Here is a 72,089-nt window from a genome sequence, read left to right as displayed (position 1 = left end):
ATTTGATTTTTACACAAGAAAATCATCCACATCAACTCTTCCTAATGTGAACAGGTTAAAAAAATGTGTAATCAAAAGAAGTCACCCAACCAGTTTTTAAAAAGTATTAGATGTATTCCTCTTCAAACCTTATGAGTGAAAATGATACTTTGAAAACAGTGACCCTACTCTTTCTGCTGTTTCTATAATTTCTAAACTCACTACATTATGTGCTCCTCAGGGATAAGGATTATTGGTTGTTTTGGAAATATCAAGTATTGAATATCAGTCTTACTGAGAAAACTAATGCATATTACATTATTTTAAAAGAATCAAATATATAACACACCAATTAATTTTCTTCTCAAAAGAAAAGTGTTACTTTATAAACACCAAATCTGATGGCTAGCAGCTGTCTTCTACATATTTTTTTCACTCTCTTCCCCTCACCCTAATGCTGGGAGCATGGATGTTCAGATGTTGTGGATTCCAAGGAAAAACCCTTTTGCTTGGGACCACAGAACTCGCAATATTCCTGCATTCTCAAAAATAGAGAAATGAAACATCTACATTGTAGGTACTCTAAGGAAAGAGATCTCTATTACTAAAGTTAGAGGTTTACAAAAGCACACAAGGCAATCAAGAGTCCCAGTACTACTGATTATCAAAAGAGTCAGAGGGTTGTAGTTGTTTTTTTTGTAAAGCAGAAACATAAATCAAAATTTTTGCTCAGCTACAGAAGGAAAAAAAATAAATGGGAAGAGATGTTAAGCAGTAGTTATATCAGATGGAGTTTCAAGAGGACTACACACACTGACTCCATTATCTTTCAAACACATCTCTGTCACTCCAAGTCGGGCACATCATGCCTAGGGTTGCCCAGATGGCATTACTAATGAATTGCATGTGTAGTAAGGTAAAAAATAGCTATATGCTGAAAAAAACAATGAAACCAAATCATCTATTTATTTATTTTTTTACATTGCATGCAACCACAAAACTCCCTAAAAATCAACATTAAAGAAAAGGAATTCATTGCTTTCGGAATATGGAATAAAAAGAAGCCAGAAAAGAAACAAAGACGCTTTTATTTCAAGACGAGAACCATCTACCCAACAGAATGAAAATAATGTTGACACCCAGTTCTCAGGGTTCTAAACCTAACTGTCATATGGGGATGGAACAATCAAGATTTTTTTATTTGGGTGAGCAATTAATTTCCATACATATGTGGCATACTCTGTCCATGATACACGTGAACTCTTCCAGGTTTCCATAGGAAACTGCTGGCCTGGTGCCTCTGAAGGCTAAACTATAACACAGTCCAGCTGTGGGCAAACAAACGGCTTTGGCACTTGACAAAAGGGTTTCTTTTGATGGAAAATTTATCATTGTCTTCCCTGTAAAGCACAACAAAAAGCTATAATGAGGAGCAATGAACAAAATATTAATTAGAAAATGCTGCACTGATGCAACACATTCTAAGGAAATATTATTCAACAGCAGCAATCTCTTTAACTGGTTATGAAAAAAAAATTGAAACAGAGAAGGAAAACAACCTTATTAATATAAAAAGAATCAAGAAGATGACACATCGGTCACATCCTGAAAAGTGAGAGAAAATCACCTCTAATTTCCACCCATATGCTCCAAAATCATCAGGAATTAGTGATAAAATCCTGCCCTACCTTTGGCATCACAGTTGTGGAGATGAATTCTTACCACTACTCTTAGCTGAGCTGTGCTCTACAATGCAAGTTTCTCCTTCCTTAAAATAGGAAAGGTTCACTACTGGAGCCTAGATTAAAACCCTCTTTTACTCACTGAAAGCTAGTTCTTGCCCTTGGTGAAGCCATACTGCCATCTTGAATTACCTCCCTGTCCTCCATTGCCTTAATATGGCTTCTAGGAGGATCTGTTCTGTGATCTTCCCAGGCACAGAGGTTTGTGAACTCATGTTGACTTGGCCTGAAAGTTTCCTTGTCCAGCATGATCTCCATAATTCTTCCAGGTACCAAGGTTAGACTAACAGGTCTGTAGCTTCCTGGGTCTTCCCTCACGTGCTTCTTGTAAATTGGAATAGCATCAGCTAGCTTGCAGTCAGCAGGGAGTTCACCAGACTCTCAAGACCTCTGTTAGATGATTGAGAGGGAGACTGCCATAACATCCATTAGCTCTTTCAGCACTCTGGGATGAACCCCGTCAGGCCCCATGGAGTTAGGAATACTCAGCTCATACAACTGATGTCTTACAGTTTCAGTGTCCACAAATGGAAAATCACTGTTCCCACAGTTGTGGTCCTCCAACACAGCAGGCCGGGAAGCCCAAGTTCTCTAGCTTTGGCTTTTCAAGTCTTCTCCCTGCGTGTAGAAACTACAGCTCTGCAAGCTTTCTGAGAAGCATGACCTTGCTTCCAAAGATCATATAATTTATTTTTTACTCTGGACTTCCAAGCCTAAATTCCCTGTTTAGCAAAGCTGGTCTTCCACCCCACTTTCTCAGCTTTTGACACGAGATTGCCTGTTCTTGTGCTTCAAAAAATTGTTTGACCAGCAGCACTCTCAGACCCCTAAGCCCTCAAAAGCCATTTCCCAGAGACACAAAGGGAGTGGAACACCTCCCTTATGAGGAAAGGCTGAGGGAGCTAGGTCTCTTTAGCTTGGAGGAGACTGAGGGGCAACCTCATCAATGTTTACAAACATGTTAACGGGGAGTGTCAGGACGATGGAGCCAGGCTTTTTTCAGTGATGTCCAGTGACAGGACAAGGGGCAATGGATGCAAACTGGAGCATAGGAGGTTCCATGTAAACATCAAAAAAACTTCTTTACTGTGAGAGTGACAGAGCACTGAACAGGCTGCCCAGAGAGGTTGGGGAGTCTCCTTCTCTGGAGACATTCAAAACCCGCCTGGACGCGTTCCTGTGTGATGTGCTCTAGGTGATCCTGCTCTGGCAGGGGGGTTGGACTGGATGATCTTCTGAGGTCCCTTCCAACCCCTAAGATTCTGTGATTCTGAGGTAGATCAACTGCTTTCCAAATTTGTTTTTTCAATCTACACAAATAAAAAGTCTTCCTTAAACATATCCTATCTACAGGTTCAGCAGCAAATATTTAATGCAGATTTGAATTCCACTACTACTTTCTCTTGATCTGCTTCCCACTGAATTTTCTATTAATCAGCTGTTCCTATTGCTCTTTCCAATGGGAATGAAGAAGTATTACATATGATGGGACTTCAGAAGCATTCGAACTTTTCAAGGTCTAAGTCTATGTAACTAACCAGAAATTGACTCTTCCCATCCTTTCCATGCCTCTTTACTTTCTCATTCAAAATCCTTATTCCAGGGTCAAGGTGTAAAGAGAAGACACAAAGGAGTGCTTGTTTGAAATTTCCTTATAAAAATTATTTCTACTTTTAAAAATCTGTCCAGTTTTACAACCTTGTTCAGCTGGGAAGCAAACCTTGTATAGTGAATTAAAGTCTATTAGGAATAGTTTTGTTTTCTCAGTTATCCTCTGAAGGGCTCTTACCAGTTAACTGCAGGAGTCTAGCATTCCTCAGACAAAATACTGAAAGCTACTGCCCTATGGCCTCCTGAGAAAAAATATTCTCTCAGAAGGTTGGGGACTACAATTGATTTCTATCTTAGAGTAGAAATTTGTACTTCTGTTCTTGCTTCTGAGTAGATTTCTCATGAAAAGCTACATGTTCTCTCTGGTTGATTGAATATTTAGCTGTTTCCTGCAGAATGGATTCCGAGCACAAATGGGAGAGGAAATAATACTTAAGAATACCCTATCTCATAGCCCGTGAGATATCTGAAGTAATCTCCTGAAAGATGAGAGACTTCCATTAAAATAGTCTTTCTGAATCAGTGACAGAGTGGACATGAACTTGGGAAAGAGTTTGATTTTGGCTATTAAACTGCAAAATCAATTATTGACACAGCTTCAGTTCTAATCTTGAATGTATTTCAACATCTGTCTACCCTTCAAGTAATGTCTGCTGATGAAATACTTTTCCCTTTTAATAATCCATCTCATGTTGCTCTTATTCTGATCAGGTAGTTCTCTGGTTCTTAATTGAGTGGGAAAGAAGCTGCTCCCAAAACAAGGTAAATGCCCTAAATCCAGGCATAAACACAGTGGGATTTGAGATAAAACAGGTTTCATAGTGGAAGATCTAAATAACCAGTCCTTGAGGACAGCACACCATTCATACTGTGCCTGAAAAGTTTCAAAGTGGGGACTAACTAAAAGGTATCTGCTTGGAGCAAAAGAAAGAGAACGTCTCCCTACCAACATGCTTCTCTTGGAGGAGAAAGCTTCACAGAGGGGCCAAATGAACCCTGCAGTGACCGGTTTCACAGACTGACTGTATTAGCTGTCCCTGCAACAGATTCAGAGAAAAAGTAAGCAAGCAAGAAAAGTCCTCCAAGTAAGTAGTTCTCATCCAGTAGACAAACCTCCATAATGAGGCTAAACTTTCTGACTCTACCTCAAGGAGGCAATTTGTTGTTTCTTGCTCTGGTGGACCTTTTGTGATTGATCTGTATGTGTATGAGCAACGCAAGGCACCTGTAATTGTCAAGCTTACAGAGGGCAGGCAATGTAAACTACTCAGAGGTAGTCAAGAGGCCTTAGAGGTCAGTGTAATGTGCTGATACTTTGTCCAATTTTGAGAAATCAGCTTTGTCACTGTGAATCTGTCCAGCTTTCTTTATAGTAGCCATTCTGCTGGTAGGCAGCTGTGAAACAAACTCAGCATTCCTTTTTAGCCACATGTACCAGCACTAACAAGTCTGTTGCCATGGCTAGTTAATTTGGGCCATGTCAGGTACTATGACAGACACACCTTAGATATGTAGATAAAGGCTGAGGTTAATGACTGCTTAAATGTGTCTTTTTCAGGAAAAAAAAATTGAAGTGTGTATTTAATATATCATTAGAAACAACAATATAATGTATACAAATGTAGTTCATTATAATATATTAATTTTTAGTATTTTAAATAATTTTATAACCTGCTGTGATAGGGTCACCTGCCTAGTGGATTAAGGGAAGGTGGTGCACATAGTTTTTCTGGATTTTGGTACTGCCTCCCAGCAGTATCTGGGCAAGCTGTCCAACTGTGAGACGAGCAAGTGGTGTGCTGGTGTTAAGACCCATGTAGGGCAACCCAGGGAGATTCAGACTGGACCCCTTGCTTTCTCAGAGAGGAGCCCAGCTGGATCCAACCTTACTCTCACACCTCACCCTTCCAGGGAGAGGGATTAAAATGTCATGGTCCTAGGAAATGCTCGACTGCCCCATACCCTTTCACCAGATTAAGATGAAATGACACCCAAGGTCTGTATTTTAATATCAGGTTTAATTAAAACTATAGAAGGAATACTGACACTTCAATTATTATCTCAGGCTGCCTGATCATAAAGGCTGATTACTTAGATCACAAAAGGCACAATACATATATGTTCAAATCATGATTAGGCTTTGCATTACTTAATGATTTTAGAGAGGAAGAGAGAGAGAACAGGAGAAGATAAGTTAAAGTGACAGAAAATCATTAGTGCTGGACCCAGCATTGGGCCAGCAAAGGGGGGAGAGTTGGTGTCAGTGATGCTCCCAAAGCCCACCATTGAAGCCCCCTGTTTTATAGGCCATCCTTGTTTAACAAGGATGAGCAAGCACTGAGCAGTCGGACTGGACCCCCACCCCATTTTTATAAAATAATGAGCTACACTGCTGTTACTGTTACTTACAAACATTCAGAAAATAGGTAAAAAAATGCATTATATTATATATATTGTAACTTTAAGGGCAATGAAAACTTATGCATATTGTTTGTTTGTCTGATAGAATTGCTAATAAATCAAATGGACATAAGAAAAGTTGAACTGTCAAAATATATCAGTGTGATCCAATAACCACTAAACTGTAAGGCTGTAGTGGTGTAGGCTTCCCTTGAACTTGTCAAACAACGTGCATACATCTCCAAAAAGAATTGTGACCCATTGACTCTAATCATAAGTCATCTGCTACAGAATATACTCTATTAAAACACTGTGAAAAATACAATAAAAGATGAAGTCTTGTAAATTACTTGACTTCAGATTTTGAGGGGGTAACTGAATTGTAATGCTACAGAGAAAGTGGTAATTCAGATTTTTTGAACCCTGACGAGTACACCCATTTAGGTAGCTCATCCCACTAATTTAGCTATCTTTTTATGCAAATCTATGGTCCTACAGTCATACATTAAGATTTTGTATTGGCAGGCCATTCTTCCTTTCAACTGCAATAACACAGTGGGCCTGCTTATACCCAGAATCCCTCAATAGCTTTCCCCATGGAAGGTGACAAATTAAGTTATCCAAAATCAGTTTCTATAAAACAATTGTACTGCTCAGTCATGCAAAGGTATGTTTTTAGATCAAAAAATTTAAAACCAACAAAGTCAGTGCATGTGTTGGTTCAACTAAACATTATTTGTGCCTTGTAAGTTTTAGCAAGCCACCTTTATTAGTGCTCATTCCTGTTTGTAACACCCTAAACCTCTAGCCCTCTTTGTGTCTAAAAATTGGTTTAAAGCTGGATTAAATTGCCCCATGGTCTTCAAAAGCTAAAAAATTCTGCTGAGGCCTTTATAGAATCTGCACCTGTAGCAACTGCACATCATATGGAAAGCCCAGTCCTGCCACAAGCTCAATGCACTGGAATAATACATGTTAATCAAATCAAGACCAGATAGTGATTTTCTCTCTCTCTCTCCTTCCCCCCTCCAAGACTCACAAATTGTATTCCAGGCACTGCTGGTAAGAATGTCAGCAGTTTCACATTTGGAAGAAAAGATGTCTGCTCAGAAGCAAGGCATTCTGCTATGTGTTCGCTATAAAAAACTCAGTTGCAAAAAATGATGTTGCAGATAAGAACATTAAGAATGACTCTGCAATGCAATTACAGCTTCTCTTGTATAATGTTTCTTCAAGAAGACCGGAGAAATCAAAACTTCTCATAGCAAGAGAAATTTCTTTCCTTTTTTTATTATTTTGTCTCAGAAATCTGTAATATATTCATACTCCTATGGTAATATTGCAATTTATGGGCCTGAATATTACTTTAACTGTGTTTTCCATGGACTGCAACCCACAGAAAGGTGAGAAAGCTCTTAGCTAACAGGACATTTGAGGCATCAGAGGACATGGATACCAGACACGCAATGGAGAAGGGCAGGTTAGGGGACAGACTCAGGTTCCTATGATAATGCTGCTAAGGGGTAGAAGGGGTAGAGCACATTTATCAGCATGCACTAGTTTTCTTTCTTTTTCTGTCTTCCTATTTGTGACCTGGCTTGAATAGAGAGTACTGTGTTTTTCAGAGAAACAAGGTGTACCACAGCCACATCTGAGTCAAAGACCACCAGGTAAATGACAGATTGGTATTCTCAGACAGAATTGACCAAAACATTTTAGACAAAATACATCTCTCGGGGGTGGATGAGGAATTTCCACTTGTCAAAATGAAAAACTTTTTACAAGAATACACTTATTTTGAGGAGAATTTTACCATTCCAGAATGAAATATCTAGTCCAAATGAGAGAAAGAGACTCTTACCAAGAATTCAGACTTTGTGATGTTTGTCTTGGTGATGTAGATCAGATCTGTTGCAGTGTTGTATGTGATTACACAGGGCAATAGTTTTAAGAATAAAGGGGCCACTTACTGCTGTTCTTACCATGAAACAACTGCTTGTGGCAAAACAGAAGATGCAGGGTGGGCTGCGCTGAGCAAACACAGCACTGAGACACAATGTCTTGAATTTCTTGCCCCTATCCTGGAAATTCCCTCTTTCTGAATTAAAATGTGAATGGCATGTCAGGAGAAATAACCTCTTGGACTGTCAAAGCTGGTTAGCATAGTTTCACAGACGGTGAACCTAATAACAGATAGTAAGTTAAGAAGTCACTATTGCTTTTAGCAAAGCAAGCTGGGAACCCAGCTGGGAACAACAGCAAGACATTTGCTACTAAAAGCACATCTTTCATTGCTAGTGGTAAGTGTTAACCTGCTGGTCTAGACAAGGCCTGCACACTGCATAGACAAAGACAGAAACATAAGCAGAATTGCTACAAACCTGAGTAAAAGGGTTAAATATTCCTGTTATTACAGTGACACTGTAAAGAAACTAGCAGCTGCAATACCTTCCTCTAAAATAATCAACCGAAGTGTATTATTCTCGACATGCAACCAACCCGATATAGAGCACTACCAGGTTTTCCAAGGATATATGTAAGTAAAAATTTATTTTTTCTTTTTCTTTTTTTCTATTGAAGTAGAAACATCACAATCAAAGTATTCGTGTAGGGATAGCTGAATTAAGTGTTTTCAGTTCTCAGCAAAAAGAGAACTAGCAACTCAAATCCGTATATTTTCAGTTAATCGTTACTGCTGTGCAACAAAGAATAAATTTGTGCACATTTACAAGGTGAGGTAAATTTCTGAGGCTTATCTCTCAAATGAAGTACTTTTTTGATCAAAGCTATCCTATAACTACTGCTTGCAGCTTTTATCTCACAGCTGCTGTACATCATTTTATCTGCTGGAAAAGCCTGCACATTTTGCACAGTAATATGAGAAAACTGAAATACAAAACATAAAAAAAAATCTCACTGTGCTATTGCTCTATTAATGTTTTGTATATTAAGCAGCAACAATATCAGTAATGAAACTTCTGTGCTACCATGATGTCAACAGTAGGGAATCTTTCAGTAAGTAAAATCCCAACACATTTTACTGTAGCTTACACTGCCAGAGCACAATGTTCTGAGGTGAACAAGTAACTATTACCAGAGGTAGCACTAATATTGCTATTAGTGGGAAGCAAAGTTATTTCAACATAAATAAAAAATATTTTATTAAAGAAAAACAGTACTCTATTTTTTTTTTCATTCTTTTATGAAAAGGAAATTTTATTTCCTTGTGACACACCACCATCAAATGACTGTTGCATTCAATTTACCAACTTTGATAAAAAATGAAACAAGATAAACTCTTTAGCAAAGTGGCCACGTGTCTCTAACTGCCTCCAGCTTAAAATAACACTAATAAAAAAAAGCAACTCAGTATTTTTTCAAAAGAGCTTTCCATCATTCTTAAAAAAACCTTAGAATTTTAAGACCAATATTTTATTTTGCTCATTTCTTGTACTGTTATCATGTCCCCGCTAGCAAATCAATAGTTCATTGTTTCTCTTCTGTTCCTTAAATCACTTTAAAATGTGAACTCTGTCCTTGTCTAACATAATACAGGGACCAGAAGGGCAAAGACAGGTGCTGAGTCCATGTCTAACAGGGCAGAAGCAAGATATACTGTGAGAATGAAGTTCTCATTTTGATGCCTATTTTGAAGAACAGTGCATTGCCACAATGCTACTGAAAGCAGCCTCCATCTTCATTCACTGTATCACGCTCTCATGAGCTCCTGAGCTTGCAGCAACATACGAGCCTTGTAAGGGTATAGCCACTGTGTTGCTGTCATCAAAGAAACACTGCAATTCATAGAATCATAGACTCACAGAATGGTTAAGGTTGGAAGGGAACTTAATTATCATCAGGATCCAACCTCCCTGCTATGAGCAGGGACACCTCACACTAGACCAGGCTGCACAAGCCTCATCCAATCTGGCCTTAAACACCTCTAGGGAGGGGGCATCAACAACCTCCCTGGACAACCTGTTCCCGTGCCTTACTACCCTCATGGTGAAGAATTTCTTCCTGATGTTTAACCTAAATCTCCCCTCTTTCACTTTAAAGCCATACTGCCTTCTCTGGTGAAAAGCTCATCCCCAGCTTTCCTGTAGGCTCCATTTAGGTACTGGAAGGCCGCTATAAGGTCTCCCTGAAGCCTTGTCCTTTCCAGGCTGAACAGGCCCAAATGTTAGCCTGTCTTCATAGTTCCAGCCCTCTGGTCATCTTTGTGACCCTTCTCTGGACCCTCTCCAACAGTTGCATGTCTTTCCTGTGCTGAGGGCCCCAGAGCTGTACACAGTACTCCAGGTGTAGCCTCACCAGAGCAGAGCAGAGGGGCAGAATCACCTCCCTGGCCCTGCTGGCCACACTTGTTTTGATGTATCCCAGGATGCGTTTGGCCTTCTGGGCTGTGAGTGCACACTGGTGGCTCATGTTGAGCTTCTCATCTACAACCATCCCCAGATCCTTCTCCTTAGGGCTGCTCTTACAGTTTTACACAGGAAAAAATATCTCTTCCAAATGAACTAAAGAAGTAGAGAAGGGTATGTTTAAGAGAAGACTGATGCAAGATGCAGAAGGAACACAAGGCCATTACTCTTTCAGTGATTCTCACCTCCACTTATTCTAACTTCTCATATGAGACTTTCTTCAGCCAGCGGTTAGATGGACCTCATGCAATTATCTACACATACTGCAATGGCAGGCATTTATGAGGGCTAATTGTGGGGGTTCCCCTACTGAGGCTTTTGTTCTAAAAGAACAAGTGAAATGGCACACTGCACTGGAGTTGTTTTGTGGTGCCCCTGTTATACAAACAGCCCATTACCAAACATCTGGGAAGGGAACGTAAGAATGAGGCAAGTTTTGAGAAACTCTTTCCCTAGCCTGCCTTCCCAGGTCACAAGAAGCTGATGTTTAGAGACCTTCAAAGACAAAGGTCTCCTCCAATCCATTGTGCTAAGTAGCCACTCATGGACAACATTTTTTTAATCCTTCACTCCTTCAGCCTCTCCAGTATTCCACAGTATGAAATTCCAAAGAATAATTACATGATGCACAAAAACTACAATCTTCGCCTGATAATTACATTCAGTACATCCTACTTCTTGTTTTATGAGAGACAATCAACAGCCACTTCTGTTTCACCTTTTCCATTCCACTTCTCACTTTGCAGACTTCTAGCATATCCTCCACAGCTGCTGCTTCTCCTTACTGAATAGTCCTAGTTGTTTTTTTACCTCAGGTGGAAGCCAGCCAACACTGCTTATCACACTGGCTGCCATTCTCTGCACTTACGCTGTTCTGGTAAAGGGATCACCAGACCTGTGTACTCAAGATGAACATGAACAATTGATGTTTTGTATATTTTTGTCTTAATTTATTTTTTGAGGTACAGTACTTGAACCTTTGGGCTGCAGACAGTTTCTCCACAAATGATTTAGCGTACTGACCATCTCACATGACTAACCATACGTCCTTGTTTGGAAAGCATAGTTTTCATTAAATTTAATTACTTTCCCCAACAGCTTGCATGGGAAAGGTCCATGGTAAAGGTGCAGCTATTAGGTAAATGCAGATATTAAAAGGCCAGCTGCTATTAAAATCTACATAGTAAAGGTGAAGATACTAGATTAGTATGATTACTGTTTGAAGGTGTTTCTAAAGGAAGACACGAGTAATCCTTTGCACCTGTAGTACCTCTTGCTATACACAATGTTTTAAAAATCATTTGAGAGGCTCAGCAAGGTGCTTCCATCTTCAAGATGTTACAGCACTGTCACATTAAACCAATTTCTATAAATATGAAAAGTGCTCTTTTGAAAGTTTCTGTCCGTTTGGAATTCATGGAAATACTTGACTGTTCAAGAAGTTGAAGTTTATAATGAATTTCAAAATTTCAACTATTTTTCAGTGAAAAAATCTCTTTTTAAAAATTACTAAAGCCCTGTCTATACAATATTGTGAATGGCACACAAAAAGAACCCAAGTTCCTAGTGAATTGTCCCCTGCAGCTCTTAGAGGAGCACGATGGAGCAGCCCCTGAAGGACCACAGTGGAGCAGATGTGAACCTAGAGCTATGGGGGAACCTGCTCCAGGGGAGGTAACTGTGTCTGAAGCAGGCTGTGAGTCTGTGGGAAGCCCGTGCTGGAGCAGCCTGTTCCTGAAGAAACCTAGTGGGAGAGACTCATGTTGGAAGAGTTTATGAAGGACTCTCTCCCATGGGAGGGACCTTGCAGTGGAGCAGGGCAAGACTGTGAGGAGTCCTGCCCCTGAGGAGGAAGGAGCAGCAGAATCAACGTGTGATGAACTGATCTTAAACCTCTGGTCCCCATCCCCCTGTGCTGCTGAGGGGGAGGCAGGAGTGAAGTAATTTGCTTCTTGGAAGAGGAGAGGGGGGAAGGTATTTAAGATTGGATCTTGTTTTCTCTTTCTTCTGTTCTGATTTTTTTTTTTTTTTCTCCCCCCATTGAGTCTATTTTGCCTGTTATCATAATTGCAGAGTGAAAACCTCCCTGCCCTGTCCTGACTCACGAGCTCTTAGTTGGATTTTCTCCTCCCTATCCCACAGTAGGGGGTGAGTGAGCAGAGGCCTGCTGGTTACTGGCTGGGCCTAAAGCACAACAGTACTACAGCAGGTTTTTGAGAGGAAAAAGCTTTGCATTGTCTATCTATCTCTGCCACCTCAGAGGTCTGCTTGTTTGCTCCCTTCTCCTCTAAAAAGTGTTTTCACAGTTGTAGTCTGTCGATGCACCACTTTGCCTCTATTTTCCTGCCCTGTGCTGCAACCTCTACTTCTGCAAGGCACGACTCAGTCATCCTCAGCAGCAGCCTGCCACCTCCTCCAAGAAGGGTTTATCACATCTAATCACTCATCTCTTATAAAAAGGCAGAAATCAAATATGAAAATCTCAATGACTTTCTCCTTTTTTTGAGAAAACCAAATTCAACACAGGGCAATATCTTCCAAAGACTCTATCTGGCAAATACTTTCAAAAATAGTTGATGATAATTTTCCTAAAGACAAATTTATACAGTTAAAAATGGACTGACTTTTGGAAATCAGTTGAAGCTGTTAGTTTCTCAGGATTTTCTGAATTTGGCCATCTTAATCTATAACTATCTGAAGATGTCTTCCTGGTACCTTGAGTTATATGTTTACATTTTAATATTGCCAAAAAGTTGTCACCTGTCTTTAGATTGTTTTGCAGTTTAAAAGGGAAAGTGAGGAACCATGAAGCTAGCACTAGCAAGATAACTACTGAAGATTTTCAGTATCTCATAACCTGCAGAAATTTCTGCAAATGTAGTGATCCTTGGATCATGTGCAAGGCTGACACATTTATGTACTACATATACATTTTAGCCTATTGAAATTCTGCAAGTACTATGAGGCATGATGAAGGTTTCTCTATGTATGAAAATTGTAGATAAAATCTCTCAGAACTTTAAGTAATTTTTTTACTTAACAAAGTTATCTCAGATTATTCTCCAGCTTTAAGAAAAAGATCATAATACTGAAAAAAAAGTACATTATTTGCAATGGTAACACAAAGCAGGCAGACTATTAAGAACAATCAAACTGCCATTAAGTACAGATTAAACAATCTTATCAGTTTCCAGACTAGGAATTCATGTTTTTACTGTACTGAATTAGTTTACAAAAAATAAAATAACTTTATTGAAATGTATTGCATCCTTGAGGCTTCCTACACTTCTTCAGACTTCAACAGGAAGGAATCAAAAACTCAGACCCAGGTGTTAGTTATGAATTCTGTTATGTCCAAGCCTTCTTTTACTAAAATAATCCACCAAAAAAGAAAAAGTCTACATCGTTTTTAAATGTGAAGTGATTGCTGATAGTGCAAATTTAATAGATGAGCTGCATTTAAGGGCAAAAGATCCAAGCCCTGCAGAAAGCAATGACCATTCTTATAATAGAAGGAACAATATAGTTTACAAATACAATTTATGATGGTGTTTATGAGTGTTGGGGATCAAGACTGAGATCACCCACTAAGTACAATGAAAGCTAAGATCCAATATCCAGTATATTTATTTCTAAAATTTTTCTTTACTCATCTTGTTTTTCAAATTTATGAGAGCATTTTCAGTTGTGCAAACTATGCATGTTTAGTAACAAGATGACCTTCTGGCAATTCATAATGAATTAAAGGGTAATTGTAGTAAGAATATCAAAAGGATTTTAAAAGTCATGTTTATAATCTTTTTTGGTAGGGCCACAGACTTCATTATCATAATGCAATAGCACAGACAGAAATCCATTTTAGCTATGCTTCTAATGTCATCTCAGGTTTGCAACCAGCTGCTTCAATTATTTTTCCTGCAGTAATTTCATGTAAAACTAGTTTTTTTGTTCCTGTTAGCCCCTTCCCTTTCAATCAGACCAGACATTTTGGAAGGGGAAAGCAGCCATGGAGATTGTTGAAGAGTCATCACGTTTCCATCAGAACTACAGCTCATCTGCTTGAGGTAGGGCTGGAGATGATGTTGATTTGCTGTACAAACTCTGTGATCATTTTCTTAAATGTTCTGCTTTCAGGCAGGAGGGTTTGGGGTTTGTTTTTTTTTTGTTTGTTTGTTTGTGGCTTTTTGTTTCGGGTGGGGTTGTTTGTTTGTTTGTTTTGGGGGTGGTTTTTTTGGCATTTTGGTTTTGTTGCGTGTGTTTTTCTTTTGTTTGTTGGGGTTTTTTTTGCCTTTTTTTTTAAATGGATACCTACTAAACCTGTGGAAAACAATAGGTTTCTTTAATATGGATCCTTCCCTTAAAGTGTTACTCATTTTTAGCCAAATTATAAATTATGTGGGCTAAAAGACAACTTCCTTGACACGGGCTTTGCTTCTAGTATAGAAGAGCTTTGCATTTCAAAAACGGCAAGTTCTTTTCTGGAGTACATTTACCCAGCTGATAAAGAGACAAAAAGAGAACTCTTTCTTTATATGGGACTATGCTGACACTTAAAAGCAGTTAATTTCGAAAGCATTCTGAATTAATTATTCTTTCATAGTTTGATGTCCTAGAAAATTCATCTTTTGTTTATACTTAGCTGAGCTAAGAATTCAAATCATTCTAGAAGATGTTGAGCAACACTCAGGCTGGAGCGCTGTGTATAAGACAATTCAACTTGGAATTATCATTTATTTCCAAGAAATATGCTTACACAGTGATTTGCTATTGCCTTTGGAACCTACTGAAAAATGTCCGTTTTACAGAAACAGCCCCAAAGCAGCTCCCGTTGCAAAATGATGCAGCATTATCAAAATGTGCAGCAACAATCAGGGTTGAGATATGGACCGTATTATACAAATCTTATAGTAGTGTATTGGGGTAGTGGCACCACATAAACAGAGTTTACAGGCAAGCAAATACAAACTTCTCCCTCGCCTAGGGCTTTGTTTCAGTTTGTTGAACACAGCAGTACAAAGTAATTACAGTCTTTTTCTTGGAAATTGTTCCAGACCCTCCTTCGAGGTTTCTGCTTCAAAAGCATTCCAAATTAGAACAAAAGAAAGTAGGCTATTTGCCCAAAGTTTGAGAAAATGACCTTTAACAGCACGAATGGGCTCTTTTCAGGTTTCTTCTCATACCAGAAAAGGGCAGCCCCGTCTGTTTTAAGTACTATGTTCAGGTCTTACTTTCTTCCTCTAGATTCTTGAGAAAAGACAGCTGAAACCTGTCCTGAACCTAACCTGATACATTACCACCGAGGTGGCTTCATCTCACACTGCTAATAATTTCTTAAGCTGAAAAAGCAGAAGGAACAGATCAAAACGTCAGACTGCAGACCTGTTCTTTCTTCCACTGACCCACAATGTCACCTCTCAGCTGTGCTGAAAGGAGCAAAGTCTAAAACAAAGACAAAGCCAACTCAGGACTGTTTTTCTTCAGATTCTTAGAAGCTCATTGATACTCCCACTGACAGAATTCTTTACGGAAATTACTGTCCCAGAAGAATTTATTCTCAATGAGTCATGTAAAGCACTCTTCCAAAGATTTAAAATTACATATTATAAAATAAAAGGTGTTTTGTCTCTTCATTCCTTCCAGCCACCATCTCTTCATGGCACATTAGTATACTGAAAATGAGAAGAGTTCTTAGTATATTCTATGACAGGGGATCATGTTAATAGTTCTTGCTCTATTCTAATAGCAGCTAAGACTAATGTCAAAACTCAAACCCTTAGATAAACAAAAATCAAACTAGTATTTCTTTTATCCTTACTGCTACAGGAGATTATTTTTTTTATATAGTAACATTTAGAGTTTCTATATCAGGAGTTATAAGATAAGTAACTGCAAAGTTGTGGCCAATGATGCACGTGCTGAACTGCCAGCCCTGCAAAAAGTGTGAAGTACAGGATCAGCCTTTCTAGCCATGATGTTTTCTCTTGGCATCAAGCAGTGTTCCAGATAAGAGAATTCTGAATTTAGCTGAAGACACATATGCGGAGACTTACTAAGGGCTCCTAATAAAAATGTTGCAAGGCTTGTATTTCTTTTCAGTCTGATTACCCAAGGATAATTTAATAAGTATTATGTAAGAAATAATATAATTTGGATTCTGTTTTTTATAAGGCTTAATAGAAAACATTTGAGATTATGAGTTCTTTGGCAATATTGACTTGAGTTAAACAGGATTGCTACACTGAATGCCAGCTCTTAATGTTATACTTCACATTATTTTATCATGACATCTCTAAACCCACATCTTTGACAGCTTTCAAGATTATAGATTGTACTTCTAAAGGTCCTTATTGATAAAATGTGGCTTAAATAACTGCAATGATAAATATTAATTTAGAACTTGAATTCAAAATGTTTATTGAAACAAATTTGTTCATGTTTAATGGAGTCTCAAGGTCTATTAGTTCCCATTATGATGATGTTTGATTTGTAAAAAGTAAAAATTCACCCTTCCAAGCTCAAAAGGTTGTCTTTGTGAGTTTTGTTTCCTTCCTAAAGAGTTCATTACAAATGACTTAATAACTTTCCTCTTTTTTCCCCTTTATTATTCTAACTTGCTGCATAATTTCAAAGAAATTGCATAGATTATTTGTGTTTCAGCACACCTCTGTACAGTCAACAGATTACCTACTTTAGGGTGTAGGGAGATGTGTCTTACTAGTGATTTATGATTTGCAGAATTAAAAATATTCTAGAAAAAAGCCAGATGAAATATTACTGGCATCATATGTATTATCCCTTCTACTCAAGACAGTTAAATTGAATCACTACACAATGTATGGCCTAGAAATTCGGAAAAAAATATTTACCAAAAGAGAAGTCAGGCTGTGGAACAGGCTGCCTAGGGAGGTGGTGGAGTCACCATCCCTGGAAGTATTCAAGAAAGGTCTAGATGTGGCGCTTCAGGGCATGCTCTAGCGGGCATGGTGACCTTTTTGTGGGTTGTGTTTTGTTGGTTTTGTGGGGTGTGTGGTGGTGGTTTTATGTTTTGTTTTGTTTTTTTTTTGTTTTTCCCCTGGGTGAACAGTTGGACTCAGTGTTCTTAAAGGTCTTTTCCAACCATGATGACTCTGTGATTCTGTGAAAATAATGTGTTAAAAATACTCATGCTGTGGGAAAATAGAATTAAAACTCTCAACGTAGAAGAGTATGTAATTTTTAGCTTCTGTAATTCTGTGGCTCATGGTCATTAACAGCTGTTTCACAAGAAATGTAATTTTAGGTGGTACAGAATCATAAAAAATTAAAAATCATGTCATGAATTAAAAATAGAAGAATAAGTACATGTGCCAAAGAAGAGTAATAAGTATTATCAATAAAATGAAGATGGAAAAAAGGGTCATCAAATCTGGTAATTACTTGGTTAATTTAATAATTTTTATATTATGATTACATGCACCTGGTCCGTAGAAAATTCTATAGGATTTCAAACATGAATTCTTCTGTCTATCACTGCAAGGAGTCTAGGACACTTTCCTCTCTCAGTGATACTGAGTATCAAGTATCATATTCTAAGATTGGTTTAGCACTGTCACAGGTAGCACTGTCATGATAGCAGGAACCCAAGTTTTAGCCCCAACCAAAATCTCCACCTCTTCTAAGCTACTGTACATATCTCCAATACACATTATTGCAGGTATTTGCAGAGGTGCTGTAAGTCTTTTGCAAAAAGTCTGGGGTATGTTTTAATAGTTTGAAAAGTGTTTACCCTCACATACTTTGATGACCTGATAGAATAATTTCTACTGGATTTCTCTTAAGAGCTATAAAAGAAGCTCTGTCTTACATAAATCAATCATTGCAGAAATAAATTCAATCCTAGACACTCCTGAACGGTAGTCAGCCATTCACCCTGGATACTGACTAGTTCATTATTTTTCTGTAATTAATCTGGTTTTGTGATTAATTAGATTTTGATTGGTTTATATTTTTTCTCTCTACACTACATATACTTTTTTCTTTCCATAGTGAATACTTATTCCTTCTTTAAAGGAGGCTGGGTACTACTGGTGATAAAGGTTTAATTACGTCATGGAGTGTTGAAAATATTTCAACAATGTAATTACTCCTAATTGGAGCTGCTTCAGCATTTATCTCAGATTTAAGTATTTCTGTTAGAAGTGTGCCATGTTGTGGTTCTTCTTTCCTGTGACTGTCTAGCAACACCATTGTGCTGGACTAAAGCACCACTGACAGATCTCCTTATGTGTTGCTGTGCAGCCTTGGCTGTGATGTGCAAAGACTGCTTCAACATGAACCACAGAGTTCCAAGATGGTAATAAAATTCTGTCACTGACTGCTTAACATAACCATGAGGAGGTGAGATGAACCCCTTTTGGATAGATGAGAGGTGGAAAAGCTGCAGGAGTAGGCATAGTGGCACATGTATTTCTAATTGTAAAAGAACAGACTGATACTTCTGGTGCAAAACTGTCAGCTCAGCAGGCAGAACAGGTATGGTCCAAACTTAGGGCAAAAAATCTCAGTGACAAGTCAAGTTTGGTACAAATAAAAAAGGCTGGGCTAATGTAAAGGTCAGTTCTGAGTTATACTGAGCCTTAATAGGAATGGAAGATATTTAACAGACCAAAGGATTGGATAACATTTTCTCACTCCATGCCACTGCTTTTTAACAGAGCTGACTCACATTTGATTTTTATAGTTCTGTAACAAGTGACAATAATTAGACATATGCAAATTAGATTGGTCAGGTAAACACTTATTTGTTTGCTTTGGACCCACTCAACAGAGTAAACAATATGGCCAATATTTTCCATCTCAGGTTTAAATGTAATATCTACTTGACAGGGCTGAAAAGGAATCTATGCTTTTTTGAAGCCATGCGTAGAAAGCACTAGATTAGCAGTTAAAGAGCACAGCACAATAATTTAAAGGTTGACTGGGATTCCAAATTGTATTCTGTGTTTTATTATATATTTTAAAAACTCATTATAACTAAAACCTAACTGGTGCCAGAGGAGAACTAGGAATGTTCATAAACTGCTGTAATTGAATTATCACCAAGCAACTGGTATCGTGAGATGAGAAAAACCATTATGCGATATCGGTGTGCTGTCAAATGTGTGAAATCTAAACCTTCTTGGAGATCACAGCCTTTCATTTCAGCAACCTAGTAATTCGCATTTCAGCATTAGACACTGCTCCTGAATGATGAAGGCTGTAATAGATGTTGAAATGTACTGCAGCGTGCTATCCAGGTTGCTACACAAAGGCTACACTTCCCAACTTTTGGACTATGTATGCTAACACTGCTGTATCTTCCCCAAGCTTATTTAACAGTCTGGCATTTAAACTGCCACAGTGATTTATTCCAGTATTAAAACTTATATTTCTTTGACAAAACACCACTGGGTTTAGCACTTTCTTTGACTCCCTGTCTCTGAGAATATTAGTGACACAGGTATAAGGTCAGACTTATCTTTGTTCAACAAAGATACCTCAAAATTGTTTATCTCAATGGCAACTGACACATTTTCCATCAATATCTTCCCTTCTTCAAATTTCTTCAGTTATTAGTATTTTTGCCTCTATTTTATTTTATTTTATTTTATTTTATTTTAAATTTTGCACTGGTCTTGCAAATTTCAGCTACCTTTCCTCCCTACGATATATTTTATTGGCAAGATGCATTATTCTTTCACATGCTTCCAACACTTCAAGACTGGGCTGTAGAATTTCCCATGCTACTTCATTTCAAAGAATATTCCAGACGTTCCTTCCTTTGCTTACATACTTCTCATACACTTCAGTAAAATATCTGCATTTTTTATTTTGTTTATTTTTTAAATTTTCCCAGGAGTCCCTTGTAAGTTCAAAGTGTGCCACATTATGTAGCAATTCAAAATTCAACACAAAATTGAAAAGACTACGATGCATTTTACATCACAGAGATAATGGAGACAAGAACAAGCCTAACCTTTGGCAAGATCCAGACCTTTTTCAGCATCTTATCCCATTAGTCTGAACAAAATCAGCTATGGAAGGCTGAGTAACCCTGTGTTCAAACTGAAAAGGGTTCTGCTTTGTGAATAATCAGGAGGGTTTTTTTCTGAAGTCAAAATACACTGTAACAGAGAAAGGAAGAAACTAGCTCAAGAAAAATGAAGCTGATTGTTACACACTTCATTACCCCCTGAATTTGAAAACTCATAATCTCTAATAAAATAGTCTAATTTTCCTGAAACACAGACATGGTGAAGCACAATGAAATTCTTCTTCTGAAGTTCCTTTAAAACCTAGGCAATTTTCCCCATACTAATGACAAAGTGACACCCGCACAAAAACCCCAAACTCATTACAAAAGGACAATGTGGATTCCAAATATTCAACATAATCCATAACTATGGACAATCACTGTGCTTTGAGAGAATAACTCAGAAAAAAATTGCAATTAATTTAAGAACCCAGATAACTATAAAAAGGACACCACGATCAGCTGATAGTTGTTAAAGACATTGCTGGCCATTGCATGTGGCTTAGAACCTGATGTCTGATTTCTCAGATGCCTTCATGACCACTCCAGTGTTTTCTACTCAGAAGAATCAATCCCAATCTGATCAGGCTTTGCACAAAGCTGCTTCAGCTCCTAACTCATGTCCCTACTTCAGTGTTTGCTGTTTTGACAGTGAAATAACCCCAGTATCAGCTGGACGTAGTTTATCAACTTATGCTGAAGAGCTGAGATAGTGCTAAAACTGTTAAAAGCCCGGTTTCCCTACATGTCAGATTAGGCAAAAAGGGACTAGATAATTATTTTAATTTGAAATTCCACCTGAAACTTCCCAAGCATTGCTTCAAACTTTGCCTATGTAAATTTCTCATATGTAAAATGAAAACATTATTTTTCAATTTGTGCTTCTACATTTGGTCAATTTATTAGAGTTTTATATATTTGTTTTGTGATTTAAAAAATGTATTTAGTAGCTTAGTCTATTTCAGTTCTCCTGTGTTTGCTATAGATTTTTCTTTTAAATTGCTACTTTTCTTGCCATATGAAATTGCTTAAATTCATTTTAGTATGGTGCTGGGATCACTTTTTCCCCATTACTGCATATATTGTAAATAGGAAGAAAATGCTTTTTTTATGGAAGACAATGTGTAAAGTCTCTCTGTTTGCATTTTGAACGCTAGCTCATTGTCAAATAGCAGGATAAGAAAACATAGTGTCTTCTGAGGAACCAGAGGTATATTAATATTGCATCAAGCCAAAGAGGCATGAAATTTCATCACTCTTGAACTACTGTGTGTTTGGCTCAATTAAAACTTTCACCAAGTTCATCCAATAAATAAGCCATAACTGGATTGCAGGATGCAACACTTGAAAAAACTCTGAAAATGGAAGATTCTTTATAAAACTGTTCATTAAAATCTCAGTTAATTTTTTATAGGTGGCACATTTTTTGGTTTAAAAAGGATGATGGGAACTCTGTCTTTAGCTCCTGTATTTATCAATTATCCATAGACAGCTATGAGTAAGACAAAAGATAGCTTAAACATCAGTCTTCCCATCCTTCTTTTGCAATACTGAGCAAAAGATACCACTGAAACCACTGTATTGCCCAAATAAGTAGTTACAAAATCATCACAGAACCACAGAATGGTTTGGGTGGGAAGGGACCTTAAAGATCATCTAGTTCCAACCTCCCTGCCGTGGGCAGGGACACCTCCCACTAAATCAGGTTGTCCAAAGCCCCATCCAGCATGGCCTTGAACACTTCCAGGGAGAGGGCAGCCACAGCTTCTCTGGACAATATGTTTCAGTATCTTACTGCCCTCACAGTAAAGGATTTCTTCATAATATATAATCTAAATCTACCCTCTTTCAGCTTAAAACCATTACAGTTAGATATAAACTACGAGCATTTTAGTATGACCAGGAGTATTGGGGAAGAAATGTGCAAGATTCAGGGTAAAACACTCACACAGAGACAAACACCCACTCACACATATATCACTCTAGGGTACCTCATTGGCCATGACAAAGTGACCTTGTAGAGTTGGGATCTTGAGGCAGGTAGCATCACAAAGCTTTGACTTGGCATGTGCTTCAGGATAAATTCTCACAGCTGCCCCTGTCCCCTGCCCTTTTATAGCTTCTGCACCACCAGGTTAAGCCATTGCTGGAGGGTTTGGGGAGGGCCCAGACTAGGTGTACTATAGCACAGCTGCACCCTCACACCACTCTGGGCTTGGCTAGTCTATCCTGTATTCAGTTGTTGTATTCAAATTGTTGTATTTGAACTCAATACTCTTTCCTGCCTCATCCCACGCTTTGGCAAGGTGTAATTTATTTTTCCTCCTTCACACTAGTATCTACAGGTTTTGTCTAAGCCTGTATGGCAGTAATGGCACGAGAGTGTATTTGGTAATTCTTTGTTGTGCTTAGTAAATAGAGCAAAAATTTCTGCACAGAAAATATGGGAATATGGTCAACACGAGGGACTCAGTATATCGGTTTAATTTAAAAGCTAGAAAACATCAACATATGTATAGGAAATTTAGATTAAATTAATTGAGACAGGAAACATCCTAGGCAGACTCTGACACTTTCTGTATAGTATAGTCCAACTCTTCAGAATAATTTTAGAAGGAAAAATAAAGTATTGATACTTCCCTAAACTCCACACTGAGAGAAAGTGGATGTGCAAGAAAGTACCCAAAGAAGAAGTTAATAAAATGGTAAGTGCTAGAACTTGTTTAGCAAGAGACAAGACACTTTTAGTGGTTCCATATAAAACCTCTTTCCTCTTCCAGGTTATCTTGCAGATTTTGTTTACACTCACCAAAAGCACACTGTGTTCTCTTCATGGTTCTGAAGCAGAAGATCTGCGATGAGGATAAAACACAGCTACAACCATGCTTGCAACATCCATGTTCCTGTTGGGTTCCCCATAGATGGGACACTGATGCAGTTTGTCTCATCAGACACTGACTTTTCCCTTCATGGTGGGTGGTCCTTCAGGAATGGCTGCTAATTCCAAATACTTTCCAGCCTGGTCAGCATAATCACTTCCTTTGTACACACATTGTAAGTGCTGTGTTGCTCCTCTCTCTCACAAGAGAAACAAGACCTGCAGGAAATACCTGCTTTAGGGAAGCAGAACTCTTCACCATTCTCTGAATTTCTCACTGCTTCTTTCTGCTGGGCATCTGCACCTTGTTGTGCCATGTTGTGGCCACGGAAAGAGGACAACTTTGGGATCCAGCAATTAATTCTGCATTGATGTTCACTGAGTGCAGACAATTTGTTCCCTGTAAACAAAGAGAGATTCCAGGAAGAGCTTAGTTTTGTATGGCGACAAAAACCCTGACATAGATGACAGTTTCATACATAATTTCCATAAAATCTGATTATAGATACAAGGAAGGCTTATATATGTCATAAAAAAGCACCAAAAACAAGCTAACAAATAGTCCAGCAACAACAGTGATAGTGAGGGAAGTGCAAGTTACACAGCATGGTTTTACAGGCTAAGCCACAGAATGTACAGACATCAAACTCTGTGTACATGTGTTAGTATCAAAAAGTATGTACTATAACTAGGTGTTTTTATACTGAAGAACAAAGCAAACAATTCAGGCATGTAAAAATGTATATACGTGACATGCACATGTACATTGACTACAAATATATACATTTTGCATAAGGTCATAGAATAATTGAGGTAGTAAGGGGTCGTCTGGGGTCCTGGATCCTTCAAACACTGCTCAAAGCACAGTTAACCTTCAGGTTAGATTAGGTTGCTCAAGAACTTGTCTAGTGAAGTTATATAAAATAAAGCTAATTTCCAAAACTAATAGCCAGCTATTCACTGAAGATGTGAATTTTTTTTCTCCGAGAAGTTGATTTTTTTCCTTCACATTAGAAGGGAAAAAAATGTTTCTGATCCCCAACAGGACAGCAATGACTTCTATAGAGGGTAAATGAACATATTTTGCATCAGAAATCTCAAGCAGTGGTGTTTACTCTAGACCATTAACAAGAGAAACAGAAACGTAAATTGATTCTAGTGTGTTTTTTGTTTCTGGTTGCTCGTTTCCCACAAGTGCTGAACCAACCTCATAGCTGGATGAGGAAAGACTGAAATGAAAATTAGGGGAAAGTTGTAGAGACTAGTGGGAAAAATCTATGGAGAGCGAAAAGCTATTTCTTCAGACCTCTAAAAATTTTTGAATTTTGACACAAATCTATCAGCTGAGACAAAGTGTGATTTTCTTTTGTTTTCTTACCAGGTATATTGATCTTCTGTTTTCTCTGATCCTCTTGTCATCAACCATGCTATTTTAAAGTAAAAAAGTAAAAAATCCTCTATGACTAAACAACCTATTTAGTATTTAGCTGAAAAAGTGTGAGGAGCTTACAAATGTGAGAGCTCACTCATTCATCGTATTCCTGGAAGTGACAACAATAGTGTCAAAGACCAGGAAAAATTATGTTGACATGCACATGGAATAAACAATGTCTGCAGACCTGCCCACACTACCTTGAGTAATGATATTTGGGTTTTTTTTTGTTTTGGTGGGTTTTGCTTGTTTGGGTTTTTTGTGTGGTTTTTTGTGTGTTGGGAAAAAAATAAAGGAGAAGAAACTTTGGCTGTAAACGGTCTCACTCCTGCACTGGTTTAGTACAAGCATGGTACTAAAAGATCACACAAGTTTTTGGGTGGACTGTATTACTTCTCAAAAACACTCCTCTTCCTTCATAAGTGAGTCTTCTTTTGAAAATCAGCCAGTTAGAGAAATCAGGACAATTTTATAGTCTATAGAGTGCATTGTAGCACTTTTTTGAGAAATTATTTCGTTTTCCATGGCAACTTCTCCTCTTCATACCCCAAGTATCCATTTGGAAGTTGTAGAGAGAATTAATATTTCTTGCTTACTTCAGATCACTTTCTGTAGGTTTTGTTCACTCCAAACAGAAAAAAACCCAGTACATGGAGATGCATCTACAGCTGCGTCTAGCTGTAGACAAAATCTCTGGATTCAGAAGACCTTAAGATTCTTTCTCCAGGAATTCAAAAGATACATTTTGTACGAAGCAAATTCTAAAATCCAGAAAGATAAGGCTGAAAACTTTTAATAGCTTGAGATGCTCTTACTAAGAGATGTTTCAATGACTTTATAGCCTATTCCTAAGTAAGAAATTCCATTTTATGTCACTAAGGATCTCCCACAATCACTTGATACTTTTGGCACCTGAACTGTAAAATCTGCTGCTGATCATCCACACAGAGTCCAAGACATCTTTGGGCACAGGGTTTATGCTCAGATTTATCACTGACAACAAATTCCTTATTACAGTCATAAGATAAAACTTTTACATCAACAACTTTCATTCCAATTGTTCACCACACTAATTTGAATCCTCAATGAAAGACAGATGGAGATCCCAAAACCCCAACTATAGTAAAAAAAAACAACCCAAAACCAGACTTTCAGACTTCAGCTCTTCCAGGTTTTATATGAGTGATCATAGAAACTTTATTCTAAATTAACTTGTCCACTTCAAATGCCAAAAACATAAATTATACAGAAGATATCAGTATTTACATTCAGCCTTTCTAAAATGAAGCCAAAGAAAGAAAACAACTTGATCTAATAACATAGATACAATCATCACCAGTCTGTACAAATATTGGAAACATCACGTTTTAGTCCACTCTCCTGATTGAAACCCAAACAAATAAACAGTTATATTATCCATCAGACCATATTATTAAATAATAATGTACAGACTGAAACAAGCCAGACTCTTTATTAAGTTTAAAATGGTAGTTTCCTTATTGAATACCATATAGTGGTGAGAAAGAAGCAGTCAGATGTGTTAAAAAGATGCAGAGACAATCAGAGAACTGGCAGAAATAAAACAAAATTGTTTTGACTTAAGGCAGTACTGTCATGTTGAGAGAAATTGCCTATTTTAATTGCGTTTTTGGGTAGATTTTTAAATACTCTGGCATTTCAGGGGAGATTTATATCAGTTGCTGCACAAGAAAAAAAGGCACCACGTTATTTTGAAGTGTGTATCTGATAGTTCAATGCCCATGTGTCCCTGATTTCTCTTACAGAAGAATTCAATCACTCTCTTGTGACTGGGAAATGTATTTGCTTCCAAGGAGTTCTAGTGCAATGGTGGTATGATTGACACTAATTAAGGATGACACAGTGCAGTACATATACCTATAAACACTATTAAGTGTTATGCCTGCCTTTAAAATGTACTAGTAATAACAAATATTTGGTTTACTGACAAGAAATGAACTTAATGTTTTTTAATTTAAAAATTGTATGAGGGTTTATCGTTTTAAATAAATCATCATCTACTGGGTATGACAAACAGGAACTAGAAAAAAAAACAATCTAACTTAATACAGAATAAAAAAATAATTCATGCAGAAGCACTGAAATTCCATTTTCCATTATTACAAAAATATGACACACCTTGACACGCTGTTATTGTGTCCAGGTACCCTTTGGAATGAAGTATTTTCTTGTGTTCATTTTTACAGAAAAGGCTTAAGTAACAGACCTGGTGTTGTGCATCCAGCTGACAAAAGCACTCAAAACCTTGACTCATCAGCAGTTTAATACACATATTCTTGCTTACAAATGGCAGCCTATGTAAACTTAGATATTCAAAGGAGTATCTTAATGCTAATTTTTGCAGTGAAAGGAAAGGCTCAGGTAGGAGTGGACATACCCATTGGATCAAGATCTGTCTGCATAAGGAGTGGCACAAGCAGGGCTTTGGCTTCTGTGATTGTGGGGCCCTCTTTCAGAAATGAGCACTTCGACAAAATGGGGCAAAAGTGGTTTTGCAAGCAGTCTTACTAACCTGGTGAGGAGAACTGTTGGTTAGGTATATTGGAGAGGTGCTGTCATAATCCAAAGAGAAGGCAAAGTATAGGGGAGTAAATAAGCACTAGGCCACCACAGGACAAAGGAATTCTCATGCTTCCCTTGAGAAAGCAAGATCATGGGGAATGCAAATGTGGGGGAAACATAGGATCTGCACAGCTATGACATTATGTTTACAGAAATGTGGTAGGGTACACTGGACCACTCTAATAGATGGATACATGTTTTTTTCTGAAAATGCAGGCTGGGAAGGTGAGGAGGAAGGGTTTTGCTGTATGCAGAAGAATGTCTGGACTGCATAGAGCTATCACCACAGAGGAAGTGGTAATAAGCCAGCAGAGAACTTATGCATGAGGTTAGAGACCAGACCATCATGGGTGGCACAGGGTCTTGCTGCAGAAAACAAGATTAAGAAGTAAATTAAGTCTACAGACAGCTGGAAGAAGCCTTGCAATCACAGGGTGGTTCTCACAGGGACCTTCATCCAAAGGTCTTCTGGAAAGGCAACAGAGATGGGCACCAGCAATCCAGGAGATTCTTAGGGTGTGTTGAAGACAATTTATTGCCCCAGATGACTGATCAGTCATTCAGTGAAATAATTTGTTGGGCTATTATTCACAATCAATAAAGAAATGGTCAAAAACGTGAAAGTAAAGGACAGCCTTGACTACAAAGACTATGAGTGTAGAGATAAAATAATGAAAGGAGTAAGGCAAATAGCAAAATCCTAGGTATGGACTTCAGGAGAGCAGATTTCTGCACATTCAGGGTCCTAATTGGTAGGATCCCATGGAACATTGTCCTGGAGGGCAAAGAGGACCAGAAGAACCAAGTGATCTTCAAGGATAACCTCCTTAGAGCACAAGAAAGGCCCACTCTAATGTGTTTTAAGTAAAGCAAGTATTACAGAAGGCCAACATGAATCAACAGGGAACACTTGACTGAGCTCAAATGTAAGAAAGAAGTACACTGGGTAAGACATTGGAAAAAAATTCCCAGGAAGAATATAAAGTGCTTGTAGGAATTGTGGTGGAAATGGCCAAAGCTCAGATAGTGGCCAAACTAGCAAAGGATATGAAAGGCAACGGGGTTTCTATAGGTATACTGGCAACAGAAGAAAGGCTGAGGAAAATGTAGGCCTCTGTAGGCATTGCTGGACAACGGGGCAAGTGACAAAGCACACGAAAAAGGCCGAGGTGCACTCCCACAGACTCTGCAAGAAGGTCTGAGGAACTGGGAGGGCTAAAGGCCCTCCCTTACAAAGTGTCACCAGTGGCAAAAAACCACTCCTACTACAATACATTATATTTTTTATTTTTCTTTTTTTTTTTTCCCCCCTTAGTTTTTGCAAATTTATCTTATTTATATTACATGCTTTTATATGTCAGGATTATTTTATAATAAAGTGCCCCCAATACAAAAAATACCAACTTTTCACACAGTCATTCTGTGACCCTGGCCAAGGTATTTAAAGATTCCTACACAGATCCCCTTTCTGAATAGTACTTCTCTTCCAAAGTTTGCTTGCTATACCTGTCTATATCGTAGGTGCTTTTGGAAAGGAACTACCCATTTATTTGGCAGTGACAATGGCTCTAAGACCACTAGTGTCTTTAGTGTTTCCAGGCATAATTTAAAAACCATTACATAATGATCACACAAAAGGCTTTGTAAACTATAAAGGGTGTTTTGGTGTTTAGAATTACTTTAAATTATCTTAATGTATTGTTTTCTTTTTATGCTTGTTATTTCATATATCCTCTGAACTCACTTTGCTATTTATGTCTCATTTAATTTTTAATGGCTACCTTTTTTGTAGCTGAGAAGGTAAGAGGTCACTTCATTTCTCCTGTGTTGAGAACGCAAGAAATGCTTTCATATTAGAAGACTTGGATTGTGCTTTTCCTTCCTCATCTCCATCTCTCCAGAAAGTAACTGACTATGTCACCTCTGTAACTTACACTTCATTTTGTGACTATTTATTTCAAGCCTGTCCTAAAAGTGGTTCCTGTAATGGAAGCACACCAAACTGTACCTTCATCAGCTATATTATGTTTAAACATGTTTCATATTATCTAAGCAGCAGTCTTTCTCCAATAACCTTGTGTTATTATTCCACATTCTTCCTTGTTAAAGTAGACTGGGCTTGGTGACTCATCACTGAACATTTTAAACTTCCTTAGGGGTGTTACCTACACTCAGAAGTTCCTCTGCCTTATGCTACCAGCCTACGTAGAGAAGTGCAAGTTCCCAGGTGTGCATGCCACTTGTGTGCTGCTACAAGCATCTGTACAAGCAACTCAAATAAAAGATAAAACACAATCCACATCAGAATAAGGCACCTTTAAACTAGTTTGCCTAGAAGAACAAACTTTAGTTTCTTTGGGTGCAACTAATACAGTCTCATAAATAAAAGTAGATACTACCTGAAAACTGTAGTTCGTCCTTGCTGTTCTCATGCTTTTCCATTATCTCTATTTTCCCCACTCATGGTCATTTTTCCTGAGGGCACTTAAGTCTTGCTGGATCTTAACCCTTTACGTTCAACTTGGTCAACCACAAGGTCCAATGCCATGAGACACCTGGGGTGTTACAAGGCATATTGCTGTGGAAAACTAAACAATTCCCTTCAGCGTGTTCCAGCCTTGTGTTACCACAGCTTAGCATACCCATGGCACTGAGTGATTGCTGAAATAAGAGTAATCCACCTCTGCTTCGAAGCAACAAATTGCAGATCAGCTGAAATCATTACACAAGGAGTGATACAGTCCACTGATGGGGGTAACAAGTTTTTAAACACTTCAAACTCAATCTGCAAGTGCACAAAAGTCTGTCTACAATTCGTTTTCCATTGGTTTACTAACCTGCCCTACCTTGTAATGATTAACTTTCACTTCATTTACTCTGCTTAGTGTTTTGCAAATTTCACAGTATATATTATTAGATTAATTCTTAATTGAAGAAAATGTCCTTAATTAAAATATTCTCTCCTTCTTTAGTCCCTTTTTAGTCTGAATACATTTACTTGTGGCACATTTTCTCTCATTTGTTTTTTTAAGAAAAGGAAAAAAAGAAAGAAAGAGTTCCAGGTTTTCAAATCAGGAATTAAAATTTGCTTTTAAAATGCAATTTTAAAGCCCTATGTTAGCAAGACTGTCATAAAAAAAGGATCACTGAAGAACTTAAATTAGAAAAATCTTCCTAGCCAGGTCTTTGAGACAAAGCAAAAGAACAGAGTGGATAGGAATGCTAAGCTTAGAGGAAGCTTAATCCTTTCCGTTTGTTTTCCAAAGGCAACCATCCCATGCACTGGCATCTATCTATCTAGAACCATTTTGCACTCAGATGTTGTGGGAACATGTGGGTTAGAAGTGTGGCCACCCCTTTCAGATGAAACCTTGGAATGTAAATGTGAGCAGGCAATGCAAAGTGTTCCACAGCAATCAAACAGAACTTTTGAAAACTAACTCTGCACATCAGTCCATATAATAATGACCAAAATACTGATTCTAGAGAATCTTCTAGAGAATGCAATAGATTCTGCTTCCTTACCAAATGCTTTACAGAGAGCTTATAATAACTATCTCTTATATCCTGAATGATAAAGAAAATGCTAACTCTTGTATTTCTCTGTTTGTTAATTGGTAACTTTCCTCCTCCAAGTTGCTCCAGATCTTCCCACACTTAATCTTTTATCCAGACTTCACAGTCAAAAAGGGAAAGATGAAACTATTTTACTAGGAGACAGGAAGTTGAATGGCAACTTTCACTTGCTGCTACAAGAACACTCACATGTAATTTCAATTTGTTCTGAACTTTTAAGATAGATCAGTGATTTTTTCTTTTGAAACAATTCCAAGGCAGCTGCTGCTCTATGTCCTAATAGGCACTAGATGATCCTGTTTTTTTTCCCTGGGAATGACAATAAAATATAAAGGGGTTTAACATCCATACATTTTACTGAAAAGCCACAAATATCTCTTTGATATCTGAACTAATTAGTGGAAAATAATTACTGGAGAACATCGAAAAAGGAGTGTGTTGCTTTCAGTTAGGCTGGATGTGCACATGGAGATGCCCAGTTGCAATGCCAGGAACACACAAAATACTCAGACATTTATCCCCACAACTCTCCCATGAAACCTTCTCATTCCTGCTATTGCAATTGAAAAACATAGGCCTAGAAAAGTAGGCAACTTGCCCAGTGAAAAATCTGAAGTGAATGACAAACAGAAGAATTCAGCTTCCGTAGGAGAACATACCCGATAGTGTAAGATAAAGGGGTTTTTCCTCATATTACAACTGCTTAACTCCTTGCTATTCTGTTCAACTCACTATTTTGGTAATAAAATTTTTCAAACATTCTAGTAAATACTATGACTTTGGAAAAAGTATTAGATCAGTGTTTCCTTTTGTTGTAGAAAATGAATGCTAAAATAAGTCTATATTTAATATAACTTCTTAATTCATTTAACTGTTTACTGATAGGTTATTTTTGAAAAATCAGCTCCTCTAAACTTTTTTGGTCATTCAACCTTATCCCTAAAAATTTTTTAAGCACACATATTTATATATATATTTCACACATACACGGGTGCTACTCTCCTATTATATTATGTACATTGAAAAACATGAACAAAAATAGCAAAAAAAGAGAATTATTAAATAAACACTACATTTAAAAACATAATAATAAAATCATTTTAAAACTATTTTCATCCCAGATCCCAGTGGACTGCCTTGCACAGTTCCTTCTTTGGAGATCACAGCTCTAAGAGGCCATTTCAGTCGGTTGTTGAATATCAGCACTGAAGCAGATTTATGCAGGGCAATGAAAGTTGCCAAATCTACTTGTTATTTAGGTTTTATTTTCCTACATTTGCACTCAAACAGTTTTCAAAAGAGCTCACTAGAATGTTAATGTCTGCCTGTGGGGAAAAAAAACCCAGTATGTGTGGAGCAAGCAAGGGTCTGTACATCTAAATGCAGTTTTTACACTGGATATCTGAGTGCACAGAAATAATAAGTTCTGGTATGATCAAGCTTATCTTGAAGGATGGTTATGTTAGAGTTAGCGTTAGGGTTAGGGTTGGGTTAGGGTTAGGTTATGTTTAGGGTAAGGGTTAGGGTTATGCTAGGGTCAGGGTCAGGGTTAGGTTAGGGTTAGGGTTACATTAGGTTTAAGGATAGGGTTAGGGTTATGTAAGGGTGAGGTTAAGAGTAGGGTTAAGGGGTAAGGTTAGGGTTAGGTTTTGGGTTAGGGTTAGGGTTAGGTTTTGGGTTAGGGTTTGGTTATTGCATTCTACTGATACACAGGCTTGTAAGTTTGTCCTTCAAGAGGCATTAGAGTTGGAAAAAAAAGCTCAGGCACATTATAATAAAATAGGGAAAGAGCAGTTATGTCTAAAATAGACAAAGAGAAGCCTTTAATTTGATGCTTAGGGGATTCTTTTTTTTCTGTTCTATCTAGATAGGCAACAATGTCTAATAAATATTAAAGGTAAGAATACAGTGCTTTAAAGCAAGAACATTTTGGGAGGTAAAATGGCTGGGGAGTTTGTACTCTCCAAGCAGTCAAAGGCGGAAATTGTGTTCCTGGTAACTGAGGATAGGATGGATACTCTACCAGCAGTAAAGGAAGCTCTGGGACCTATAGAATTAAACTCCTGCTGATTGCATATTTAGAATATAATTCCTTGTTAAGAGTGGTGCAGGTGACATCTGGTTAGGATTAGGGTTATCCCTCTACTAGAAGAGCTCTAAGTGCTCTTTGAACTAGAGTTAAGTTGAGGCCAAGTTCTGAGCTACACTGAATAAATTCTGTATCAGACATCAGGATACAAAATATGTCTGAGATGAGCACAGAGCTAATTCAGCCATTGCTATCATTCCCTTACATAATGAGTTGATATGCAATTTAATATTTCCATACAGTACTTGCTAAGTTTCCTCATAATGCAGTGGTAGAGGGAAAGAAATGGACAGCCCTTTTACAATCTCCAACTCAGCTTTTGCTGCAGGGGTAAGCAATTTGAATCTTTTTCTGGCACCCCCAATTGAGACTGAAAACAGAGAGCTGTGTAAAAAAAATAAATCTACCAATATGCTATACAGTTTTTATGCAATAAAAATGGTGGAGTGCAATATAAAATAAAAAGTTAAAGAGGTAGGGAAATACCTCAGTTTCTCTCTTGAAAGACATATCTTCAAGGAATCCTTCATTAGGCAGGATCTAAATACTAAAATAATTACCTCAAAATGCTTGATTTGTACAGACTATGTGGGTTTTTTAAAAATATATTGATTTAATTAGGCACTATTGAACCATTTTAGAAGATAAGTGAAAAGCTCTAAAGACTTATTTATTGACACCATATGGCAGTTCTTAGAAGTGATGTTCAAATCATGTATAATGAGCCACATAAAATAAGAGGATGCACCATAACAAGGACTTCCAAACAAAAATTATGCTAATGTTGAAGGATTTAAGTTCTAATACGGGATTTTTTAATCTCTTTCAGAGAACGAAGTGCCCTACAGCTAACCAACAATATTTGGGATAGCATTCATATTACAAGATGTAGCTGCAAAAAGCAAATTTTTGTGATGGATTAAAAAGCAATGTTAGGAATAGACAGAGAAAATGAGTCAGGGAGACATGAGAATCTGGAAGAGAATGGAAAGTCAGAAAAACATGCTGTTGACATTTTCACTACAGTAGATGCATTTCTCACTTTAAAACTATCTGTTCAAATATCAAACTGCAGTTAGCTATTTTGATACATGATACCTGACTACAATTTTCATGAAGTGAACTCTCTGTCTACTGTATTTCTAACAATTCCTACAACAACACTGAGGAAATTCCTGTTGTGAATTTTGTTTCATTTTAGTTGAATTTTATGTTTCTCACAAAACATTAGTAGCTCAGATTATCTATAGAAAGAATTGAATCAGAAGTATGTATTACATTTAAAAGAATAATAATAATAAAATAATCCCAAACTCAAGCACTCAAAAGTAGAAAAACTAAAATTATTGCTTCAGCCTGAGGTCCCTGTGTTGATGGTGATATCTCACTGGATGACATTCTGTTCCTCCTGAGCCATTCTGAGAAGTCCAGGGGAAATATTTTTCCTCAGCTAATTTTTCCACAGAACCTGTACCTTTTTAAGTAGCTCATTCTTCACCTGTCTACCTTTGACACAAGCAATTTCCTCCTTGCTGCCTGGGTACCAGCTGGAAAAGCACTGACAGTCCAGGCCAGACTCTGTAATCTGAGTGCATAATTTTCATGATACAGGAGCGCTGTGGCAGAATTCATTGAAGAATTTCTGTCCCTACACCTGTGGCTGGTTGGAGGGAGCATAATGCCTCCTTAATTTTGCTAAAAAATATCACTGTAGTTGTGGCATCACACTGTGAATGGCATAGCTGAATGCATCTGTGTTCAAAAACAAGACGAAGAAACATTTTAGGTCCTCATCAACTCACTATAAGATGCAGCAGCAGTGGAATGGGAATGAAGAGCAATCGCTGATGGAGGGGCTGGAATGTGTTAACTGTGCATTAATTTTTAATAGCAAGTGATAAGTGTAACAGAGCATTAACCGAAGTCTGACTTCAACTAGTTAACTGCTTGTAGGTTGTAAATCTTTCATCTGGACATACTGCTAGTGAGTTGTAAAAGCCTTTTGTGTGAGCTTATCTGTAGTTTTAGGGGAAAAAATACAAGGGTCCTTGAAGAAGAAAGAAGCCATGTGACTAGGGATGCCTGCTGTAACCAGTTCTACTGCAGGGTCAGCAGAGATAAACAGGAGAAGAGACAGACCTTGGCCAAAGGTTCCTGTGAGGAAGATTCAAGGATGAAGAAAACCACCCCCAGGAGACCCTAATGGACTTAACACACATGCGATAATGGGCGGACACTTATGTAAATGATTTCTCAGTAAACTAATGAATATGTAAACTGTTTCTTAGAAATATTATGCATAATTAGATATTGGCTCGATATCTATCTCTCACCTTACCTTGTAAGGCGCGCACATTTTGGAGGAGCTGTCCCCTGTGCATCCGGCACCGTGAATAAAGAATATCAACATAACAGTACTTACACTGTTGGGTGAATTTTCTTTGTTTCAGTTAAGGCAATTCCTGACAGACAAGCTCAATTACAGGCAAAGCCTCTTCAGCCCTTGCAGACTTGGACTAAAGACGGTCACTCCAGGGGAGTGGTGGATGCGAACGGTCGGTTTTCCACACAAAAGCTGGGATGGACTGGAGCAGGTCGGCTCTGATGAATTGAGCTGTTACTCTCTTTACTGAGCATTTTCTTGCTTTGAGAGGAGCAGGACAAAACCTGCCAGCAGCCACGCTGACCTGACCCCCCGGCGCTGCTGCGGCCTGTGGTGGGTACAGGGGGAGGCGTCTCTGGGGGGACAGGTGACCCAGAGGGGCCACTCAGAGAGCTCCTTGCCCCTGGTGCTCCCTGTCCCTGGCTCCTCAGAGAGCCCTGCCCTGGCAGGGTCGGGCTTGGCTTGTTTGTCATCTCACCCTCTGCTGCTGCTCCTCTTCCGGCTCCTTCTGCTCTTGCTGGAAAAGAACACTGTTCATCAAGAGACACTGCCTTCCCCTGCCTCCCTGAATAGGACTGGCTTGGCCGCCCCAAGAATTTTATGGACTGTCACCAGGATCCTGGAGTCAAGACACCCCCATCTGCTCCTAAATCCAGTTTGGAGCTTTTCTGGTCAGGAAATAATTACCAGCTGAGGAGTGTGGGTTCCATATTTGCTTATTTATAAACATTTGTCTGTACTTCACCATCATCATTATTTCTATTTATTATTTCATTAAACCTATTCTAAGGTAGTGGGTTTTTTTCCCCCAAGCTTAAAAGTCTCTCTCCTTTATTCCCATTTATCTTCCCCTGGGAGGGTAGTGGGAAGTTAACAGAGAGCATCTGTTACCCATTTATTGGCTAAAACTGTGACGTGTGTAGCTACTTTTATGTGAATTTTCATCAGAAAAGCATCCCTGACACAAGGGCCATTCTTTCCTATTTCCTGCACCAAACAAACTTCCCCAAAGCAGAGTGTGTTCTAGCTCTCCAACAAACAAGAGCAATACATTTATTTAGCAAGGTACCATAGCCCATCTCCCTTTTCCCAGCCTCAGGTAGCTAAACCAGCCTGGCTAGAAGCACCTGGAGTAAATCTTGGGTCATAGGCATTTTCAGTTTGAACAGCTGAAATTGTAATGAAGCAGAAACAGTATTTTAGAAGATAAAATGTCATGCAAGCTTTACTAAAGCTGAAGTTTAGTGGGTCTTTTGCAATATGAAAAATTTGGATAAGGAATAGTGAAAAAAAAAAAAAGAAAAAAAAAAGAAGAAAAAAAAAAGAGTGAAAAATCCTAAAAATCACAGAAGAATCAGGGCTGAGACTGCAAAGGGGACAATGAGAGGTTCTGAGGCAGAACACTGTGAGAGATAATTGAGGTGACCTGGCCTGCGCTTACACAAACTGGATTAAGGTGCAATAGGTGTGCCTAGAACTGGATCATAACGTATCTTGAAAAACATGCTGAGTAAAAATCTCTGTATTTGGATCTACTTAGAATACAGATGAGTGGATTTGCAGAAGGAAATAGACCGGAAGAAAGACTACAGAGAGACTAAAGCTCATGGGGCAGGGAGACAAAGTCGTTGGGGCTGGGAATTCAAATCAGAAGAGCATAGACTGGGACACAGGATCGATGAGGGGAAGAGGTAAATGCTTCCAAAAATGATGACAGTGTGAAGGAATACTTGGACAGGGAAAATTGCACAGGAAGAGTGATAGCAGGGCTGAGGAAAGAAATGCAAAGTGGAAATATGAGAGTGAAGGAGATAGACTGGATGAGATGGATGGAATGAGAATTCAGGGAGGAGACTTTGACAGGAGTGCCACACTCTAGAAGGTCCATGTGGGAAGAAAGCCAAGGAAAGTAAGGTAGATAGGGATCTGGCTAGAGATGGGGAAAAATGAACTATAGCACCATATCATAAAAGCCTTTTTCATAAATAACCTAAACAAGGTGGAAAGATTAAGATACATAGGAAACCTTAATTAATTCTGGCATTTCTTGACCTATGAATAAGTGACTTTATAGTTTTAAAAGCCATATTTTAACACTCTTTCCAGGTGTACTTGTGACAGTAACAGTAAGTGAAAAAAAGAAAAAACAAAAAATATTGACCAGTTTGTGTGTTTCAGCCCTTTGCACTTACGTTATGAAAAATATTAAAGCTTAAGCTATATAAGCACATAACACTTTTAATCTTAGACTGCTGCTTTTTATGGGCCATTTTTACTTATAATTGTTTATTCCAGTAGATAGGCTATGCAACATTTCTCTATGTATTAAAATAAACAACTGAATAGTTTTGTTTTGCTACAAGCTGAAACTCAAATGTGCTTTCCCTTGCCATTGTCCATCATAGACTTAAAAACATCCTAAAAGGAAAAAAGATTATTTTCATGAACATACGCACCATGATGAGTTCCCAATGGAATAAATTGTCTCTCTTTATATGCCTCAAACATTTGTCAAAAATATTTTTTTCTTATTTTTTAGCTGTCAGTAGATTTGTAAGATGTCTTAATTAGACTCTTTCGGATCTCTTCCAATGACTTGGGATTGCCTAGGGTATCTGGTACAGATTGATTTATTATAATAAATGCTATGCAATTTATGTCTCTGAATAGCTCATGCTGTAGCAATGTGTTGGCTCCAGCAAATGATTAATAACAAAATGGGTTCTACTGTACACTTAGTGCCTACATACATGCAACTATAGGAATCACAGAGCATTACAAGTTCTTATGGCTAACCAGGGGCAAAAACCATTCTTTTCTATTTCTATAGCTACCCCAACAGATAAAACCGAATGCTGAAACAAACTGAAAAATTGCAAGAATCTAAAGATGAACCAGAAAGCAGAGAACAGAGCACTGAGTAGACTTTTTCACTTTCAAGTTACTAATGATTTTCACCTACTTTTAATGCACTATTTCCTATTTCTCCATTCATTTTCCAATAAGGTTTTAACTGAAGCTTTTAAAATGATTCCTCCATTTGACAGACACTCCTAATGTTATAAAACCAAGTGAAATGTTTTTTACTATGGATATTGTTGCTTTGTATATGAATTTATAAAATATATATATACAAATTCTAAGGAAACGTCTCTTCCTATATTATACAAATAATAGGGACAAATTAATTATCGTAATACAGAAGTGTTATACAAATATATAGCTAAAATAAGTCAGAAAGTGTTTACATTCCTTTCAGTTGTATTGATTTAAGCTGTAATGATTGCTTTTTTATTGCAGAAAATATTTCAGAACAGAGTTTTCTGCACAGAGTTGTAAAGGAAAGACACTTCAGATATACCCTGAGGAACTATCTCAGCTCTTTCCAAAGTCTGCTTATTAGTAGTCCGGTTTGTTGTTAGGTCCAACATGCTTAAGAAATGGGGGGGGGGAATTGTTTCCTTTTATCCACAATTGAGGTTTTTTACTGTCTTATGGACCGAGAACATATCCCATGAGCCATGCAATAACCACAGACAGTCACTGCCCTGAAAAGTCTACAGTTCAAAGAGGTGAAGAGGAAAAGAAAGTGGACAAAGGCAGAAGCAAAGGAAGAAGTGGGCCTAGTGTAACTGCGTATGGCTTTATCACACAGTTTTCAAAGGCTTGCTGTCTCGGGTCCTCAAAATACGGCTACACATATTACAGAAGAAAAACGTAGAATAGTTTAGCCATTGATTCATTTGGGATTACTTGCAGAGGACAAACCAGTAACAGGTAATGCTGCCTCAGGTAGAACCTAGAAAACATTCCTGTGATGGGGTTTGTTGGTGGGAAATGCTGGTTTGTCAAAGATTAACTTTGATTCTCAGGATCATCCTGATTCAGTGTGTCTCCACACTCAATAAAGCTGGGGTAGAGAGAAAAACTTCCTAATGGAGTGACTGAAGTGAAATGCCTAAAGTAAAGCAGCAAGAATATGCACCCTGCATGTAGTTTATTCTTACAAGAGCTAAAAGCTTGTTAATAAATGACGGTTGTAGTCTATGAAGAGTTATTGAAATGTGCAAATATATTTCTTCTTGGCACATCAGACTGAGTCCGATATCTATAACCTTTATTCTAAACCACTCCTGGTGTAATGCTGACTAATTTTTATTCCAGAAATTTAATCTCAGTACAACTGCCTGGTTTCTATAAAATCAACTGTGACTTCTCTGCAGAAAACCTTATAAAAATTCATAAAGGGGGCACTCTGACAAGGACTGGTCTACTGGTTGCATAAGGGAGTACATGTCTGCTGTTTGAAGGAACACAGGGAAGGTCTCTGGGCTCAGTCTGATGTGCCAAGAAGAAAAATATTCACACATTTCAATGCAATGTTGTTCAAATATATATTCATTTCACAGAATGCCACAGCCATTTATTAACTAGTTTTTAGTTCGTGTGTGTGTACACGTGCATGCAGAGATCATATAAACACATGCATATACATAGATGCACACTCTATTTGAATATGCATGTAGATAGATACACATACACAAAATATCATTGTACATTATATAAAATACCAATTTTACCAGCAATAAAACTGTTCTCTTACTAAAATTGACATCCATTGTTTCAGAACTAGAAATACTCCTCTCACTCCCCCTTGAAAACTACTGATGAATCTGACTCTTTAAAGGTAGATCTACATATGTCTGGGATACTTAGAATCTCCTTCAACATAAAAGGTGTGCTTTAAGGTAAGATGAAGTTGCTCAATACTAAGCAAGAAGGTAGAGAAAATACCTTTTGCTCCACTTACAAACAAGTCTCACAAAGGACTACACTGTACCAAACTTACTTTTTCTCTCTCCTTCCATTCAGCACACAAAAGGCTGTGAGTTTTAGAAGGTTCAGCTCTTTGAAGAGAGAGAATAAATACTAAAGTTTGAATCTCAAACTCAGGTACTTTCCATCACTTTACACGCTTGTCAAATTGGTCCACTTAGGTTTTAAATTGGAACAGTGCAAAACCTAATGTTATACTACATATTAAAAATTAGTGCTGGGAATGCTGCCAAAAGCCATACACATGCTCCACTGGTACTTCTCTGAAGCTATTGTCTTCCTCTTCAGAACCTCAGTGTCATTAATTTTGAGTAATTTCTTCTGCAGTGAAAACTTCAAAAACAATATGACTGAAGCTGCAGAGAGTCTGGAAGAACAGATGAGGCGTGGGAGCTGCCTCAGTAACATGGCTAGATGCTACACCAAGGCCTTGGACAGATAGATCCTGGCAAATCCCTGTCAAAATTGAGCTTTAAAGCTACAATAAAGCATTACTTCATGTAGTGTCTCTGGCATAGGCATCCTGGCTTTTTGCATAGCACCCTCCCACATGGTTAAGGGAGACAGAAGCATTCGTTACATGATGTGTCCTGAGATACAAACTTTTTCTCCATCTCAGACCACTCACACTTCATCATCCCACAGAGAGCTCTCACAGCAGAAACAGGTAGCTTGTATGCTCACAACTCCCTTCCTTCCCTCCTGCCACACACACAATTACATATATTTGACTGTATGAGAAACTCTTGTACCCAGCAAAAACATTGTCTAAATCTGACCAATTTCTGCACACTTAATAAAGTTTTTTTTTGCTGTTGAGTTATGATTATCGCTATGGAGCTTCCTGCTTCTTAAAGTGTTTTTTCACAATAGTTGTTGTAGGGATAAAATCATAAATACATAAAATAATGTGGCTGATCATATTCAGTATTCTGCACACAGAGCACAAAACTCTACTTAGTATTTTTTTTGCCAAAATGTACCATGAGTAAGTTCAGCAACTAAATCATAACACACAAAACAACCAAATCAGTATGAGTTTGTTGAAAAGATGCTGGATTCCAGGGAGCCTGAGAACTCATTTTCTTTCTTCATGCCATAAAATAACCATATGTTTAGATTCTGGGATTATGAATCCCAGACAAGTTTCCCCAAAGCTAGGACTGTATTATGATTTCTTTAATGCATTGTATCGACAAGTATTGCTACTTTCTGCAACAGAAGATAAGTAAAAGGTATTTATGAAGTCACTACTAAAATAGAGCACACAGTAGATACATTTTCCATCTGCTAATTCTAAAGCAGTGAAAAGTCTGCAATTATTTTCTATTTAAGGTACAGCATCAAAGTCTTACATTGTGGCAACCTGACGTGAAGAAAAACAGAGTATCTAAATTTCCTGCACAGTAAGTATGTGGACTCGTCTGTCCAGGAAGAAGCATAACTGCCTGTGAGTTGGGATCTACTTAGAACCATTCTACTGCAGGACAAACTACAGCAGCTATCAAGAGAAGTATGTTCCCCTTAAAATATTGGCTGAAGTAAACAAATATTCTCAAAAGACAGTGGTATCTGGCAGGTGTGGGGTGTGGGAGAGGGAGAGAATGCTTTCCCTCTTCACACTGAAAACTCTTAAATTATACTTTCAGTAACGTGGATGCATGAGATCTTCTCAAATAATTTCACCTGAGTTAGACTTCATTTCTTGGGTCTAAATTAATGGTATTGCAGTGCTGAGGAGAGGACAGTTTAAATAATTTCCCAACTCTGGCACTAAGTATCTTTAGCACTTCTTGGATTATTTGTCTTTATTTTGAAAAATATTCCACAAACAGTAGAAGAGCAGGGGCATGTGATACTTAAATTCAAGAGACAATGAAGAGGATGCAAAAAGAAGTCACAACTCTTGTCACAGTCTCTGCTTTTTATTCCTGTGTCAATTTAAGTACAAATGTTTTTCAAACCTAAATAAGCAGCTTAGTTATCTTATTCTCCTTAGTTCTGAGTGACACTGTTTGTCTAGATGTCTTTATCAGCTTTGAAAAACCTCACAGACTGTAATTTCAGTTCTGTCAGTGATTTTATTCTGGATCCATAATATAAAAATACAGTCAGAATATGATCCTTCCACCAGATTTTTGTTTACACAGTATTGTACCCTGGCTGAAAATAACCTGGTATTTTTTTATATTTTTCAGTTTCCATGATTTGGAAATCTCCTCCATGAGGCTAAGGTGAAACTACTACTCAGCACCAAATTAATGGCAGATTCATGCCTGCCAGTATCCCTATGGCTTTAAAAACAAATAAATAAATAAAAAGTTTAAGTACTTGTTTCATTGATTTGTTCCTCACAGTTATATGCAGTTACAAAAAACTGTTGATCATTTTGATCAGTCTTGTTCCATACAGAGCATCTGAACATGCTTCCATTGATGCAAAAAGGAGTCTGCCCCTTATTTCAATCAAGAAATGGTCAGGCATAAATCTAGCAGCCAGATTTAATATTGAAAATATGTAGTGACACTTCAGACTCATCATCATTTATACTGAACAGTGCTACTAGTAATCATTGTTTGTATGTCTGAAGGAGTTGTTAAAGCCAGGCTTCAACAAAAAGAACAAAGTGTGTGGGGGGGTTACCTTCTAAGGTGGCTGTTACTTGATGAGTGGCTGGGCATCCATCTGCTTGTGCGTTGTGGTGACTGGCTGCTGTTTAATCACTTGTGGGTTTTTTCCCTTCACTTAGTAAACTGTCTTTGCTTTGCCCCACAGGTTTTCTCTTCCCCATCATGCTGGGGTGTAAAGCTGCTGGCTGGGGTTGACCCACCACAACTTTACATCTTGCAAATTAGGTTTTCTTACTCCATAAATAGAAACAATTATTCTTTTTAATTGGAAAATAGTTCAAGTGATATAAAACGAGGGAGAATGGGGAGGTAAGTGTGTTGTCATCTCCTTTCTGTCCACTGCATTAACCTAGTATTTTTCACTTAGACTTGTTCTCAGTCACCAATGTTTTAGTGGCTTCCTGGGTGTAACAAACTTGCAAAGTCCTCTCTGACTCCTTAGGAGAAGCACCATCTTTCCATTTCTTGTGAAACTTGACTTAGCACTAACTCAGTGGATTTTAACTCCCATCTCCCGTAATCTCGGTTCTTAACATGGGTTGTCTGCATTCAGTGTCTTGCAGGGTACGTGTGAACTGCTGAAAAAACAGAAGAGACTTGGTAATTGTCTTCCTGATTAACTAAGTTACTTAACCACTGTGTTTTCACCATGGCAACCTGCTCCCTCCGGAATCATAGGTCCTCCCCAAGCACAATGTGAGAAATACCAGAAACCAATACCAAAAGGTGATAAGGACAAATGCATACACCAGTTTTGGGTCTGCACTGTCTTATAACAGTACCCCAAAGGGATTTAGACTTCATGCATCACATACATGCAATTTCATGGTAAAAAAAAAACACTACTGTGGTGAGCTGCAACACAATTGGTGGACAACCCAAACACAGACTAGAAAAAAATGACACATGTATTGTCATAAAACTCTTCCTCTCATATTTCAATAACTAATCCACTGTTTATGGATCATGTAATGTTAAGATCACAGCGAACATTCCAGCCCAGCAGAATTTGGAGACAACGTGTAACTGTCAGTAGGCAAGTACTTCAATCAAGGGATTTAGGTAAAGCACCACTGTGCTGTGCAAGTTTAAGATGAGAAGACTAGTACCTTCCATGATTCATTTCACTGTTTGGTTATGTTTATTATATTGACACAGTGAAATATTATCACTCTACAGTGACTTCAAGCTTGTGGTTATGGAAGAAAGCAGATTTTATAGGGAAATGTTGGCTTAGAGCCCATATTTGTGATTAATAGGCATCATATTTTGGGCGACCTAAATAAATACAGAGGAGTATAGTCCAACCCTGAAAGTGCTGCAGCTTTATATAAATTGTGTTATACTCCTGCCCTCTGTTCCAGTGTTTATCTTCCATAAAAATCTACTCTTCTGCTATGTAAGATTTATTATTCTGTATCACCTATTCAGAACTCATTGAATCAGGGTGCTTTTATTACAGGCAAAAGCCTGATTTCTTTATTCTGCACATAAACAAGCCCTGTGATCAGCAAAGCATTGCATTCTGTACCAGCTCTCACTCTAGCAGGATATCTGCAGAATCTTTACTTTTAAATTGCAGCAAAAACGTCTACAGTCAAATAGGCATCTCACTAACAAAATACAGAGCTTAACATGCATTAAAAAAATGAACTGTATCACTGCTCAAGAACCTCAATGGAAAACTATGCAAAGTGGAACAGGGGTGGGTAACGTGGTAGAGCACATCCTTTACCCAATACAAAGCTGTTCTTCACGGAAGACTCAGCATGCAGCAGCCCTTGTTGGCTGAGTCTGGAAGAATTAATGACTAATCACCTAGATCCACAGTCTCATTCACATAATATTGCTGCTGATGGAGCAGCAGCACAACCTAGACTTTGAAGTGGCAACTACAGCATTGCACGGGGTCGACCAGCAGTTCACAATTTGGGTGGCACACACTTGCCTTGAACTGCTGTGAAAGATTCATAGAAGTAATATGACCTGAAGCATAGGATCATAAAATAACACTTGGCAACTAGCATTTAATATGCCTTTTTTCCAAGCCTTCTGGAAGAAGAATTACACTAGGAAGTTGTAGTCATTAGCAGTGCAGTCTTATACTTGATAGACATTTGGACTTTTATGCTTTAAAATTACCATTCTAGCCAGCAAGGGTGGGCCATACTTCATCAATTTTAAATTGTTACCAAGAGGAAATCATCTGCTCATAAGTAAAAAATGAGAAATAAGATACAAATAGGAGGAAAACCAATGAGTTTGTTTTTTAAAAAAAAATTGAAAGAGAAGAGCTGAAGGCTATACTTGAACTTGCTGCCTTAACTTTATGAGTCAGCCAAGGAGCTGTCTTTCCAGTCATGAAATCTGGATGTCATCCATGTTAGAGAAAATCCAATATTGACAACAATTATCTTAATCTAGGTGTTGACTCGATGAAATAGGCAGCAAGAATACATTCTAAAAAGTTATAATTCATTCATGTTCGTTCTTACTAGCATCTTTGTAACTTACCAAATACTAACTCCAGGCATATCTACAAAAAAGCATTTGAAACACACAAAGTCTTCCAGATTGCTAAGCTCTTTGAGTAAATTTAGTGTGACTTCATTCTTATTGAGAACTGATGTACATGTTCTTTAGATATTTAGAAATTAATAAAATAGGAAAGCTGACAGAGTCCTCTTCCACACAGTGAATGAGTTCCTACTGCCCAGCATCATTTGATATGATGCTCTCCCAAACACTAGCAATCAGTCCACACTGGTTCAAGCAAACCCTTCCATTAGATTACCATTATTCTTCTTCCCAAGCCAAGTATAAACTCAATAACAAACAATGTTCACTTTTGTGCAACATATCTAATACTCATAACCAGTTTAGTAAAGGGTGCGTCTGATCACGCTTACCTTATATTATTCTCTGACACTGCAGGAGTAGCCATTCTGGTTCCTTAAGAAAGTCCCCAAATTCCGTTGATAATTGATCTTTACAGCAACAATCTGTAATAGATATTATTGTCCCACCTATCTTGTGCAAAAAATCTTTTAATTTTGGGGACGGTCTTTTCCTTAGAATATTTCTAGCAATCGTTGTTCATGTCATGTTACAGACCAGAAATATTTTTGTTTTCTTTTGTTTCTTAAAGTCAGGTTCAAATATACAATCATAATGCCAAGTGTAAAACATCAATCTTTTGTCAAATGCTCTAGCGAGTGCATCAGGAAGTAGCAGCCTTAACCCAGGGTTAATTCCCTCTGTAAATTATACTTCTCCTGCTGAAAAAAGAAGTTCCTGTAACACAAAGACATAATTTACTGAGCTCCTTTCAGCAATTTCAAAACCATGCAGGAACTGCCACTCAAAACAAGCACACCTAAAAAAACTTTTTTATTTTATGCTTGCAAAATAAAAATGTTGCTGTATGTAGAAAGATAGCAGTATTTACCAAATGTACTAATGCTGAAATAAAGCAAAACAGTGCCAGAATTCTCTTGATATACCAAGGAAAACAAAATAAAACAAAAGAAGTTAGCATCAACTCTCAGAATGTTTCCCCTTGTAGGTAAATATATCTTTCTTTTGCATTTATTTATGCGGTTTTAGTCTATACCTACAGTAGAACTATTTAGTTATTTCTTCCCACAGTGACCAGTACTACTTTTTTTTTTCCTTCTATTTCCTCTGTGATTTCCAGAGAAGAAAGCCTGCCAGAGTTCTCCTTGCAGCCTCTGGCTTAGGGAAAAAGGATTTATCCTGCAAGGAGGAACCACAGAATAATAAGTTTCTCACACATACATCTGTGTTCTGTTAAGAACTCCTGAACATCCTAAAAAATCTTCTCCCACTATTGTGGTACTTGTTCTTTCATTAATAGTAATCCTTTGACAAGGTCAGAAGCCTAACAAGTTTTTAAGTTGTTGTCGGTTTCCTAGTATAACTACAAGTTTTGTATTTTCACATTTGTTATTGAAGTTGAATCTTACTAAATTTGCTATTCTCTCAGAATCTCAGGAAAAAATATTCAAGATCAGATTTGAGAAGTCTGTAGATACCTAAAAAAAAAACAAGGTTTGACATTTCCATCTTTCATCTCTGGTTTGTAGCCTTAATACCTCCTTAAACCTGTAAGTCCTGTGTTGAAGTGCCCCTTTATGAAAGACGGACAGTATTAGAAATCGACTTCCTTCTTAGCAAAACAGGTTGCTGTGAACATAAATTAAGACTGAGAACTGACCAGTGCTCAGATGCTAGAGGTCTGAAAGATGCACAGAACACAGCCAAATGGGATTGGCATGTAAAACAAACACCACACTTACCCTGCCAGCTCTAGTCACTTGTTAAGTAAGTATCCAAAACTCTAGTCAGTCATTCCTGAAAGACTAGTATTTATCCTTCCGTTCAATGTCAAAAATAAACAAGCAAAAAACTACCAAAATTTTTCTATACTTTCTAGACAGATGTTTAGCACTCCAAGCCTGTCCAATTAATTTGTGCCTAAAAACGGACACCTGAGAACGTTTCTGCTGAACGTCGGTGACTGAGTCGCTGTCCTCTAGTAGAAATAGTGAAATAGGGCAGGGTGAGGGTGGAGGTATGGGGTGTGAGGTGTGGTGGAAAGGGAAGATACATAGTAAAGGCCTGCAGCAGGGCATTCTATTCAGCAGCACATAAAGCACAAGCATTTTCACTGCTGGGCATGTTTTATTTACAGCTGTGATCTCTTTTGATCCCTCTTTCCCTTTTGTGTTCAAAGCACTTTCATTTTCTTCTGTGCTCTATTCTTAGCCAAGATGATTTTTCTAACAGAGAAGTGAGGGGAATGGAATCACCCAATTTTGACAGCACATTGCTGATACCTTAAGTTCCTGTAACTAGAGTAGGTACATCTGGTGGTCTCAATGGCTTTTTCTTTGACTAAATTAGAACAGCTTGTTGTCCTCTTGAATGTGGGAAACTTGAAGACAAAAAGGTGAGGTGATGATGTGATATTGAAGTTGTGCACCTTATGTTTGAGGGAATTTTCTCTAACTGTCTGAACACTGGGAGAATTAATTTACCTCATTCTGGAAACTGTTCCTTTTCTCCTGATGTCTTCCTCAAACAAACCAGTTCCCAGTTCCTGCCACATTGTCACTACAGCATTCTACTAGGAAAAAAAGAATTTTTCTATTTAAGGGAAGAAGTCCCTGTACAGAAAAAGCTGTATAACAGGTCCTTTTTTTCCCTGTAGAGCACAAGTTATAACTAAAGCTGTGGAAAATACTGGTTTTTCATTTCATCCTCTGAGTGGACCACACACAAAAAAAACCAAACCCCAAACTTAGAAATATTGTCAAGTTAAAAAAAAGACTTGCTTAGATTTGTAGAGCTTTTTACTCAATAAGTAATATTGAGTCAGATTTAATCATGAAAACAACTACAAAGACAAAAAACAAATAAGAATATAATTTGCTTTATGGTATGTAAAACTAATATCTGAATCTGATGTTAAAAAAAGACCAAATTAGTGTCTTGTGTGATTAAAAGTTGCATTTTTAACACATGATCTACACATGAAAAAATTATTCCTCTCTGCTACAGACCAGCAGAACTGTCTGTAGACAGTGTGGTTAATCTAGAACTTGGGTCTCAAGTGAGCAAAAATAGCTGGATCTAGAGGGGTTTACGAAAGTTGGCTGACATGTTAGTCTTCTATTGCACAGCTTTTTTGTGTTGTTTTTTTTTTTTTTAAATTATGTGCTGAATGCAGAGCTTTAGAAGTAGAACAATCAGAAGTCTGGAACTGTAGTATGAAATACATTATGATGAACAAGGCAAAAGGGAAAGGAAGAAAGAACAATTCATGCTTTCAAAGGCTGCCTCCTGCATCCACAAAACTGCATCTAGAAAGCATTCACTCATATGAAAGAATTCTCCATTCTGCATTTTATTAGTGAAATTTATTTGCTTTACAGCAGAACCTATAGATTCCAGTCAACACTGAGGACCATTCAGACTGAATATTTTTCCGGTACTAAGTAGTGAAACAGAATAAATAGGCTGAACAGACAATATGGGGAAAGAGGCAGAAGGCGAATTGAGTTCAGTTCCTCAAAGACAAATAATTGGAAAACACAAAGCTAGAACCCAGCTCTCCTGATGGCCATTCGCTGGTTTAGCATTAGATAATTCAGCCTTTATTTGACATAATGTATTATATTAGGTCACCTGTATGAAATCTCCACCTACATAGTTTATACTTCATTTTAAGAGTGCTATTTTTGGTAGATGCCTTTATACCCACTTGTATATAGAGAAATTCAGAGCATCGCCCAGTCATGTGTATCAAAATAATTTCCAAAAGAAAATAATGCTGTTCTTTTCAGATGTATTTTCCAGTTTGAAAAGAATCCTTGCCTTTCCTAAAGAGGAACCAAACAGCTTATTGAACTTAAACCAAACTCATTAAAACAATGTAAAAAAAATTAATTTGTATTTTATGTCATTGGAATGTCTCAGGTACTTGTTATATGCTTCTCATCAGTTCCATGGAAAGGAACAAATAATTTTTCTAGAGCTTCTGCTATAAACCTGTATGTACAGACAGCATATGTGCAGTTTTGTCAGTCTCCAAAGGCAGGTCTTCTGATTTTATATAGGAAATTACCACATCTGGCACATTCCGACATTACATATCACTTTAAAACCTTCTGGAGTATGAAATACAATATCACATTTACTTTTAAGTTTCTCAGGGACCAATTTACTTAGCTTGTCCTATAAGCTAAATCAGTTTCTTCTGTCCATCAGCATTTGCCCTATGGAAAAGTTCTGTCAAAAAAGTGAGTTCTGAAATTGACTCTGGCAAAGCACAAAAATAAATCCTATTTTTCCACAGTACACTTCTGTGAAGAGGGGTAAGATTGTGCATGTCTCTCCTTCCAGTATTCTCTGAACAAGTCATGTCAGCATTTAGGCTACTGAAAAGAGAAGCTGCACAAAAGGAACATGCCTTAAAGACAAGGATCACTATCCTCTGAATACATGCTGGATTCCAACAAACAACTCAGCTAAGGAGTATAGTTGCAGATGGTAAGTAAAGTGCTGTGACTTGAAAGTTTTATTATGTTCTATTATCATAAACTTCCACTCCAGAGCACAGCAAACTTTGGATGTCAAAAGGAAAATGCCCTATTTAATGAGGAGCTGTTGCATCCAGCTTATTTTACTGATTGTCCCTTCTTGCTTGTATGCCAGGGCAGCTTTAAAATCAGAGTGACTGCCACATATGACTTTCACATCAAGGACATTTTTAATTTGGGCACAATCAATTAGTTCATATTTACCACATAATTTTGTGTCTTCCATCTGGAAATGGAAGGCATCACTGATAAAAAGTAATTTAAAATGCAATAAAATCATTAGACTTTAAAGGGATATTCTTCATTTTTTTGGTTTTGCTATTAAAGATGGATGTGGCTTATATTTTATTGTAAGTGGGAATTACAAGGGGAAAATTGCAACATGAAGCATCCTATGTTTCAAAATGGAACCAACAAATTATGAGGGCAAACTTTACTTACTTTCTGAGATCCTAAGGCAATTTCAAATTTTTTTGTATCATACTAGTGGCATGTGATGCTGCCTTTTTTCCCCCCTATGGCCTTAAGTGATGAAGACTTGCCTGATTCTACATGAAACAGATAATAACTAATTCAGTATGCTATTTCCATTTTCCCCTTTGATTGTCACATTCAAATATTTTTTTTTAAATTCTAGTATCCATATTAGAATAAAATCGACACAATAGTTTCTGTTACATTCCCATAAATGCTTCATAAAATATGGTCAATTCTAGGTGAAATACAGAAAAATATCCAATGAAAAGCTGAACTTCTTCATTTGTATATGCATTAATTAAAGGATATTGTATTCTGGTGCATAGTATGTACAGAGAGCAAAAGAAACCTGCGCCCTTGCAGTAGCTACCACACACATGAACACTTCACAGATGCTCAGATGTACACGTTACTTCTTCTGGATTATCTTTACCACCATCAGTGGCCCATGCTACCTCAAATAAATCTATCTACACACTGGATGTATTACAAGAGTCATACTCAAACAGATACCACATGAGCTCAGCAGAACAAGAACTCACAGGATAAACACTTTTGATGTATCAAGAAATGTTATCTCAGTACTCACCCACCTCCGCATACACATGTAAGTACAATAATATAATGGGTTCCCAGAATAAGCTTGTAATTTTATATCTCTGTTTAATGGCTAAATGTACAAAGTGACTAGGAAATATTCCATTAGCTGACAAAGTAGATTAAATTAGTAGAAGTTTAGAAATACTACCCTCTTAAATGCACAGGAGGTATTTGTCCTGTGACTGACTGCTAACCAGAGAGGTTCAGCCTCTAGAACACTGACATTATTCCAATATCCTTTAGAACATATGACTAGGACTGAGATCTGTGGAGACCTTTCTATTAAATATACAAAGGCATGGTATATTCCTGTGGTTCCCACACTCCATACCGGCTGAAGCTCTGACAGAAAAGATAGCCATAGGTAAACCCTGCGTGTGAAGAACAATGTCAGGTGGAGCACCATGAGTTTATGCTCCAGTTCAGAAATGTTGGAGGAGGCAAATGTTCCTGGAAGCATGAGTAGGACACAGGGTGACTCTGAGCCATGAATGGGGTAGAGGCAAATTGATTCTTGTGTAAGGCAGAATATTTCCATAGGAAAGGAAAGCATTATACAAAGCCCGGGAGAGAACTCACCCATGCCACTAGGGCAATTGCTCATTTTTTGGGTTCAAGAAAGCTACATTTTATCTGGGATAAAGGTAAACAGAAGAAGCAGTCGACTAGGTGAATGGAATGCCTAGAAAAGAAGATGCAAGCAAGACAAAGGCTGAGAGGGCTACACACCACACCAGGGGTGTGTTTAACAGAGGAGATGCGCAGCTTTGTTTTAGTGGGACAGGAGGAGGTGATGGCAATAGCAGCAGTGGGCTGTTTTCCCACTTTGAAAGAGGCATCATTTGTCTGGATGTGCTTTGGGCATGGACCCAAATGTTCTAGGTCTGAAAATGACCAAGCTCCCTGCCACAACAGTGTAGCATTCACTCCCTTGTTTTTCAAAGCCTCTCTTACTTCCATGGTGCTCTGTTAGCACTGTCATCCCAGCCTATGGCTCTGGTTACACTTTGGCTTTCCTTCAGGCTGTGGCTGCTGAAATCATCCCCTCTCACACTCCCTGTGTTTGTGTCCAGCCTATATGTCATGCTTTGGAAAATACCACATGGTAACCCATGGTTACCGCTTCCTCTTCTGTGTGTGGTCAGTTCAGATCCTCCTTTTTCTCATTCTCTCCAGGAGACAGGGGCTGCGTGGCCTGTATTCCTGCTGTTACTTTCCATGGCTCTGGGACTTGCCTTTGCCAGGCTGCAAGGGATGTTTTTTCAAGCTAAACTAAAGAACACATCAGCCTGCTGCTGGATGCACATGAGCATTGTGTTAATGCTGGTGAGCAACTGTTCTGAAACAGAGTCAGAAAAATAAAATCCTGTTTTGACTTGTAACCTTTGTATTATGTGTCCTTGAAAGTTGTTCTGGAGCTGTTCATATGTTTGGAGCATATCACCTTTGTGATATGTGTTCTTGAAAAAAATAACACCCTGGCATTTCAGGCAAATAACAGTTTCATTTTCCAATGGAATAGAATAGAATAGTTATGCTATGTTAGGTCTACAATTCTGCAAGACAAGCTCTAACCTTGGTTTGAGGGCTCCATCCAGGAGAGCAGCTCTCTGCAGGGCAGGTCCCACTCCTATCCAGGAGACAGGAGCAGAGACAGGCACAGCTACACATCACTCAGGCAAGGACTGTGGGTCCCAGGGAAGGCCAATCCCAGCTATTGAGGTGCATGAGCATCCCCAGGACCCTGGCAGAAGTAGACCTGCACCGCTCATATGCTCTCCCTATAGTTGGCCACCTTTGGAGACTGAATATTGGGCCAGATGGACCTTTGCTCTGAGGCAGTACTGTTGTTTTCAGGCTCATGTGTTTTAGCATGTTTTCCAAGGCGAACAGCTGAAGCATGTCTAAAAAATTAGTACAAGGAAAAAAAAAATATCCACAGGGAAACCAACAGGTATTGCACATGTCAAAGAGACCTGAAACCATTTAGTTGAGGAGCATGACTTGCTTCAGGCTGAGGGCTTGATCTTTGAGCTTTGCTAGGATCAGAGATGTGGAGTTTGCCATCCTGTGAAAACTCAGCAAAATTGGGTCAACACAGAAGACTTTCAAAACCACACCACAACTTGCTTTTTGCATTTTTTTTCAGATGGTCAAATTATCTCAAGATGATCCACAACTCTCAGCCGCATCAGAAGGTAAGTGCCTCTGGCCTGCAACAAGACAGAGTGTCTAGGCTGGGACACAACTGCCCATTTTATGCCTTCTGCTAATGCAGGGCTTGGAAGAAATGTCACCAGAGATCTCCTCAGCATGTACTGCTTGGGAAAGAAGGAGGTAGGAAGAAAAACAGAACAGAAAGGAATGGAACAGAATGTAATGGAAGATTTATGTTAAAAGATACAATACAAAAGATACAATAAAAGATACAAGTTACAATAACCATTGAGTTAATCTGCCTGACTACTTCAGGGCTGACCAAAAGTTAAAGCGTGGCACTTAGGGCATTGTCCAAATGCCTCTTAAACACTGACAGGCATGGGGCACTGACCACCCCGCCAGGAAACACTCTTCCTGTAAATAAATGTTTTGTATGTCAGCTCTGAACACCTCCCACCCCCAACAGACATAGATTAGAGCCATTCCCAGACATCTTGGCACTGGATAATCACCTCTTTGGACTAGCTGGCTGCTCTGTTTGATGCCCTGCAGGATGCAATTTGCCCTCTGGACTGCCAGGGCACACAGCTGACTCTTGCTGAGCCTCCTGTCAGCCTCCACTCCAGAGCCCTTTTGCAGGGCTGCTCTTCAGCCACTCCTGCCCCTTGCCCAGAAGGATGCTGTGAGCAACAGTATCAAAAATGTTGCCAAAATCCAGAAAAACTACATCTGTTGCCTTCCCTTCATCCACAGGACTTGGGACCTTATCCTAGAAGTGTAACTTCTGGACTTTCCCTTTGTGAACCCATGTTTAATGGACTTGATGATTGTTTTGTCCTTTAAATGCCTTTCAACAGCACCCAGCATGATCTTCTCCATAATTCTTCCAGGTATGGAGGTTAGACTAACAGTTCTGTAGTTTCCTGGGGCTCCCCTCACACCCTTCTTGTAAACTGCTACAGCGCTGGCTTGCTTCCAGGCAGTAAGGACCTGTGCAGGCTCCCATGATCTTTGGTAGATGATTGAGAGGGGCCCTGCTCTAACATCTGCTGGCTTCTTCAGCACTCTGGGCTAAATCTCATCAGGCCTCATGGACTTCTCAGCATTGAATTGATACAACCTCACAATTTCAATGTCCATAAACAGAACCAGTACAGAACATTCCATGTCTTACCTCAAACCTATCTTCAAATGGATAATTTCTTTGGCATTTTTTTGTTTATCAGGAAAAAAAGATTTAAAATGAACAATAAGGTATCAAAGGCAAAAGTGAAACAGCCTAGCTACAGCCTTACATATGCGTCTTACAAGTTAAACTTCTTGATGTGTACCTCTTGTGTATAATCCAGCATCCTTTGATAAATCTATCAACAGGCTAGTAGAAAAGGAAAGTAGCAGCTCTTTGAGAAGCCCATTAGAAGGAGAATTATGATCAAGGTGTTTGGACAATCATGGCAGAACATAGCTCCCATTGCAATCAAATGTGTGCTGATCTACTAGTACTGGTTGATGATTTTCACATTTTAAAAAAGGAGTCTATCAAAAATGTAAATTTGGTGAGAAATTAATATTTTTTTAAAATTTCCATTCTAAGGAGGGCAGAATAAGTTTATACCCCACAAAATATAAAACTGCCAACCTGCACTCCCATTCTTTCTCCAGAGATATTTCTTAATTACCAGCAATGAGCAGTCTTAAATTAATATATTAGTTTTCAGTAAATCTAAACCTTCAGACAGTGCTATCACATCTTTCTTATTATTGTCATAAAATAGAAGGTGTTTTTGTTAGGATTTTCTGAAGAACTACATTTATACCTGTAAGAGGGGAAAACAAAACAAAAAAAATCTTTCTTGTATGTCCTGATGCTACTGCAAATCACTACATGAAATTAGTTCTGTGTATACATAAGTACATTCTTAATTAGAATAATCAGTGATCAGAAGACAGATTTAAGATTATCATCCTAGGAAACAGGATAAAATTGAGATTTAAATTTAGAAAATATATTATTTTTAAGTGCATCACTTTTTTCCTCTTCACCTTGAGTTGATTAGGAAGAACTTCTGAGGATGAAAGTACTGGAACAGAGACAGATAATGAGTAATGTATAATAATTTAAGACAGTGTAAAGGGCATAGATCTACTGTCTGCTAGTATCTTTGCTCCAGTCAGAATTGTTCCTACCTTTAGAAATGGCACTGGGTTAGAGAATACAGAGTTTGTAGAGACGTAAAATAAGCCTTAAGGGCATTTTGGGGGTATTCCTGCCTCCTTTGTCGGGCAGTCTGAGTGGAAAATCAGTGACCAAAGTTTATTAAGCCTTTCAATCTGTGCTTAACTGCCTTCCAGCAGTAAGGCTTTTACTCTAGTGTCACCCACTGCAGAAGTACTATATTGTCTTCTGGAAGCCACAAGTTGCATAGAAGGCTGGATATTAAAAAAATTATCCTTTGCACTTGAGAATAGATCCTCTCCACAGCCAGCATGTTGCGGGAGTTAACTGGCTGTGAAATGGGAAGCTGCAAGAGGAATAAGGGAGTTGGAATTGTTTAATCAGCATTTTGCTAACTCAGACATGGAGGTCCTGTCACTTCTATTTCAACGGCACTGCTGCCCCTGGGTCTCATATCATAGTATTCTCAGAGCTGTTAGCACTGTCCTCCAACTTCTAAAATTGCTATAGGTTTTAAAATAGGACAAAGGCATATTGATTTAATAAGTAGAGACAGGGAAAACACATTTTAACTGTATGCATGGTAAGCAGTACAGTCCATGTCAGGGATACCAGCACTTGACCAATGAGAGCTATATTCTCACTATTTCTCCTGTGTATCTGCAACAGAGAGACCACAGTAAAACAAATCTTGGTCTGGCAGACAAATATCTTCATGTTGTGAAGACAGTGACAGCTTGTAGTCCCAAGAGACCTCAAGAATAACTACTCCAAACCAGACTGAAGCAGATATGTGTAGTAAAGATATCACCATATCTATCTATCTGTCTGTCAGTCACATCACACTTCACAAGTATGATCAGCTATAAACAACAGTGTATACAGACCTTTTTTGCCCCCCTGAAAAAAGCAAATGTGATTTCAGCTAATGAGACCTGTGTGAGGAAAGTATACATGCACTAATGCAACCTAAGTGCAACTTTACAGAAGACTAGTACATTTAAAATATGCAAGCACATCGAAAGATAAAAGGAAAACAGCTCTGACTGTGACCTCTTTCCTACTTCATATTCACTTTTAAAAGATTAACAACCAAGTTAGTCTACACAACTGCCCACTGTCCTTTTTGGCATGCAGAAACTGAAGGGTGCACATGTGCAATTGGTGCACATGTGGTGGTGAAAATAGTTGAAGAAGTGGATGGAGGAACCTCCAGTTACATGGAAGTTGTAATTCACATGAGAGCAAAATAATCCACTCCCTTTAAATCTGAGTAAAAATGGTTTATTTAAGAGGACTTACGTGATTCAAAATGTCCCAATTAAGCAGCTGTATCACTTAAGCTAAATGGCTATAAACATTACTAGGCATTATCTACAGCTGCTTGTCTTTCCAACTCAATTCATTCTAGGGCAACATTTCTCATGATCTTTAGCCATTGTGTTAACACTTCTCATTGTGACTGGTATAGCAATTTTTTGACTGCTACTGTATAAGATAGACAAAGCAATAGCCTGAAGCACTTTCTGACCTTTAACTGCCATAATAATACCTATAATTGGAATTGAAAGGTCATTTAAGCTGAGTATTACCCCAACAAAGTAATTTGAACAATTATTATTATCTCATTAAAATCAGAGACCATATAAGCCCCTTGAGAAAAGGGGCAAAAGACAGGGTTCTGAAGATTAGTCCCATTATGTTGGTTTTTCCAATATTTATTTTATTGGTTCTAAAAAACACAACAATCCCAATTCCTGTTGTATGAAAAATCAAATTAAAGAATGTATGAACTAAATGTCTGACTCAAGTGATTTCTAAGTTCATGCTACATAATGGCAATGTCAGCGACAGTGTTAGCGATAAATTATTCAGAATCATGAACCAATGAACCCTGTATTTAAACCTATAAAACCAAAGTCTGTTACAGAAACATTTGTCTTATTACACTGACATTTTGTTTTAAGAAGTTTAATTTGGGATGTGTAGTAAACTATCTCCTAGTCTGTAAGGACATGAAAGAACCTAGAGGGGGGAAAATTAAATTTTTCAGAACATTCTGAGCTGCCAAAGTTTGTCTGGGTCCTTTCCCTTTCTTAATACATCCTATGTTTAAATATAACAGTTTTATGTATAATGCACTGCCACAGCCATAGTGGTGGCACTGCTTTTGCTGTTTCATAAGCGTGAGTTATATCTGTGTCAGGTGAAAGTGTCTGATGTTCCACAAAAAATAAAGATGGTCAGTTGCTTATCAGTAGTTACAGCTATACTTGCCCCTCTAAGCTCCCTACACTTAGCTGTTTTCTTACATGTGTACATGAATGAAAGAATCTGACCTTTTCAAAAAAATATATATACTTTGCTCTGTACTGCCCATAGCTTTTATTTGTATTTTAGTTCTCTAAGTCATAGAATCATAGAATCATAGAATCATAGGGGTTGGAAGGGACCTCAAAAGGTCATCTAGTCCAACCCCCCTGCCAGAGCAGGGTCATCTAGAGCACATCACACAGGAACGCATCCAGGTGGGTTTTGAATGTCTCCAGAGAAGGAGACTCCACAACCTCCCTGGGCAGCCTGTTCCAGTGCTCTGTCACTCTCACAGTAAAAAAATTTTTTCGAATATTCACCTTGAACCTCCTATGCTCCAATTAGATCCCATTACCCCTTGTCCTATCACTGGTCAACACTGAGAAGAGCCTAACTCCATCTCCCTGACACTCACCCCTTACATATTAGTAAACATTGATGAGGTCACCCCTCAGCCTCCTTTTCTCCAAGCTAAAGAGACCCAGCTCCCTCAGCCTTTCCTCATAAGGGAGATGATCCACTCCCTTAATCATCTTTGTGGCTCTGCGCCGGACTCTTTCAAGCAGTTCCCTGTCCTTCCTGAACTGAGGGGCCCAGAACTGGACACAATACTCCAGATGCAGCCTCACCAATGCAGAATAGAGGGGGAGGAGAACCTCTCTCGACCTTCTAACCACACCCTTTCTAATGTACCCCAGGATGCCATTGGCCTTCTTAGCCACAAGGGCACACTGCTGGCTCATGGTCATCCTCCTGTCTACCAGGACCCCCAGGTCCCTTTCACCTACACTGCTCTCAAGCAGGTCAGCCCCCAACCTGTACTGGTACATGGGGTTTCTCTTCCCCAAATGCAAAACTCTACACTTGCCCTTGTTGAACTTCATCAGATTTCTCCCCGCCCAACTCTCCAGCCTGTCCAAGTCCCTCTGAATGGCAGCACAGCCCTCCAGTGTGTCAGCCACTCCTCCCAGCTTAGTGTCATCAGCAAACTTACTGAGAGTACATTCTATATCCTCATCCAGGTCGTTGATGAAGATGTTGAACAACACCGGTCCCAGTACCGACCCCTGAGGGACTCCACTAGTCACACACCTCCAACCAGATTCCGCCCCATTGACTACAACTCTCTGCCTCCTTCCTTTCAACCAGTTCTTGATCCACCTCACTGCCTGATCACCAAACCCATTCTTGATCAACTTATCTACAAGGATGCTGTGGGAGACGGTGTCAAATGCTTTACTGAAATCAAGATAGACCACATCTACCGCTCTACCATCATCCATCCACCTAGTAATTTCCTCAAAGAAGGCTATGAGGTTAGTCAAACATGATTTACCCTTGATATAACCATGCTGACTGCTCCTGATGACCCCCATGTCCTTGATATGTCTAGAGATAACGACAAGAACAAGTTGTTCCATCACCTTTCCAGGGATGGAGGTGAGGCTGACCGGTCTATAGTTACCCGGGTCCTCCTTCTTGCCCTTCTTGTAGACTGGTGTGACATTTGCTATCCTCCAGTCCTCAGGCACCTCTCCTGTTACCCATGACTTACCGAAGATGATGGAGAGTGGCCGAGCAATGACCTCTGCCAGCTCCCTCACCACCCTTGGATGCATTCCATCTGGACCCATCGATTTATGGATGTCCAGATTACTCAACTGATCCCTAACCCAATCCTCATCTACCATGTCAAACTCCTCCTCTATCTTGACTTCTTCTGGGGCTATATGAATCTGGGACTCATGGGGAAAGCCTGCAGGAGTAAAGACAGAGGCAAAGAAGGCATTCAGCACCTCTGCCTTCTTTAAATCCTCTGTCACCAGGGCTCCCACCTCATTCAACAGTGGGCCAATATTGCCTCTGGTATTAGTTTTGTTAGCTATGTATTTGAAAAAGCTCTATTATCCTTAACCTGGCTTGCAAGGTTAAGTTCCAAGGAGGCCTTAGCTTTCCTAATTGCCTCCCTACATTCTCTGACAACAGTCCTATATTCCTCCCAAGTGACCAGCCCCTCCTTCCATGATCTGTAGACTTTCTTTTTCCACTTAAGTTTGCCCAGCAGTTCCTTTTTTAACCATGCAGGTCTCCTAGCTCCCTTACTAGATTTCCTAACCATTGGGACGCTCTAATCCTGTGCTTGCAAGAAGTGGTCCCTGAATGTTGATCAGCTATCTTGAGCCCCTTTACCTTCTAGCACCTTGTCCCATGGGATTTCCCTTAACAGTTGATTGAGGAGGCCAAAGTTTGCCCTTCGGAAGTCCAGGGTTCTGGTCCTGCTGGGTGTTCTGTTCCTTCCATACAGGATCCTGAACTCCACCATCTCATGATCACTGCAGCCAAGGCTGCCATTGACCACCACTGCTTCAACAAGGCCCTCCTTGTTGGTAAGTACAACATTCAGCAGCGCTCCTCTTCTAGTCAGCCTGTCCACCATTTGCATTAAGAAGTTAATTAAGAAGTTAATTAAGTCCACATTATCTAGGCTCCTTGTACTTCTCAGCCAGATAGGATGGATTTCAGATAAAATATTTCCATGCTGAAACAAGTCCAAGAAACCCCCTGAGAGAAGCTATAGAGCACCTGAGGTTGAGTTCCTTGTCTTGACTCTCAGAGAGTTCACACGCTATCTGAGCTAGGGGACATGCAAGCACAGTTCTCTGCAACTCTTAAGACCATTAAATTATGTGTCCATATTTTCCATATGCTTTTGGAAACTGTCCAGTGTATAACATGATTAGTGGCTTGTGAAGTCTTGATAACCTACCCAGCTTCAGGCATTTGCTGTTTTCAAAGAATCATAGAACCACAGAATGGTTTGGGTTGGAAGAGACCTTAAAGATCATCCATTCCAGCCTCACACTAGATGAAGTTGTTCAAAGCCCCATCCAACCTGGCCTTGAATACTTCCAGGGAGGGGTGTTGTGGTTTGGGCCTAACACAACAATGAAGAAACAGCCCTATGGCTGCTCACTCAACTCCCCCCCTCACACACACTCTGGGATGAGGAGGACCAAGCTCATGGGTCAAGACGAAGGACAAGGAGGGATCTTCACCGGTTAAGGTCGTGGGCAAAACTTGGAGAAAAAATAATAATTTAACTTCACAGACAACACACAGAGCAGGACTTGCATATGTTACCCACCCCTCCCTCCTTCCCTGGCCCAAATCCCTTTGTTCCCGGTTTCTCTCCCTCCTTCCCCCCAGTGGCACAGGGGGACAGGGGATGGGGTTTAGAGTCTGTTCACAGGCTGGTGGTTCCTGCTGCTCCTTCCTCCTCAGGAAGGATTCCTTACAGTCCTCCCCTGCTTTCCCACAGGGTCCATCCCGTGGGACACAGTCCTCCATGATCCTCTCCTTCATGAGTCCTTCCCACGAGGTCCGGAGCTGCTCCAGCCTGGGCTTCCCACAGAGTCACGGGCTCCTTCGGGAACAGTCACCTCCCCTGGCGCCGAGGTCTTCCACAGCTGCATAACAGGAGTCCACTGGCAGCAAATCTGAGTTCACTGACCACAAAATCCAACTCCACTGGCCAAGTTCACCCCTCCTGGCACCTTCAGTGAATGTTCCACCTCACTCTTCCATGAGCGCAGGGGGACAGCTGCCATCTTGCCATGGGTTGCAGGGAAACTTCTGCTTGGGCACCTTCTTCCTCTTCTTCCTCATAAACCACTGGGATCTTCATGCCAGCACTGCCTCTCACCTCTCCAGCTCAGCTCTTCTCTGTAACTGCTCGCTCTGCTCAGGTGTTATCTCGGTTCTTTTGATGCAGCCCAGGATACGTGCAAGCACTCTTTGCTGGCTCATGTTGAGCATTTCATGACAAGCAAATCCAAGTCCTTTTCTTTGGGGCTGCTCTCAATCCATTCTCTGCCTAACCTGTAACTGTGCATGGGATTGCCCTGACCCACATGCAGGACCTTGCACTTGGCATTACTGAACTTCACGCAGTTTTCATGGGTGCAAATCTAAAGACTGTCAAGACCTCTCTGGCTGGCATACATACCACAGAGCTTGAGGTCATCAGCAAACGTGCTGAGAATCCACTCAACCCCACTCTTCATGTCACTGATAAAGATGTTAAACAGTGTCAGTCCCAATACTGACCCCTGAGAAAGACCACTAGTTACTGATTTCCACTTGGATACTGAGCCGTTGACCACAACTCACTGAGTGCAACCATCCAGCCAATTCCTTATCCACGGAGAGGTCCATCTATCAAGCCCATGTGTCTCTAATTTAGAGAAAAGGATCTCATGCAGGACAGTGTAAAATGCTTTGTACAAGTCCAGGTAGATGACATCAGTTTATCTTCCCTTAACCACCAATGCTGTAACCCCATCATGGAAGGCCACCAAACATATCAGGCACAACTTGCAATTAGTGAAGCCCTGCTGGCTGTCACCAATGCCCTCATTATTTTCCATGTGCCTCAGCATAGTTTCCAGGAGGATCTGCTCCAAGATCTTGCTGGGCACAGAGGTGAGACTGACTGGTGTGTAGTTCCCCAGATCCTCCTTTTTTCCTTTCTGAAAAAAACTGGATTATGCTTCCACTTTTCCAGCCAATAGGAACTTGACCAGCCTGCCATGGCTACTAAAAGATGGATAGTAGCTTAGCAATTTCATTCACCAGTTCCTTCAGTACCTGTGGATGTATCTCATTGGGTCCCATGGACTTGTGCACCTTCAGGTTCCTTAGGTGGTCCTGATTTTAATCTATGCCCACTGTGTGTGGTTACTCATTCTCCCAGTTTCTGCCTCTGCTTTCTGTGAGTTGGGTGGTTGGCTTGAGCACTACCCAGTAGAAGACTGAGGCAAAAAAAGTCATTGAGTACCTCTGCTTTCTCCAAATGCTGGGTAACAAAGTCTCCTGTTTCCTTCCAGAGCGGGCCCACATTTTCCCTAGTCTTCCTTTTATCATGGACATACCTGTAAAAGCTTTTCTTATTGCACTTAATGTCCCTGGCCAGATTTAATTCTATTAGGGCTTTAGCTTTCCTAACCTGATCCCTGGCTTGGACTATTTCTCTGTATGTCTCCCTAGATAACTGTCCTTCCTTCCACCCTCTGCCGGCTTCTTTTTTTGTGTTTGAGTTTCTCCTCTTAAGCTTGGAGGAGGTGATCCTTGAATACTGACCAGCTTTCTTGGGCTCCTTTTCCCTCCAGGGCTTTAATCCATGCTACTCTACCAAGCTGGCCCCTGAAGAGGCCTAAGTCTGCTCTTCTGTAGTGAGCTTGCTGTGCAGCCTCCTTGCTGCCCTAAGGATCTTGAACTCCACAACTCATGGTCACTGCAGCCAAAGCTGCCCTTGAGCTTCACATTCCCCAGCAGTCCCTCCTTGTTAGTGAGAACAAGATCCATCACAGCACTTCTCTTCATTGGCTCCTCTAGCACCTGGAGAAGGAAGCTATCATCAGTGCATTTCAGGAACCTCCTGGATTGCTTATGTCCTGCTGTGTTGTCCCTCCAACAGATATAGGGTGGTTGAAATCTCCCATGACGACCTGGGCTTGAGAATGTGAGACTATTCCTGTCTGTCTATAAAGGGCCTCATTGCTCAGGCATCCTGGTCCAGTGGCCTGCAGCAGACCCCATAATAATGTCCCCTATCCCTGCCCTCCCTTTAATCTTGATGCATAAGTTCTCAGTTAGCTCCTCATCCATTCCTAGGTGAAAGAATATGAAGATTTACTACTGCCAAAGATGTCTGCAACACTGCTATCTTAAAGCTTACCTACAGCAGTACATTTGCCTTTCTTCTGCTCATATACTGCCATAAGCAGTGGAGGAATGGGAGTCATCCAGCTTCATACAGGATTCTTTTTTATGTCCAAAAGTCATAATCACTTTCACTGTGCAAACTATTAAGATATGGATTTTAAAATATTTTTTCATCTGTGAACTACCATTCACTTCTTCCAGCATGTTGTCATTCAGCAGATTTGACAGAAATATCAGGAAGAGATTAACATGCAGGAACAGAACTGACTCGATTTACAACAACAGCTGCCTCAGTACACGTCATACGATGTTCCCTCCAGCACTGCTGACATTTGCAAAGCTCCCTTAAATGTAAGAAGTATAAGACTGGGGTCAAATCCAACAGATCACCAGGGACATCATATAGTATCATCTAACATATATCCACTACTCCCTCTTCTGCAAGTGATCAAATAGATAGGGATATGCACATATTCCAGCCAAAGGTTATTTGCTTGGTGATCACACTTGTGGCAAGGCAGCTCTGCTGTCTAAAGATTAGATTAAAAAAAAAGTTGGGAACCAGAAGTAAGGAAATAAGGAGGAGCTGGGAAGGAGGAAGGGCAGAAAACAATGTAGGCACAGGACCCAGAACAGGACAGAAAGTAGAATAATCATAAATACTAGAGCAAAAGCATAAACCAAGTCAGGTGCAGGGACTACCATAGACAGACAAGTTAAAAGCAGGGAAGACTTCCTCAAGATAAAAGCTTGGGAGTCAGATATAAATGGGGGAAAAAATGTCAAACCAAAACCAAATCACCAACAAAAGCCACAGATCAGTAGTATGCTGCAGCCAAGATTCTGCTGAAATACTCTGAAGAGTTTTCACCAATTCCCCTGTCAGTATCTGTCCAGTGTGATTGCTTTAGTAACAATCCTGCTCAGAGTTCAATTGCAGTTCATACCCTGTGAAATTTAACTTTAGAAAAATCTGGTGCTATTACAATATTGAAGAAAAAATAAAAAGGGGGGAAAAAAAGCAGCATGTTTCTGTATGTCCCTGCAAGCACATTATATCAAGACTCAAACAGATCTCAAAGAGCTTGGCAGTGTGATTAATTTGGTCAGAAGAGGTGCTATGCAATTATATTGTTATTTGAAAGTGTAGATTACCAAGTTACAAGCAAAATCCAAGGTTACAGAAGGTTCAAGGTTAAATAGGCAATGAAATTAAAACTAATCCTGAAACTACTGTGAGCCTGTCAACATGTAGCCCTATTTTGGCAGTGAAGACCCACCTCACTATTTATGTGGGTTTGGACTGCAGTCTGTCTAACAGGATTGTAGTGGGAGAGTGAGAGTAGAACATGCCAGTAATCAGGTCTTTCCACAGTATTTTGATTGTTTCCATGTCTGAAGGTAAATGTATAGTTGCACTCAGACTGAATTTTCCATCAGAGGAAATCCTTTTGCAGTCATCACAGCTAACACCTCTCATTAGGTTTATATCATTGTTAATGAGGCCAACAGGGTAAGATGGAAGTTTTAATTCCAAATATAAACTTGAAAAAATTGTATTATGATCAGTTAAGTCTGATTCAGATCCTAAGTCTATAATGAATCTCAAAGACAAATCAGCCAACAGTTAGAAGGTAATGTTTATATGAGATGATGAATCTGTCTTTCTTCCAGGATGTAAAAACTTTATAGGCAGCTGTTCTCTTAACTAGAGTTTTCAACAATTTTGATGTTTACATTACCACAAGTCAATCTTTGGGTTTTCATTTCCAGAAATGTTTATGAAATGGGAATTGTATATCTACCAGCTTTCAAACTAGGAAATACACTTCTTAACTCGATACATGTTTCCACAGAAAGAAGACCCATACAAAACCAAACTATTTTCATGCTAGAAAGACTTTTTCCCTGACACAGGCTTGAGATTTGATCTTGCTGTCCCTAGACTAAAATCTCCTGGATGATCAAAGTACATAATTACTATGGCTGTGTTTTAGACAGTAGTCAGCACAGTTTGCAACCAGTCATGTAAATTCTCCCTCTTTCCAGTTTTATTAATATCAACAGTCAATTCAAGTATGAAAAATGTGATGAATTTACTATTTGCTTTACCCACTTTCCTTTTTAAAGTCAACAGATTAACACCTGAGATTAATTTGGCCCATCTCGTATTTCAGAAATCACTGATGAATTAAGAAGACATTAAATGTGTTTAATTCCTTATTTTTACAGATATCTTGGTGGGACTTTTTTTTTAACATAAACATATGTTACCTTATGCATCTAATTAAACTATTTTTTCATAGTGCAAAAATTTATCCCTAAAGCAAAATAGTTTTAATGTTGACAGCACTGATCTTGTTTCTTCCCCTTCTTATTTACATCTCCTGCATGTATGGTAAAAAATCCTAAACTCAAGAGCACACTAAATTTCATTTTCATTATATATTTAATACTGGTCAGGTGTTATAACTTTAAACACCATTAAGTAATAGATCAGAGAGAGTATAAACATTTTCCATACCCCTCAAGCTTTTAACCTTTAGGGCTTCCTTGAGGGGAAAATTATTCAAATGCCAAACTCACAATTATACATTCACTATGCAGAAAAGATAGCCGGGCGTTTACACAGAGAAATTATGCAATACATTAAAGTTACATTAAGGTCCTTAGTTTTCCTGTCCACTAATTTCCCTTCTCATAACTCCCACAGACACACTCAGAGCCTTTCCCAGGCTCAGCAATCACACAATCTTCCCCAAAGGCACATTCATCAGCAGACTAAGCCTCCAAGCCATCAGTAATGTGGCTGCCCTATAGATTCAGCTAAGAACAAGAGTGGTAAGTAATCAACAAGTACAGAACAACACAGGATTAGTAGTCAGCTCTCTACCAAGGGAGAGGTTAGGATGTACTCTGCCTTATGATGTAAAGAGGATTTATTTTTCCATTTTTAAAGGAGGAGGTGATTGGCAGCCTTGCTGGAAACAAAAATTATTTGCTGCATGGTAGGATTAAACAAGGTGGTGCAGGGAAGTCAGGGCAGTCAGCAATGGCCAGCTGAAAAAAAAGTTTGAATTTCTCTACTAAATGCGGAGGAAAGATTTTTCTTTGAGCCTCCCTAGAAGGCTTGGACTCCTATTTGGTTTTGGCTGCTACAGCAAGAGCTCTTTATCCTGTTTTACCCTAACCCATACAACAGATGTATGAGCCTGTATACCCTTTGACAGTTAAATGTGGGAAACACAAATAAAATAAAATAACACTGACCTAGACAGAATTATTTACTATTGCATCAAAAATCTGCATTAAGGCATTGTACAGGGAATGAGAATAACTTAAATACTCACACTGAAAACCTTCTACTAGAGGATACAAAAGTGGCTGGGATACAGTTTGGTTTGTTCCTAAGCACCATTTCTGACTACAGAGTATATTAAAAATTTCCGACGGTACTTCTTATTGTAATTAATAAAATTTAAGGAAATATGGATTTTTATTACCCTGAGTAAATATCAAGGACTTTATTGTCACACAGAAAGAGTATGAAACCCTTCAAACCACCCAGCTCTGTTTTCCCATCTTCAAAAGTAGCAAGTAACTCAAGATGTATAATCTGACTAGCTTTTGCTCATATTTTTCTTTCTTACTTACCTACAAAGCCTAAACTCTCTCATATTCTAAGATATTAAGCAGACAGATGTAAAAATACTATACGCACTATAAAGAAGGTAAGTATTTTAATTTCAATTTATTACCAAGAAAAAAACACTTGATATATTCATCTTTACTACAGAAAAGTAATTCACCCACACACAATGGAAGTGTTGATTAATTGTAAAACAAGTATGATTTCCCTGCATGAAAGTTATACCATCAGAGATGCTTTGTCTTCATCTGAATTACTAGCACATCACTTAGCACCTCTCATGTCTAGACCATATGGTTTTCAACTGACAGCTGATGAAACCAGTAACTGTCCTCTTGCATTAGTCATTGGTTATATTGTTGCTCAGATTCTTCATGGCAGAAGGAGAAACAACCTCCCTATAATGGCCTTGATAATGCATGCTGAAATTGAGCAGAAGCCAAATCCTTCTCTTAGCTGTTTTTATAGCTGGCCTCGAGGTAGCACACGTCACCATGGCTGCTAAAAACAAAACTGCAATCCAAAATTACCAACTTTTTATGAAAAATACAATCACTTTTATTCACGTAACTGTCTGGGAAAATCTTATGTCAGGTGGATTTTTAGAAGGAATTCTCACTCTCTGTCAACAGAAGAGATATCTGTGCTAATCAACTAATGGCATATAATGAACATTGAATTCCTGTCATTGTGAATAACAGCTCAGACACAGGCAAAATCAGCAAACCATGGTATCTGCAATTTTATAGTGTCTGGCTTGAGAACTTTCTGCCACCCAACACCCACATTTTATTAACACTGAACTGAGGTACCTAGACCCTGCTAGCTTTACCATCAATTATACAGAACTTCTGTAAATTATCTCTTTGACAAATAAGACACCTAACCTACAAAATGTAAAGCCACAGTTGAGGGCCTCTCTATGAAAATAATCCCTCTTCTAAGTTAGTGTAAGAACATATGTATGTATTTAATGCATTTACTGTCAAAGTTCCAAAACAGGTGAGAAGAGTCTGTCTAAGCAACTCTAAATTTTATTCCTAAATTACCCATCAATATCAAATATGTAATTAAATCCTATACAATAATCAAGTTCCAGTTCCAGTTTACTAATGTAGTACCAATTTCTTTTCACAAAACAATGAAACACCGAATATTTACACATTTGTAAACGTGAAGTATTTTTAAATAGCTGCTTCTCTTTTATCTGCTAGAACCAAGATCTCAAATTAGTTCAAGTGATTAGGTTTACAGAAGCAAATATTCCCCATTTCCCCCTTAGACTAAGTTCCTCATGAGCCAACATCTGTTTCAGGTACACCCTCCTTTATGATAAAAGGGGGTTGCACTATATTATGAGTGATTGTTTCCATGTACTTGGCCCTGGTGAGTTCACAGCTTGAGTACTGTGTTCAGTTCTCGGCACCACAGTATAAGAAAGACATTGAGGTCCTGGAGCGTGTCCAGCGGAGAGCAATGAGGCTGGTGAGGGGTTTGGGGGACATGTCGCATGAGAAGTGGCTGAGGGAACTGGAATTAATTAGTCTGAACAAGAGAAGGCTCAGGGGAGATCCTATTGGTCTCTACAACTACCTGAAGGGAGGTTGTAGAGAGGCTAGTGTTGGTCTTTTCTCTTATGTAACTAGTGATAGGACAAGAGGAAACAGGTTTAAGTTGTGGCAGGGAAGGTTTAGGTTGGATATTAGGAAAAATTTCTTTACTGAAACAAGTGGTGAGGCATTGGAATGGGCTGCTCAGGGAGGTAGTGGAGTCACCATTCCTGGAGGTGTTCAAGAAGCATTTAGATGTGGCTCTTCAGGATATAGTTTTGTGGTTGTGGTAGTTGGATTATGGTTGGAATGATCTTTGAGGTCTTTCCCAACCTTCATGATTCTATTATTCTATTCTTTGACAAAGGAGGCTAAGACCTGAATCCAGAAAATAACAGAAAATTCTGTTTACTTAGAATAAGAAATTGCTTGACTGAGGCAGATAAGATGCATCAAGCCTGCTTCCTCCAACATCTAGAAATGGAAGAGTAAGGAATATGCACTGGAGAGGGGTTAGAGGATCTTTCTTCTTAAAACTTCCTTCCTAATTCCCTTCCTCAGTTTCAGGTTTTCCTCAAGTGGAGGTTGCAGCCCCATCATTATCATTACTGAAAGTCATAACAGAATATATCCTAGCCCATATAAATCTGGATTTGTATCATACATTTCTTAGTCTATTAAACTTTTAGCATGCATAACTTCAGGTGGCTAGCAGCTCCTCATTGCACTGATCCATTGAACACTGCCTACTCAAAGTACTCAGTTTTCTCCTTTGCCAAAAAGAATGTTAGGTAAGTTTTGCAGACTTCTCACAGAAAGTAAAAATATATGTTTTCTAAAAATTGTAGCAGTCTTTATAAAGATTCTAAAGAAAAGTTCACAGGTATTTCTACATGAAATTTATTTTCCAAAAAAAAGAAAAAGTAAATATTTGAAAGCATTTCATGACCTGGCTGCTGAGATCATTGAACCTCACCCTCAGATTTAGACAAGTTGTCTTTTTCCTTCCAGAAAGCTTCTACAAGCCAAACCCACACTTTCTACAAATCCTCCCTACAGACACCACTATACCTACGTGATGCCACTGCCCTGGGGACAAGGTAGGATAGCTGGAATCTTCTAGGGCCTATCTGTGGTGAAGCAAGCCCTGAAAGGCGGATGGACTTAAAAGTTTCTTCTAAAAATTAGAACCTCAGCTGCCTAAAGGAAATCATGAAAGCATTCTAGCAAACAAATTAACAGCAATGTGCAGCCAGTTTGACCTGATTGCATTTGGCTCTCAAGTCCTTTATGGCTTTAAAGCAATATATAAAAAACTTGTGTCAGTTTGTAAAGAAGAGCTTTTAAGATACGCAGTCACCAAGTGATCCTCTGGTAAATTGCAGGCTTTTTAATGCTGATTACTGCATTAGCAAGATCAAACATTCAGGGGGGCTAAGAAAATAGCTCAGCCCCTTGTATGTTTAAAATGTGTATCTCTGGCCAAAAATTTATAACCAGTTTTTCTTATTAGCAGTAACCTGCAGTCACTGATTATATGACACAGACCTCTTAATTCAATCTGGTGTGAGACCACCTGCTACTTTCACATATGTCACAATTCAAAATAGCAAAACACCCTTTGGAGGTGTATTTTAGTAAAAAAACATCTTTCAAGATGGCTCTGCACACTTCTTTCCATGCCAGAAGTACTTAAGCATTCAGGAGCAAGATACAAAAATATTAAGCGTCTAGATCAACAGTCAGATTAACAGGTTCCTTGTATTCTGCCAATCAGACATTGTGTGATATATGCTCCCTGTTGATAATGTGATTGTAACAAGTTATAGCTGAACCCTTCCACAAGTGAGTACTGCACTGTCTTCCTTGACAAGGTCACCCTCTTGATTGCTGTTATTCTTCCTCTGCTTCTTTGCTTTTCCTTCTTTTTTTTGCAGTTTTCTAAAACACTCCTCTGAACGTCTCAGGTAGGAGAAGCATGTCAGGGTCTACAGGCAAGGAGCATTCCCTCTTCTGCCAGGTAACAGCTTATAACAGCTGATCACTGGACATCTCCATGGGGGCTCAATGATGCTGCAACCACCCAAAACTAACCTGCTCTGCTCATTGTAGCAGGTATATTGCACATATCTACACCAGCCTGGTAGAACATGATACCTACTGAGCACTGTTACTTCAGTTTATACTTTCTAAATGGAGCACATTCCCCCTTCCTACCTTAAAATCATTACAGGAAATCACAGTCTCCTTTGCATTTTTAGTTTTTTTTAAAATAGTATTTTCACTTATTTGCTTTATCTATAAACACAGTCATGCATACCTTAGGTCCAAACAAAGTTGTGTTCTCTCTTCCAAATACAGTCCACTTTATTGACAAAAAATGTAGCAGTGTAACAGTAACCAAATAGTATCCAAAACTAAAATCCTCTTCCAGATAATAATAATCTACTCCTTGGCTATTCTCAGACCCGTAATTCTTGGTTTTTGTTCTCCTCAGTAAACTCTTGACTGCTTTTCACTTCTTTAGGCTGACAGACAGCAGTTTGAAACTTATTGATTATTGAAACTTATTGATTATTGTCCTCAACACCATCAACTATCTTCTTAAATAAATTCTAATTGCATAGATGCCCCAACAAGGAGGCTTCATTGAAATGCTTCTGAATTTTGGAGGCTTTCAAATGAGACCTCAAATATTGCAGTTAAGGTAAATCCATTCCTGTGTAATCCAATCCTTTGTAACCATTTCCAAACCATTAAGCCCTACATTGATTTTCTAACAAGTCCCATCTGTGATGTTGCTCATTTACACACTGTCCTGGAAATTCTTATTCCATTTGTACATGTAAAACAATATAAACGTGTTCACATAAGCCTATGCTATAGAAAGATGGAAAATGGCCTCTTCTGGGATAGTCCAGCCTGTCAGTAACTCTCCTGAGTAACTCTGTTTTTTTATAATATTAAACACTTGCCTTCCTTCTTAGCACCATTCCACTGAATATGGTTTGTTTGAAATAGTTTGTCCTGATCTACATCATACCATAACCTTTTGTTTTCTTTTTATGTTTTCATATTGCAGACAAGTCACTCCATGGATGTCTGAAGGCCAGATTAAAAAAACACTCTAACTTCTCATAACTCTCTTGTCTTCTATGAAAAAATAACAGGAACCATAAGGAATTCATAAGTACCTACAAGAGATTATTTTGTTCTTCTCTTTTAAATGAAAATACACTACTTATTTTCTAAGGGTCATTTAATAGAGAACATATATACTCTTCACACATAGTAGTGAAAAAGAAAAACCCGCCACACACAGAATTGAGCAAGTTGGGTCTATAAAAAGGACAGAACTTCAGTGTTGAGTTGGGGTGGGCAGAGATAGAAAATCTGTTTAATATTTCAGCATTTTCCTCTCCCACTGATTAATTAAATTAAACTAGTTTATAACATCAAATTGTGTGGGTTTTTTTCTGTAAACAATTTACTTTTATTGACTGTGCTCTGCAGGGAACTTTTAATATGAGTTCTTAATTTTATAAGAAGGGTGGCAAAATTAAGCAACTTCTGAAATTATAAATTATGACACATCGCATCTTTTATTTTTTTCTAGAGATATTTCAAAAATAAGTGAAAGACCAGGAAGAATGATTATTTATGTATTTATTTCTTTTTAATTTG

This window comes from Apus apus, chromosome 2 (genome assembly GCF_020740795.1).
Source record: "Apus apus isolate bApuApu2 chromosome 2, bApuApu2.pri.cur, whole genome shotgun sequence".
NCBI lineage: Eukaryota > Metazoa > Chordata > Aves > Apodiformes > Apodidae > Apus > Apus apus.
The sequence above is the reverse complement of the archived record's forward strand: the minus strand, read 5'-3'. Positions refer to the sequence as shown.